Raw genomic sequence first — 71,402 nt, forward strand, 5'->3', positions numbered from 1 at the left:
TTTTTGTCATTCTTTAATTCTTACTCGCCTAACGCTGCACATGCTGTGATATGAATTCAATCATCACACATAAGTACACGTGGCAGATTTGGCCACACATTAATGATTCCATCTCTGTTTTCTAATACAACAAATAGACCCTGCCAGGTATGGAAACCCGGAAGTATAAACAATGCTGAAGGCCGGTGTTGTGTCACATTATGCCTCCCCGTCATGAAATGCCCCCCTTGTCACGGGAACGCGCATTTCTAAATGATACGTTTACGCCTCTAAATGACACGTTTACACCATAGGTTTACACCTTAAAAAGATGTTTAAAACGAAAAGTAAACGTTCAGGGTTTTTATTAATGGTAATATTCAGACTGTGATGTTTAGTGGTAGCTCATAGTCTGATTCTTATGGTTTAACTTTCGCTCCGTATTTGAGATGTCGAAATTCATTCGTCACTTCCTTTTCAGTTTTTGTTTTTTTTAATCTTTTTTTTATCATTATTGTTACGTCCTGTCTGTATAAACGTGCTTTAAAATGTATTGTTTAATTTTACATAGTTGTCATCTAATAATCAAAATATGTTTACAAATGTTACATAGTCTTTGTCAGCATATTATTATATACGCTATGCGTACAAAATAAAAGTGTGACATTCATGAAACTTGCTCCATTTATTGGTGCCAGTCCTAGAACCATACCCTGAAAAATGCTTGAGGGTGGGATTCATAGAGACCTCTTTTGGGGGGGGGCATTTTATGACAGGCCTGGCCATCACGATATGCCCCCCCCTTGCTATCTTCCAAAATAAAAGTGTGACATTCCTGAAACTTTCTCCATTTATTGGTGCCAGTCCTAGAACCATAGAATGTTAGTGGGAAATACATTAGAGATATTCTATTATCATAAAAAAAATCCCATAATGCATACCTTACATAACAAGTATTTATTGTTTTCTCAGATTTGCTGTGACATTTGTCAGCGGTGGTACCACCACCAATGTGTACAAAGGCCTCCAGTGGACCAACCGTACTCGTGCCCTGGATGCACATAATGCCCCGAAGGAACCATCATTAACTGTCATTTCAACCAATGCAACTATTGTTTGGCCTGTCATAAAATGCCACACTTTTATTTTGTAAGATAGCAAGGGGGGGGCATATCGTGATGGCCAGGCCTGTCATAAAATGCCCCCCCCCCAAAAAAGAGGTCTCTATGAATCCCACCCTCAAGCATTTTTCAGGGTATGGTTCTAGGGCTGGTACCAATAAATGGAGCAAGTTTCAGGAATGTCACACTTTTATTTTGTACGCATAGCGTATATAATAATATGCTGACAAAGACTATGTAACATTTGTAAACATATTTTGATTATTAGATGACAACTGTAAAATTAAACAATACATTTTAAAGCACGTTTATACAGACAGGACGTAACAATAATGATAAAAAAAAGATTAAAAAAAACAAAAACTGAAAAGGAAGTGACGAATGAATTTCGACATCTCAAATACGGAGCGAAAGTTAAACCATAAGAATCAGACTATGAGCTACCACTAAACATCACAGTCTGAATATTACCATTAATAAAAACCCTGAACGTTTACTTTTCGTTTTAAACATCTTTTTAAGGTGTAAACCTATGGTGTAAACGTGTCATTTAGAGGCGTAAACGTATCATTTAGAAATGCGCGTTCCCGTGACAAGGGGGGCATTTCATGACGGGGAGGCATAATGTGACACAACACCGGGGCCCTTTCTCATTTCATCAAATCCCCCTCCCCGACTCCTCGACTCCTCTGTCCTCCGGTAGTGACCCGGAAATGAATTTTAGCGCGCGATGTTGAAGGACATCCCATGGCTGAAGTCGAATAGTCCATTTAGCTTAGGAACCTTCCTAAAGGAGTGAAATGACCCGGAAGTCCCTCAGTGGCAGCCATGATAAGTGCCGTTCGAATTCTCTAGAATGATGAGAATGATAGGAAAGGAGGTTTCAAACTTCCTTTATAACCTCCTTTAGCTTAGGAACCACTGGACCTCCCTAACCGACAGGAGAAGCGAAAATGCTGCCCCACAATGCCTTGCAGCCACAGCATTTGCCGTCACTCAACATTCGGCCGTTCACGGAAACAACCGATTATGACCGATAAATTATATCATGAAAGTTACGGTGCTTATTAAGCATTTTAAAACATAGGTGGTAAGTTGCCAAAGTGCTTTGTTTTGAACGTTCATCAGTATTATAATCAAAGAGAGAAATATGAACGTTAGTTTTCACTGAAATTATCAAATAAAGTCAACATTTCAGTCTTTACTGAGCTGTGTGGGGTTTGTTCAGCTTTTAAAAGATGTTTGAATGGTGATATACACAGTGACAGATGTTAAGGACTAACGTTTATAATAAATACATTTGTATTGATTTTAAGATCTTTAGAATACAATCATACGTATTGGGATCATTGGTATTAATGTGGACCGGAGGGAGAGGGTGACGAGCATAAGTTTCACTTTCCTTTTTTATTTCAATTCCAACTTTGGTCATGAAGAATCTGTTTCTCTGTTGTCCACGTTCATAAAGCAAAGCAACAGCATCAGAGCACGGTGCAGAGTCTCTAGATGAGTTTACAGTAGTCCCTCGTTCCTATTAAACATCCATGTTGTAGTCCGCTGTATAGAAAACTGTGGTTTCCATAGTTTCCCCACAGCAGCAGACGCACACAATGACGTCCGCTGGCGCATCATAAACACGTCGGATAGTGAAAGTGCATTCGGATTCTCTAAAGTACCGCAGTCTCTTCTCCTAAGTCCTTTTGAATTCTCCTATCCACTATCCCTTAACCCCGTGACGTTTCACTCAGAGGTCAAGGAATAGACGATAGGGTTAGAACTTAGGAGCTGATTTTTGGGCTATTCGACTGCAGCCCATTTCTCTAAATGCACGTCGAGGACTGAGCATCGAGCATCGAGGAGGCTCTCTGGAGGAGCTCTAACCGAGGATACACTGATGGGTCCTCCATGGTCCTCCACGGCTCCTTCGCGGATGCATTTCCGGGAACAGAGATGTTTCAAAGAGTCGTGACGCACGGTCGGACTTATCTCAGCCAATGACAGCTCTGCATGCATTCCCTGGATATTATTTTAGAAACTGCTTTCATCGCGACGCGATGTTTACAGAGAGAACAGCTGTGAGGTCCTTGCAGAAAGCAGAGCAGTGTGTATAATATATATCGCTCAGTATAACAGGCCTACTCTCTTTATTTGCTTTAGTTTAGTAGATATCTACAAACAAAGAGTCGATATTTTTCTAAAACCATTCAGTGCTTCACAATAAAATACACAACGGCTGTAGCCTGTTTTAGGAGCTGTATGTGCGTGTGTGTGTGTGTGTGTGTGTGTGTGTGTGTGTGTGTGTGTGTGTGTGTGTGGTACAGTGTGTAGGTGTGTGTGGTACAGTGTGTGCGTAGATGCAGCGGACAGACAGGTCTGTTGGTTTGGTGTCCTCTGCTTACTTTTAATACTTGTAAATACAACTTTTGGCCCGTAATTTATTTTCCTCATTGTAGCGACCAGAGAGAGGGGGGGGGGGGATATATCCAGTCTCTGATAGTGTTACGAGTTATGAGAGTGCTCTGTTTGATTCTGAAATTGTATTTATTTATATAAATATATACACATATATATGTGTGTGTGCGTGTCCGCATCTGTAGCCTGTTATTGTCTCATTATACCGCACTGTGAATGAATCAAAGTAAATATATAAGTCGTCATGAACACATCTGTCCACCAGACAGAGGCTGCTGTGCCTCCTGTCATCATTAATGGACGTCTCTTTAAAATGACCTCTCAGAGGAGAGGAGTTCTCATTTCTCTAACCGCCTGCTGCTTCCCCTCCTCTCTCCTCGGTTCCCCTCCTCGGCTCCTCCGCTCGCATCTCCTGTGGGCGGGACTAAGTATCGAGGATAGGAGTCGAGGAGGGGAGTCGAGGAGGGGAGTTCGAGAAATGAGAAAGGGCCCGGGACAGTTTCCAGGTGTTTACGTGTGCCTGGAATCATGTATGATTGATGACCAAATGCATGCGGCATGCAGTCTTAAGCAATGTTGCCGTAAACTGGCTATAAAATAGTGAACTATTGACTGCCAGAGTTATTGGGCACGGGCCCAGACAGCCCCTGACTCAGCTCAAAGGAATTGTTCACCTGGCACAGACTCACACGGCCGGGATGGGCCATTGAGGGCTATAATAGACTGAACCCCACAACAAGGAGGGGACATGCTTTAGTGTCGGCTGGCTCTGCAATACTTTCAAAATGTGTGTTTTTATGTTGTTACACAACTACAGTTTCATCTACTGGAGTAAAACAGGTGGATCCCTCCATCACACTGAAGTAACACTATAGGAAATAGATAACATTTAAAGCCATGTTAGATTACCATCCATACTTTTTATTGCAAAAACATGTACTTCATTAAGAATTTCTTTCAAATGTAAATGTTTAGTTTGACTTTTTGGGAATGTTTACCAAAGTGTTAGATGAGAGGATATTCTCTTATTTGTTAGTGGGACAATCCCCACAGGAGCAATTTGCGGTGAAGTGCCCAGGGACACAACGACATGCTGACTGCAGTGGGGTTTGAACCTGTGACCCCCTGATCCGAACACATACGCACAACCCACTGCGCCACACGCCCCCATATACGTGTCACTCACATGTATGCTAAACATGAAGCTACAGCAGTCTTTTCACCTGAACACAATTAAGTAGTTATGTAATACACAAAGTTAACAATGAGTTTAAAACTGTAACAAAACATGTTCCCCTCTAAACTAAATTAGCACGCTGTTGTTTCTAGAACACCATTTTAGAAGGCTGTTCTTTGTAATTGTTAGCAACGATTGCACCTCTGATTATCTGCCCGTCAGGTGTTTATTAAAGGTGATAGATATAACATCCTGATTATACAGATTTACGGGAAAAGAAGGCGCCTGCTCCTCTCTCAGTGAATAAGATTCAGGTTGTGAATAAGAAGTCGATGCAGAAGAAAAAAACAGTGTTTTGACAATTAAAGTTCAAAGAGGAAAATGCCTTGGCAGTCATCGACCTAATTAAACGTTTTGATCCATGTATTATCACTGCTTTGGTAATATGTGAGTGCGGAGAGGTACCGTCTGTTAACAAAGCCAGGAAGACAAACTAAGAGAGCTTTGGTGACTGTCAAATATTCTATTTATTTATTTTTGCCTTGATCAGAACTCAGGTTCACACACATTTAAATTCAGGGATCCCTTTGAACAATATGTCTCCACATCAGGAATGAGTTTGACTGAAGGAATGTTAATTAAAAAGATATTTACCAGCCGTGTTTGTACAGCTCTTGCTCTTGTCATTCCTGTGTGAACGTGATTACTTTAATGTTTGTTCTCTTATTTGCTGCACGAGCTTGTGGATATTAGCATAACAGCCTTATCTTGAATAAGCCAGTGTTACATTTATTCATGAATCTGAGCAATTTATCTCTTTCAATTAAACGCTCCGATTAAGAAAGCTGAGCCCAGCAAATGTTTTTTTTTTTAAATCTTTGGGCATTTGGGTTTCCCTTAGCTTACTGATTCTTGTCAAACGTTCTGATGAACAGCAAATTCATCAAATTAACATGCACACAAACGCACATTAGTCGTAAATGTAGAAATGGATCTCTAAATGTGTAAATATGACTTGACATTAACACATTTGTTGTTAATCTATTTTTATGTGAATACAATTGCTTTTTTTGCAGAGTTAGTAATGTTGAGAGCTTCATAGTATGAAGTAAATACTTAAAACGAAAGTTAATTATAAATCATATATGATTAATCATATTCTTGTATGAACCCATAATGAGAATGCTTCTTGATGGTTTTTGAATATGTATGTATGCTTACAATTTTAGTTGTTGCTGTTTGATAACTTTGCGTTTTAAAAATAGGGTGTTGAGAGCTTCATAGTATGTTGAATACTTAAAACGAAAGTTAGTTATAATCAAATATAATCAATTATATTCCTGTATAACCCACAATGAAAATGCTTCATATTTGAGGTTTTTCTATATTTACAGCATAAACAAAACAAAGTGGTTTGTTAAGTTGAGTGTAAGACCTATAATGATTTATGCCCTAATCTCTGATAAGAGAGTAGGCAGGTTCTTTCCTCTCCTCTCACAGCAGGGAGGGGGGCTCCGGACTTAAGGAGAAACACATTGAGGCCTCAAAAAGGTGGTTATGTCATGGCCATAGAATATGTCTAGTCATGTTTTGTTTTACACAAACTTGGGAAGGTGTGTCTTATGCTAGAGCCAATAGAATATGTTGGTTGGGTATAGAGGAGGTGTTTGTGGGTTTTCTATCTGGTTTTTTGAGCATAAAAAGACTGGCTTTTTTGGATTTCGGGGGAGAGAGGGGGAAACCCCTGGTATACTCTCTCCCGGTAAGCTCTGGCCCTCAGAGCTGGGTTAGATGGCTCTCGGTAAGGTATACCCGGAAGGCGTTGTTAGGACGTACGGGGATCTTATAACTAATAGTTAGACTCTACCTGGAATGCGTAGTTATTACATACGGGGATCTTATAACTAATAGTTAGACTCTACCTGGAATGCGTAGTTATTACGTATGGGGATCTTATAACTAATGTTTAGATCGAACTGGAAGGCGTTGTTAGAACGTACAGGAATCAAATGAATAACACTATTCAGATCTACCTGGAAGATGTTCTTCGGACGTACGGGAAGCTTAGATCTAATAGTATTATTTAGGTATACCCGGAAGGCGTACGCACGGGAATAAAATGAATATGAATTAAGGTTTTAGATAAAAAATATAACCCCAGCATGATATGTTTTGTATGATTATAATGTGTTAAAAGGTAAAGACTCTGTATTGGTTTGGACCTATTTTTCTTCAAATAAACTGATCTCACCTTTTGGATTGGGACAATAAAAAAGAAAAATGTGCTCTCCTCTCCTGCTTCAAAGGTAAGACTGCACCCTGCCACACACACGTAGGTAGGAACACACCTCATTTACTGATACCAAAATCCTTCGGGATCGCTTAAACAGATTAAAAAGAGTTGTCTGAATAGAAGCAGCAGTTAATTGAACCTGGTTCTGCGGGGAGTTAATAGAGGTGAGATCTTGCTGATGTTGGTGGATCTGAGCCAAGCAGTAAACTTACATAGACTCAGTAACTTCGGTCAGGTCAATTAGTAGGTCAGAGTAATTTACCGGAATAAATTATCAGGACCTCACCTAGAACTCTAAACAGTAATGAGTAATTGAAAATGGCTCTGTATTTTTTTGTAATAGTTTGTTGATATATATTAAGATTGTCTTATTGAAGGAGCTCTAATATTATACCAGGGCCCCTTTAAGCTAAATCTTTTTGGGTTTAGACAGAACAGTAATCACAAACCCTTTTGATAATCAAGTCATCTTAGTCATTAATAATGCCCTATTACATATACGGGTACAACTATAAAAGTTCAATACAAAAACTTCTATAAACCTGAACTTCTACTTGTATAGCACCATATTGGAAATGAAAATGATATCCTTACATTAAATTGACAAGTGTTAAATTAAATTAGACACGTGGTGTATTTTGCAGTGAAATTGCACAGTAGGCTGAGAAAGTTGACCTTAACATTGGGGTACAATCATAGACTGTATATATTCAGGGTACAATGCTACCATCAATTTCGAGGAGGGAAATTACAGTCATTTTCCTTCTGACATTCATGTAGCGCCTTGATTCAGCGTCTGATGGAAGTGACAAACAGACCCTGTTTCTAGGAGACGATACACTTCCGTCAGTGCTGATGGGAGACAGCAGGAAACATCAACCCAGCCTCAAAGCTTCAATTACCTGCTGGAAAATGCAGATTGTATCACAGGCCTCCTCTCCAATGTCCTCGCACTGTGGAGGAGATTAGACCAATCTGGGTTTGTATCCGTGGAGCTGCCGAGGTGCGCTGCATGGGCCAACAGCTTCCTTTTCATCGGGAACCAAGTGGAGAGAGTGTCCCTTTTGATTAAGGGTTTTGGACAGGGCTGTGGTGGGGGGGCCCGGCACAGGCTGGCGTGGTGCACTGCAGGTCTGAGGGCCCGCCTCCCTGTGGTGGAGAGTTCACAAATCTTCAGTCACACACGCCACATGGAGCCCAGGCCAGAGTTGTCAGTTTACAGAAACCAAGGATGCTCAATGGCATCTAATAATATGATCACAATCTAAATGGAAGTGTACATTTCTACCGTGACGCAAAGGAGTACTGACTGCTCCTTGGTCATAGAAACATATTGTGAATCATTATTTAAAATATTCAGAGAGAAAGATTTAAAGTGACTATACCTACTGTTTGAGAATAGAATTGGGAGGGATGCAACCCCTCTTTAATGGTCACACATGCAGAGCACACAGCACACACAGTGACATGTGTTCTCTGCTTTTAATCCATCCTATACCAGGAGTCTAGTACTAGGAGCCACAGTGGGCAGCTATTGTACAGCACCCGGGGAGCAATGGGAGTGAGGGGGGAAGGGGGATGTCCGGTGCCTTGCTCAAGGGCAGCACGGCAGGGCAGGAGGTGAACTGGGAGCTCTCCAAGTAGAAGTACATATTTAGGTCTGGTCGGGGACTTGAACCGGCGACCCTACGGCTCACAGTCCAAGCCCTATTTACTGGGCCACTGCCGGAGGATGTTGATCTCAGGCTGCAGTCGGATAGTTTAAAAATCAGCTCCTAAATTCTAACCCTATCGTCTATTCCTTGACCTCTGAGTGAAACGTCACGGGGTTAAGGGATAGTGGATAGGAGAATTCAAAAGGACTTAGGAGAAGAGACTTTACTTTAGAGAATCCGAATGCACTTTCACTATCCAACGTGTTTATGATGCGCCAGCGGACGTGTGCGTCTGCTGCTGTGGACTACATGGACTACAACATGGATGTTCAATAAGAACGAGGGACTACTGTGAACTCATCTAGAGACTCTGCTCCGTGCTCTGATGCTGCTGCTTTGCTTTATGAACGTGGACAACAGAGAAACATATTCTTCATGACCAAAGCTGGAATTGAAATAAAAAAGGAAAGTGAAACTTATGCTCGTCACCCTCTCCCTCCGGTCCACATTAATACCAATGATCCCAATACGTATGATTGTATGAACTAAAGATCTTAAAATCAATACAGATGTATTTATTATAAACATTAGTCCTTAACATCTATCACTGTGTATATCACCATTCAAACATCTTTTAAAAGTTGAACAAACCCCACACAGCTCAGTAAAGACTGAAATGTTGACTTTATTTGATAATTTCAGTGAAAACTAACGTTCATATTTCTCTTTTTGATTATAATACTGATGAACGTTCAGAACAAAGCACTTTGGCAACTTACCACCTATGTTTTAAAAAGCTTAATAAGCACCGTAACTTTCATGATATCATTTCTCGGTCATAATCGGTTGTTTCCGTGAACGGCCGACTGTTGAGTGACGGCAAATGCTGCGGCTGCAAGGCATTGTGGGGCAGCATTTTCGCTTCTCCTGTCGGTTAGGGAGGTCCAGTGGTTCCTAAGCTAAAGGAGGTTATAAAGGAAGTTTGAAACCTCCTTTCCTATCATTCTCATCATTCTAGAGAATTCGAACGGCACTTATCATGGCTGCCACTGAGGGACTTCCAGGTCATTTCACTCCTTTCGGAAGGTTCCTAAGCTAAATGGACTATTCGACTTCAGCCTCAGTGTATCTGTCCAATGCTTCCTTCCTTCCCACACATGTCAAGAAGAATATTTTAAGAATGTGGTCCGCGTGAGCGCCCCCTAGTGGTCCGTGAGTATATTGGTAACATTTCACATTTGAAATAAATAAATACATTTAAGTTTTTCGATCTCTCGCGGGAATATCTCCGCAATGGAGCGAGCTTAAGTTTTCGATGTGTTTTTGGATATTTGTGGAGTTAGGTGGTCCGCGAGTGTTTTTTTATTGGTTAAGGGGTCCTTGGTATGAAAAAGTTTGAGAAACACTGCTCTAAATAGGTAAGGCAGAAAAAGTAGCTAGCTTAGGTAATAATGTGGCTACAATGCTAGCAGCAGGAGAAACCATGCATGATTCCTAAATATGACTTATTTTGTTCTATCAACGATGTTTAAGGTACAGTGTTAGTATGGGTTTTGATTTTTTGATTTTTATTCCAATGTTCCAAACTTTCTGCTGCAGCCGTTTTGGTTCCCCATGCTTGGGTGTGTGCTGGATTAATTTCTCGTTGTTATGACACTTTAATCAACAAGTGTATCGAAGAGAGACCAATACGCAGACTCCATAATCAGCTACAGGCCTATGGGAGACAGAAGGGGTCAGAATACAGACAGGGAAATGCAGCAACACCTGACAAACAGAACGTTATACATAGAGATGAACGAAGGGGCGAGCAGCTGCCGCGCGGTCATGTGACCATCCGGTGATCAGTGACAGCAGCTAGTGGGCAGGTGAGGAGTCTGACACCACACACAGAGGAGGAAGAGGCCGATGTCGCCATGACAGCACCGCCATCTGTACACCATGACAGCACATGTGCAGCCTCCACCTGTAGATCTGATAACGATGAGGCTTTGTCACATTTAAGAAAAAAAACCACTGCGACTTCCCTTTATGTATGTACACGTTTTACCATCTTCCACACTCTGTATGTGCCTTATCCTCATTTATATTCCACTCAATAACCTGGAGAAGTAGCAGCAAGAGGCAGATCTTTCTCGAGGCTGTTAAGTTTTGGATAATTGTTCATTCTCTAACAGCAGCTGGAATGCCCCACAGTTCTTTCCCCCCTTTAAATGTCCCGATTTCTCTTGTGCAGCAGTTTTACATGTATGTACTTCCCTTAACAGTGAAACTCCCAGATGCAAAAAGTGAACTTTCTCAGCATCATTTTAAAATCAATACTAATTCCAATAATACACACACATCTGCAGTTGCATCAGCCCGGGACCTCGCTGGAAATGAAAACAGATAAACAGAAATCCCAAAGCAATCCAATCATAATTTCCAGGAAGCCTCAGTTCCATTATTGGGAGGCCTGCACATTGTGGATGAGTCAGCACTTCCCGGGGTTATTTCTCATAAGGCTCACTATACGAGCGATCGGGACTTCGTAAATATCCCAGCTGCACAGCCAGAACAACACAAGGCTCGCTTCGCATGCACAAAGCATTCATGCAGATTCGTACCCATCACGGATTCTGCGCGGATTTTAAATCAGCGTGCCAGTTGTGGAAAAGGTTTCTTTCCCTAAATCATATCTGGAGGAGGAGGTAGCCTCGCAGGTAAAGAGCACGCTGACACGGGGTGTTATCGTCACCGGGGCAACACATCTAATACCCAGCAGTTCACTTCTGCATGGCCTTTAGAAAATGAGATATGTCTTGTGCTGACCCCATAACAAGTCCTTCCATGTCCCCACCTCAATAAGGAATGGTGAGAGAGGTGAGCCCCAGACTAAACTCCCATACAGATTAAGTCTGTGAGGGCAAAGTGCAGGAAGAGGATTGAATAGAATACATACTAAAGTGCATGCTGGTTAAATCCCTTGATGGAGGGACATTTAAGGCAACATAACAAAAGCTTTTTATCAGAAGCTTAAAGAGAATCCATTACTAAGGGATACATGTCTTTATTTCTTGCCTTTATGTCCATAGAGCTGTGAATGCATCACATGCTTAAGTCTGTTCCAGGGGATATGAGAACCTATGTGGGATGATGACGGAATTGCAGACACACACACACACACACACACACACACACACACACACACACACACACACACACACACACACACACACACACACACACACACACACACACACACACACACACACACCCACACACACACACACACACACACACACACACACACACACACACACACACACACACACACACACACACACACACACACACACACACACACACACACATTTCTCTCACACACGATGCCAATTATTGACTTGACATGTTGGAATCTGTCCATGGTGCTGAAACGACTCGCTGCTCGCCTGAGGATTAACTCTTTCCTGCTCGCTGCATGGGAACTACAATCCACTAAATCATGTTTTCACACTTTTAGACCTGCTTATTATAACTTATAACACATATGTTGACACCATAGTTTCTGTTTGCACTATGCAGATACACTAGGGTCAGTCCTGAGGCTTATTTCTTAAAATATTACAACCATAACAGCATTAAAATAGAACCATAAGGAATACACATAATACAATGCAGATCAGTTTGTACTGTATTTAGTATATAATGAATAAGTCACTTGTAAATAAATCACTGTTGTTTACATAATTTCCGCTTTAAGTCCCAATATGCTTTCTACATTATTGGAATTAATGATTTTCCATCAGCAGTTGTTCGAGGCCGCTCAAATTGCAAGTATGTGTGCGTGTGTGTGCATGCGCGTGCGTGCGTGTGTGTGATTAGAGATTCGATTGCGTCACGGGATAGGCAGCCGGGACAGATGACTGGCGCAGATGTAGTGAAGACAGCAAAAACAAAACCGGCAATCAGAGTTTTCGGTTTTCAAAATAGAAGCATTGCTTAACGTGAAGGGGTTAAATAAACTATTTGATTTGACTAATTAGTTTCTCCTCTCTGGTTAATGGCTCGGGGTAAAAAACGTGCCTTTTCAAAATAGGTATTAGAAGTGTATATAACTTTGGATTATATGACACTTGAGAGCCAATTACATTTAGAAACATGTACTTGTTTAATTACATATGATATACAATGTCTGGGACTCCTATGACTATTACACACAATTAAGACTTAACATTAACAGATTTGGGCTTGCTGGATTCCCTGTTCTCCAATAAGAATAATGCTTTGAATGGCAACCTAGAAAACATTGCATCCAAACTAGGAATATTAATGTGAACCCACTTTATTTGATTAAGTTAGATGTGATCTCAACAGAATTATGTTGCAATTACGACGTTTATGTGATGAAATGCTTATTCAGATTCCAAATGTATGTAATTAGAAATATTGCTTTATTGCAATTTGGACGAGATACTCATGATACGGTTGTTGTTTTCCTGACTAAATAAAAAATTGTGGAAAAAACGAGATATTTACCTTATGTATCCGATTTGTAAGGAAGCTGCTAAATGAGACGATGTGTGCGTAAAGATGTTATTGTGAAAGTGAAACTATGTGTGCGTAAAGATGTTATTGTGAAAGCCCTGACCGGAAGTCCGTGTGTTAATGTTGTCCAACTTGCCTCTCCTGGCTCAGATAGCGATCAGCAGTTGACTCTGGCAGGACAGCCGAGCCTGAACGCTCCTCAGGCGGGGATGTGCCGTTTCGTCGTGACGTCTCCAAAGGTGCCAGTGTGACATATTCAAGGCAAAAGATGCATAAATGTTCCAGGAAATAATTGCATGTTTAGCGTGAAAGCTCCAAGTTTCAGACCTGCTCTTGTGCGACGCCAGTCAAAGCACTCCTGCAGGAGATGTTTGCGCAACTCCAGATTGTGAGGGACAGGAGCACCGACAGTGAAGCGGCAGGATGAGACCCGGGGGAGAGGAACAACACTCGGACATCACGTTACCGTTTGTGCCGGCGGCGTGATTTACAGTTTTCCACCATGGAGGAGAAGTTCAACAGACTCATCTTCATCCCCATCGCGGCGGTGCTCTTCTTAATGATCGGCTACCAGTATGTGTGCCCGGCGGACAGCAACACCTGCTACTTCAGAAGTGACGACAAGGGGCTCTTCCAGCGGTACTCCTCCGGGTTTGAGTTAGTTTACCCGGAGCCGGAGGCGGACGAGGACCTTCCCTCCAAAATAACATCCAAATTTAACTTCACAGAGCGGAACCTGGACAGGCACGTTGATTTCAAAATCCGAGGGGATGATGTGATGGTGTTCCTGCACATCCAGAAGACCGGCGGCACCACGTTCGGGCGTCACCTGGTGAAGAACATCCAGCTGGAGCAGCCCTGCGACTGCATGGCCGGCCAGAGGAAATGCACCTGTCACCGGCCCGGGAGAGCAGATTCCTGGCTCTTCTCCCGGTTCTCCACGGGCTGGAGCTGCGGGCTGCACGCGGACTGGACCGAGCTCACGAGCTGCGTGCCCACCGTGATGAACAAGAGGGACAAGAAGAGTGTCCAGAAGAACAAAAGGTGAGGCTGGGAGCGGACACAGCTCAAGCCACTTACTAAACACATAAGGCCATTCACTCATTCATTTACTTGCTTCCTCACTTGTTTACTCACTCATTCACTTCATCTCTCACTTAGTCAGTCTTTATTTCCCTCCCTCACTCATTTGCTCATTCCCTGTTTTTCACTTATTTACCGGCATCATCCATTATTCACTCACTCACTCGCTCCCTCCCATTATCCACTCCCTCACTAAATCCACTCCCTCACCCAAACACAATTGCTCACGCACTTGCATAGGTTTACGCACAGACCCATGTTCTTAATGATGAGTGTTGAATAAGATGTAGAAGTGACGTGACGCAGAATCCTTGGAGTAATTGAAACGATTAGTTGATTAATTAATTAATCAAGTGACCGGACGACAGGTTTCATAATGCGAGTGCCAGTAGATTACAATGAGCTGTTGAGCTTATTTTGCTTACCTCCGGGCACTAAGTCAAAGGTCTCTTCAACACTCATTTCTCCCTGGCTTCTCATTTATGTCATGTTCTGATTGGCATGTAATGCAGCACATACTGTAGCGTTACAGAACTGCAGTTTTAACACGTTCACCACACGGTCTGTCGACAGCCGTCTCCTGAGGGCACACTCCGAATCAGACAGGCCCTTCCTCCACCGAAGGTCCGTTTCCATTTCCTGTAATTACAGCCGTCATACAGCTAAGCTTAAGGGAGTAAATCACTTAAGAAGGGCAGGGTCCTCTAGGGTGTGCCGTGTTCGTGTTGAAGCCAATTTGGCAGTGTTGGTTCAGAGAGCACATCTCCATATGTTCCAGAGAGCGGTAAAGGGAGCGCCTTTGGAGAACCCTTCCGACCCATTAGCCTTCCTCCGAGGCAGCCATCACACTTAATGTAACGCTTTTAAATAGTTTTGAAGAGACGCCGCGGTGTGAGTCAACAACACTCGATATAATAGTAAGTGCAAAAATCATCAGGCATTAACATTGGAAGTTGCTGGCTGATTGCGGACGCCGTTTCCCTTCCAAATCTGGGCAGTAGTTTCCCGCTTCTAACGGTTGATCTAATCATTAAGGGAGGTGTTTAATGGAGGGTCAAGTCTCCACTCAGAGCCGATGATTAGACAGACTTATGATGCGACGCGGAGTACTCAGTGATAATGCAATACTTTATCGATCCGAAAGCAAACTACTTATTCTCTGGGTGCTTCCACGGGGAGGTCAGAGGTCACCGCAGCCCCTGAGCTGCTTTACAGATTCAGCGTCTTGCTCAAGGAGACGTTTGTATCTGCTGTGTATTGACTACAGGGATCATTCCTGGTTGATTTTCTTTCCACACTGAAAATACCAAGCAACCGTCCCGTTCTTTAAATGGATGATTAAATGAAGCCGTTTCAGATAAATGCGTCTGACTACACAGAGCTTGTTTTGCACTGTGTTGCCACCAGGTTTCATGTTGCACTTTTATCCGAGCTGAAAGGCTTTTGTCCTGTAGCCCTGGGCGATGTAGCCCCCGCACGATGGACTGTGACGCAAAGCATGCGTCTGTTTGTCTGCTAGCGCATTTCAGCCTAATACCAAATGTAATCTGATCTATTCCCTAACTTCACTCTGCTTCTGTAGATTGGAGAATTTCAGCCTTTTTAGAAGTTAAAAGAGATTAGTCTTTTTCCAATGCAACTATAATCCCCATTGCTTCTACCTGAGGTCCAATGACTTAGTCGTAGGCTGAACCGATTGCATGTACTTTACAAAGCACTCAACATTTTTTCCTTAGGCTGATGGCGAAACACAATCCAACTTAGTGAAGGCATGTTTTGAAGTATGACTCTCGTCTTATACAAGTCACATATAGCAATGGGGATGCAGACAGTGAAGGATCCTGGGAATGGATGACGCCCACACCTATCTGAAGGCTACATCCTACAGAGTCTTATCTCCGACTGTACACTGGTTTATTCAACTCCTACATACAGCATTTCTACATGCATACCAATAAGAACATTACATACAGAAGTACAATCCTCCATTGTCTGTTTCTTTATACTTCAACCTCATTATACACTCAATCCAAATGAACCACGCCAATGAAAGGGTTTTGGGTATTTCTCCAGTTTAGTTATTTCACTTCAAACTATGAAGAACAATGGGGCATTGACAAAGCTTTTATAGTCAAGGTTACATTCACTTCATCGCTTCACGCAGATGTGATGTTGGCCACCAGAACTGGACCCACCAAAAAGAATATTGTAACCATCTCTAGGGACCCACACATCTGGCCTCCCAGTGGATCCATAACATATTTATTCTACATGTAAAGATGAATATTTGACTCTTTGAGTACATGTTGTCCTGCTGGTCCGCTCTGTATACAGAAGCATGTGTCTGCCTCTGAGCACTCCATCGTCACCTTGAGATCACCTCTCGCCTACACACCACTAAATTCATCAACTACACATTATGACTTTGTTACACAATATATACGATTAATGAATTGATTATATATTCTCTCTACCTGTCTGCATAATAAATCAAAAATAAAATATGTCTTTGTTGTTAGATGTTGGGGTTGCTAACGAAATAAGTAATACATCTCTCCTGACAATGGCATCAGTTAATAGAAACAGATTTATCCGGATATATAACCACCTATAATGGCCCTTTTACATATCCTAGGCCGCTGATCATTTATAAGGATAACTATATTCACTACCAAGGTTTGCTGTTCCTTTCCTTTCCAGATACTCAAACTTCAGTGAACAACACATTCAAGTAGTATCTGGTAGGTGCGCCACTGGTCTCCTGTGGGGCTTTGGCCGCAGCGTGAGGCGACAGCATTAACATCGCAGCAGGATACACAACTGCCACACGGGCCTGATGTCAAACCTACTCCAATTTCCGGACTGCCCTGTTCGCCCTCGGACTCACACCGAGCAGTCAGAGAGTGTAACCTTATTACTGACCTCATTATTTCAGATTAGAGCGAAGAATGCAGGCTGGCCAACGGAAAGATCTGCCTGAGTCTAATAAGCCCGGTTCTTTCCAGTCACAGTTAAGGTGTTTTAGCAGTTCATTTGGCAAAATCACCCTATTACTGGGGACGATAATGGCATTAAAATATGCAAAAATATGCTGAACAGGTTTAGTAGTCACACAGGGATGGTGAAAAAGATGATTTTATCACATAGATATTCTGTCTTTGCTCAAGCTAAACCATTTCCCACTGAGATTCTTACTACTATATAAGGGAGAAACATCTAATTGCACGTTTTGACATGAATCTCCCCTTTTAGTCGCAGCGAGTCCGTTTGAATCCTCGCCCAACGAGAGCAGAGATTTCAGAGAGGAATGTATGTTATTCTGACGATGTCCTCCGTCTGATGCAGTCTCTTAAACGCTTTAGGCGTAATACCGCCCTTTAACTGTCAGCGTTGCTTTTGACTGTAATGTCAATCTTGAAGCTTACACCTCAAGTTCCTTCAAGCTGCTGACAGCCAAGCATTGTTGTAGAAACTCAATGTGACAAGAACACTGAATGACACAAACTATTCAACCTTCAGTCGCCCGGAGTTATATAAAACGGATTCCAGTGGATCTGCGATGCCGTAAAGCTATTAAAGCGTTTAGGGAAAGAAATGGCACGTTCCTCTAGAAATGAAAAGTTATAAGCAGTGAAAAGCATCCTTGCTCAAGGTGAACACTACTCTATGACACTTAGCTTAATGCCAAACAAAGCATTTAGGATTATCCCGTAATTACTTGTAGCTAAAAGTTAGTGACTTGGATTCCGCACATTAGAGCAGCATCTTGGTTTCACTGCAGCTCTGATTCGTCACTCCTTGTGGGTGGGAAGGCATGTACAGTACCCGACATCAGAGTTGTATTTTTGGCAGGGGTGAATGTACAGGTCTTTCCCTGTGCTGCAGCCTGATGCCGTGAGGCAGGCAGATATAAAGCATTAATGTCTCTTCAGGGAGCCTTTAGTCACCGTCCTGTGTGTCCTTACACAACACTGGCTTAGCGCTCTGAATGATGCAGAAGCAATGATATCAAATGTTAGCTAACGAGGTATAGATGTGTGTCACTGTATGTGTCTTCACACTAAACACAACATATCCTCACAATCCTGTCAATGACGTCTGGCCTAGTTAAGATACATGGAACATGAATTGGCATATTGTTATTTATACCACGGTCTAGAGTGCTAATATCACGGGTAATGTGACGTTTGTCTAACAGCAAAAAGGTGATGTTTTTGGTGTATAGTTTTAATTGATTTGAATCTAAAGATAAATAATACAATATATTGATAGCCTTACATTTCGGGATATTATCTAATTCCTTTTCTTTCCTGATTTTTTACTTTGAGCTTCCTGACACACATTTACACACTGCATTACATTTTCCTTTTTCTTCTTTTGGATTCAATTATAATGCATTTCAGTTATAACACCCTCTTTTTGGTACATTTTTAGCATTGGACACACTTTGTTGTCAGCATGTTGGTGGCGTCCTGCCGTGTTCATGTGGCACCTTAAGATACGAGAGATCTTTGTTGTGTAGAAGTAATTGAAACACTAATATTCCAAATCTGCATTTAAACCTAAACCATGAATAAATAGCAGCCTAAGCCCAGCTGTGCAGTTTATTGCATTATAAGGATTGTCTAAAACCTTGTTCTGCAAGCACTGGTGGATGTTGATGTTCTGTTTACAGCTTGTGTTGACACACTTATACAGTTAGTGAAGTCTTGTGGGAACATTTCCAAATACCCTGCTGGTAATTACCACGGTTGCTATGTGAAAACATTGTGTACTTGGCAGCAAACAACCAACCATTTGTGTCAAAAATACACACCTTTAGTTTAACACCACAGGCTAAATGCCCTACTTGCTAGAGAACTTGTTTGAGTTAACATACCCAGATTTAGTCAGCAGCTAATAGTACATGTGAGAAGCCAAAGACTCCACCATGTTGTCTTGTCACAGAGTTAATCCTATATTCCACTACATGGTTTAAACATTACATGTTAGACGCTTTGATCCACTTAATACTCAATCCCCACAGGAGCAGTTTGGGGTGAAGTGTCTCAGGGACACAACGACACTCTGACTGCAGTGGGGTTTGAACCTGTGCTCCCCTGATCCCAACACCAACGCACTATTCCACTGCGCCACACGCCTCCCAAACCTTGGTACATCTTGTTAACAATCCCACGCCTCATTTTTGTCAACTTGACAATGGATTCTTTTTAATATATGCTTCCTTACTTCACCACTATGTATGCCTTTATAATGACTTGCATGCATCTCACAAGTATGCACTTCTTGTGATTCTGATTGAAGTATTAACATTGCTCTCACAATTTCAGATACAATCTCATAATCTGGGAATGTTAAAATGACAGTGAAAGAATCAAAACAAATATCTAATCAGTAAAAGGGGAAACAATTCTGTATCCAAAAGTAATTATTTTAAAAACTAGATAAGGATATTCAATCATGATAACGCATGTTTTCTGGCAATTCAATTATAGTGACAAATAAAAAGTTAAAACGTGTGAATTAAAAGCTTTTTATTTATTTATTTAATTTAGTAATTAATTAAATAATACAGGCCTAGCGTCTAATATAACAATCTAAAATATCGCAAGTAAATAGTATATTATATTGTGTATAGCAGCAACTCAAACAAGAGGCATTGCCCAGGCCTTATCACCTGGTAGACACGTGCTGCTGCCAATGGCTGAGCTGCATCAAGCTCAATACTTTGTACTATTGTAAAGTGATATGCACCATGCATGTTGTTTCTGTCAAGTCAACCCCCTTCATGACACAGCGCAGCATGTCCTATTCTTGTGGGAAATGTGAGATATTCAGAGGATATTGGTAATCTCCACACTCCTTAGGGGGATTAGGGACAGTCGAAGACGACCGCTATTATACGGGGGAGGAGGAAGAGGGAGATTAATCCAGAAGTCCGGATTTATTCAGAGACCTGTCGACTGGATTGAAGATTTCTTTTTACGAAAGTGCGTTTGTGAGAGAGAGAGAGAGAGAGAGAGAGAGAGAGAGAGAGAGAGAGAGAGAGAGAGAGAGAGAGAGAGAGAGAGAGAAACGCTGTGCTAGAAGCATCGTTATGTGCTATCCATCAAACTGCCTCGCGGCTTCTGTAATGGGACTTTCTGTCGGATAAGTCATCGTGGATCAACTCCAGCAAAGTTCTTATCTCTTTCATATGATCTATGTGCGCCTTATATAATGTATACGGAATATACAGTAGCATGCTACTAATTCACAGTGAAGGACACATGCTGTAAATCACTCACCACTTTCAAAGACTCAGTGCCAACATGCTGCAAGAAATCCTACAGCACTGGTTTCAAACCTTCACATATTGCTTAAAAGTGAAAAGACTGCCTTTCAGAAATTCCTCAGTTGTTTGTGTGGGTAGATGTGACCTTTGCAGAGTGCAGTCTTCCATTTATCCTTTCCATAACTACATGGACCTAGAAGACTGGCTGACACCTCACAAAGCTGCAAAGATTAAGATGTCAAGGAAAGGTTAAGGCTAAGACGGTAAAGCTGCACACGGCAGGCTGTTGGATGAACACCACGATGTTGTGGGTGTGCTTTAAGCTAACTGAAAAACACCTGAAACGTTGTAATACTTAAAGATGGAAGAACCTGCCCTGAGAAGAAGAGTGTATCCAACGATGATGGATTTAATTTGTTTATATGTATGTTTTCTGCTGCTCCTCCTATAGTCTATCACCTAGTTTTCAGTAGAACCACACCTTCACACCGTCGCTGCCCGGTTCTCGGTTCCCTTGTCTGCACACCAGTCTCCCTGGGGCTTTTCCTTGATCGCCTAAAATAGCATCTCATATCTGCAACCAATGAAGATCACAGTGCAGTCTCCTCGCTCATCATTTCTCTCTGTAAAATCACCTGATAGATAACGCCTGTTTTCCCTTTAACTGGGTTATGTTGTTTGACATGAACGAATGTCACGAGAACCATGCCAAAAAACGGAATAAGTGATCGGGATGGGTGATAAAATAAATCAAATATCACAACATTTCTGATCAAATACACGTTGAATTTCAGAGGTGTTAGCATCGATTACTAACCTTCTGATATTCCTACTGATAACGAATCATTTGAAAGGGACCCGGGAGTGTCCTCTCTTGTGTGATAGTGATCCCGCTGAGATGGATGAGGGGATGGATATCATTCTCCCTGTAATTGGCAAACCGACATTAAATGAGTACAGGAAAGAGAATCAGAAGAGTGAAATGGATCCCGCTTGACCTCCTGATATGATGAGACTCCTCTGTCTGGGCAGCTTCACTCCCTCATCAGTCCAACATCATTTAACATGCAGACCTGCTGTTACTCAATCTGTGCCATGCTTCCTTCCTCTGCTCTGTCTAATAGCTCTTCCCATGTGTTACTCTGTAGTTGTGTTCACGTTGAAAACATTTCATCTACTTCGCCAAATGCAGCGTTATCAACAACATCCTTCCTGGAGAGAGGCTCATTCAACACTGCAACAACAACATTTGAAGGAGAGTTTGGGGTTCATTTTTGGGCTTATTTGGTGCCAAATTCTGTTATTTCTTATATGTATATCCCATTAGAATGACATGTAATATCCATTGTCCATAATCTAAATTAAAGTTTGGAAAAATACATTAATTAGGCATTTAAAAGACAAACCCTAAACCAATCTGCTGTTTACTTAAAGGGGACCTATCATGCAAAATGTGCTTTTGTACGTCTTTTATACATGAATATGTGTCCCCGCCCGGTGTGTCAGGGAACTCACCAAGTGTCAGAAAACACAACCCTCTCTCTTTTCCTCCGTACCCAAATCTCTAAAAACGGGGCTGCAACGGAGCTGATTATTATTTAAATGTTTCTGACGTCAGAAAAGGGGTGCTCCGCCTATAAGGGCAACTCTCCACCTATCAGGGGAATGAGAGACCGCTCGAAAGCGCTGGAGACGCTGTAGTACATATGCCAGGCCTGTAGGTGGCGCTGTAGTCTGCCACAACAGCAGAATCAGCAAAGAGCAAATAGAGCGAAATGAGGCACGGCTAAAATGCATGATCTGTTTGGTATTTTGAAAAAAAAACTTCACAGACATGTTTTATATAGGTATGGCCCTACAATATATGTTTAAAATATAGCATGATAGGTCCACTTTAACCCTGATTTAATTGACAGTGGCCTTATAAGCAAACAACCCCTCAGCTGATGTCAGATTAATCCAGATTAGTGTTTGGAAAGTGACATCACAACCACCTTTTACAGACTGGGCCTCATCCACCAACTAGTGCAAAAGAGCTCAGAGGAACAAGCACACATCCTGAAATCTCAACACGAAAGAATAATAATAATATATACTCAAGAAAATTGGTTTTCAGAACCTTTCACAAGTTCCTCAATTCCATTATTTCATGATGAGGTGACCAAGATGCCAGCAATGACTTTAAAAGAGGTTTCATTTGACAGTGTTTTTCCTGGGTGCTTATTGTCTTCTGTTGGACGTGTGAAGCAGGTATTATCAATAGCAGAGGAGCATTTAAAAGCGATTTATTTTTCCCCTAACCGTAATTGTCTGTTAAAAGCAATGGTTAAGGAATCCCTTGCTGACACAAACACCTTTAAAATGGATCCGCTCCAACTGTGCGTTATCAACACCCCGACTTGGTGTGAAATCGATGTGCAGCCCTGTGCTTGTTCTCAAACCGGCGTCTTATCGAAACAGCTTCGTGATACTTCATTGACGGCGCTATTGGAGCAGTGTGAGGGAAGCGCCTCAACTAAAAGCAGCATGATGTATTTTCACCTTGAAAGAAGATGAAATAAACAAGATTGTTGTCGATCCAGACGCTTTTTGTCGGGGGCAGCATAAATAGTTTTGTCCTTGATGGTAGTGAGTGAATTAACAAGGCAGATATTGATCTTTCGCCGGGAGTTTCCTCTCTATTATCTGATGGTGATTTAGAGAGTGAGAGAGAGACAATTGGCGAGTGTGAGAGGGCGATCAATAGTGTTTTCAGGTTTGCCGTATGGAGAAAGGTGACAGGCAGCGAGAAGGGCATGAACAATACGCCGTATTGATCAGAGGCATAAGCTGATTTCACTTTAGGAACCTGATACCACACAATCGCTGCTGTGGGTCGGCCATGATTATGCCATCATGTGTTGATCATAAATAAACTAATAGGTTATGATGGACTAATGGGTAGGAAAGAATTATCTCCACCTTTACCAGCTGTCAAATAAAAATAAAGTACATTTTATAATTATAATCCAGTGATATAATATATATTATTCTGAAAATGCACAATTTATTTTAAGTTAGGGTACTTTAAATATAGTTGGATGCTAATAAAGGTGTACTTTTACTTAAAGGTGGGGTAGGGAAGTTTGAGAAACCGGCTCGAGATCGCTAGAATTTGAAAATACACAACCGGAGAAAATCTGCCACTTCCTCACAGAGCCCCTCCTCCAACACACACGAACGCGCACATGACCAATGAGGGCACGAGATAAGTTTCTGCCCCGATGGCAGGCTGACAGGCAGGTAGGCCATCCAATCCGTTTAGCCGGCCCGGCTAAACGGATTGGATGTACTTTTTACAGCGCCACGGCTTCTACAGATGAAATCTTTTATGGATTTTTGGTCAAAGCACTTAAGATATTCATTGCTATCGGGATGTTAAGAGCATTCCATGGAATATAACAAAAAGTGTATCTCGAGCCGGTTTCTGAAACTTACCTACCCCACCTTTAAGTAAAGATTTCCATTACATTTGCGTACCAAGAATAATTATTCTTGACCTTCATAATCTGACCCTGCCCGTGTCCCTGACACGAGTAAGGAGAGAGCTTTGACATTTGCTGCTCTTTGTCAGTAGGTCACGATGAAAGCACAGACGGGGTTTCATGGACACTTATTGATCGGGCCGTCTCGCGGTTAGCTGTACAGATAGATGATAGGCACAGAGGAGGAAGAGCCTGAGCTGTTTTCCAGGAAGTACAACAAAGGCCGCATTGTGAGGCGCTTGTGTGTGTCCATCCATCTCCTGCTGTCCGCTCAACCCGCTGAAAATGGCGGGGTAATTCACTTAGCCTCACTGTGGACGGCCATTATCTGTGGGTGGTGTGTCTGTCTGCGGGGGGGTTCTGCCATGATATCATCATGGCACTCACTTAAGTATAAATCACAGCAGAGTGATATCTGCCGTCAGGCGATAATTGCTAAATTGCGGACCTTCAAAGGCCCTGCACTCTTTGCTAATACAACTTCTCTCTGTGATAATCACATTTCCACTTTAGCAGTCAACTCAAAACAATCACGGCAGTACAGAATGTGAAAGTTCCGTATTTAACATCCAATTTACAGCACATTAAGTATGAAAGGACCCACAATTTTTTTCCGTAAAAACGACACCTTTCCTAAGCATATACAATTAAATCATCAAGTCCTTTCCTGTAGTGTGTTATATAGGTTCAATGTTATTAAACAGTACATATATTATATTTTTCAAGAAGCTAAATGGTTAAATAAGGGTACATCGTCTTAAATGACTATTTCATATAATTAAGTAGAAAGGAAGGGTGTTACAGAGTCATTGGTATCAGTTTGTAATTACTAAACTGTTCAATAAAATCTTTTGTTTCTATTTTCAGAAATATACAAACTAAATAAAGTAGTATTATCAAGTAGTAAATCCAAGGGACACTGATCACTCTGGTTGCAGTTTCTAAAAGGCAGCATCGCTATGAAACGCCCTTGAATCTGAATTCTTTATAAAGCTGTTGAATGAACGCTTCAAGGAAATAGGCAGCCTTGAGGAATGAAATAAATAAAATGTCGGCTTTTTATTTGGGCTTTATATTTGGTTGCTGTCTCTGACATCCTAAGGTCACAGCACGCAAGATGAACATTTTCAATTTCCCTTTTATCGATGTTTTAGTTTTGAAAAACTTTTAGAAAATAGCTGAAATCCTCCCTGCGCTGACTCCTGACTCTGAATTCAATAGATAAAAGCGGAGAGTTGCGTTGGCTGGTTGAACGGTTTTCGCGCTGCACTTTCTGAGGCGTCTTTCGTGGCAGATCAGAACGATGCAGAGGCACGAAAGGTGCTGGAGACGGAAAAAAGTCATTACCAGAGGAAGCGTTAGCAAATTGGTGTGACAAAGACAAACATAATTGCACATATGCAGGATGTTAAATGCTCTAGCTGTTAGGTTTGCAATGCTTTCTATTTCATTATCCTCTAACACCCTCAGACGCACTCAATGATGTTTTTTATTTGCACCCTAATCACACTCTCTGTACACCTCATACTTCCAGCTCTGTGGTATTTTTTCAGTTCATATCTTCTTCTTTTTTAACAGCAGCAGGATATGAGAAATGTGATTTATAGTTTCATCCTCCTCCACTTAGTCGAAAATGTGGCTCAGACAGTTTCTTCAACCTCTGTACTGTAATTCAGTTGAAGATGTTGTTCTGGAAAGGACGGTTGAGGCTATTTTGCTGAAATAAAGTTCACATCGTCCATGCAAAGGATAACAGTTCATTTATATTCTCTGCTCAGCTAACCGCCTCTTGATAATAGCTTAAGAATAAGCAAACAGACCATGGATTGTATCAAAGAAGTGGACATAGTCACCGTGATTTCCCACATTTCTTTGTTTACTACCGTTTTCAAGCCTCAAGTTTTGCACGTGGCCATCTTGTTCTTTTGGTATTTCAAGAACTACGAGAGGGGGGCGCAACTGAATGAAGAACGAGACATTTTTGGGCAACCAAAACATTTCCTTTCAACACACTGTGTCAGTGTTCAGGTTGTCATGTGACAACACCCATACTGAGGACACTGGGAGCGACCTGTCAATCATAATGTAACACCCTTAGCATCTTTAGGTCTCATTTACTAAAGAGACCTCATGCTGTATCGAACAATAATTGAATCTAGAGATTGAGAACATAACAAATGTTAAGAAAATGTTTACAGAGATAATAAATCAAGTAAGAAGTAGGGTCATTTTCTCCTAGACTTTTAGAGAAAATGCAGGTTTAAGGCCATTTCCCAATGGCTTGACTTTTCAGATCTGAAGGTAAATAACTTTCAGGAAAAAAAAGGAATCCCTATATATATATATTCCTAACGTACATTATCGCCATTTTATCGTACAATTGTTTTTGTCTCTCTGCAGGAATTTCTACTACATCACGATGCTACGCGACCCCGTGTCACGCTACCTCAGTGAGTGGAAGCACGTGCAGCGCGGGGCCACTTGGAAAACTGCCCTCCATATGTGTGACGGCCGCTCCCCCACCGAGGACGAGCTCCCCGCCTGCTACAGCGGGGACGACTGGACCGGCGTGCCCCTGATCGACTTCATGAGCTGCCCTTCGAACCTCGCCAACAACCGGCAGGTGCGCATGCTGGCCGACCTCAGCCTGGTGGGCTGCTACAACATGTCGTCGGTGAGCGAGCTGGAGCGAGGCCAGGTGCTGCTCGCCAGCGCCAAAGCCAACCTGCTCAACATGGCTTTCTTCGGCCTGACGGAGTTCCAGCGCAAGACGCAGTACCTGTTCGAGCGGACGTTCGGCCTGCGCTTCATCCGGGCCTTCACGCAGATCAACAGCACGCGGGCCGCCAGCGTGGGCATCAGCGAGAAGGTGCGGTGGCGCATCGAGGGGCTGAACGCTCTGGACGTGGAGCTCTACGAGTACGCCAAGGAGCTGTTCCTGCGGCGCTACCAGTACAGCCGGCAGAAGCAGCACCAGGAGGAGCGGCTGAGGCGGTGGCAGGAGAGGCAGCAGAGGCAGCGGCTGCACAGGACCTATCTGTCCGAGCTGTGGAGACTGGGAGGAGGAGGAGGGGAGGAGGAAGAGGAGCAGATGAAAGGGCTGGAGGAGGTAGCTACCACCGAGGACTACAGCAGCCAGGTGGTGAGGTGGTGAGGAGGTGAGGAGGACGCCTGTTTGATTCATCGTGCTTTACTCTCCTCCCCAGAATCTGCCAAATCCTCCTGCCCGCATAGCTCATTGTTGGACTGCCGAACGGTGTCTTAATATTTATGATGGATGTATTTGTCATGGCAACATAAACATTTTGTATTTTTGTTTTCTATGGCTACTGTTGGGACTGCAGATGTGAACTGTGTTTATTTATTCATTAGCAATTGCTTCTAATGGTCTCAAAGTGGTGAAAACGTTTCTTAAAGTTCGCTAACAATTATAAAAAAAGGGACTTGAAGGATCCTCTGTGTAACGTGTGTGATCTCGTGTGTTGATCAGTGCAATTCTGTAGTTACTCTGTTGTGTTTGGCTTCATAAGAATATCAAAGCACAAACTTGGCAATAGTCTTTGGTGTGTTTCTTTTTCTTGGACTGCGGCAGTATACAGACCTCGCAGGAAAGGTGTTCAATGGAAATAATGCAGTACAGTCACGTACATTTGACTCTGGTACGCATGTGTACATGAACGTGTTCCACCTTGCTTCTTTTTCACAGCATGTTCACACCATAAAAAATCTGAAATCTCCGTGCCCTGTGCCAACTTCTTCCATATCCACCACGCACGTATAGACACACTGACGCACATCGAGGGGAGCTGTCAGAGCGGGATTCAGCACTCCTACATCAGGGAGAGAGCATCAGTATTTCCACCATTAGGCATTGATCACAGCCTCTTGCTTCTAAATTGATCGTTTAAAGTTCAATTGGCCATGACTCTGGCACAGCAGAAAATAGAAGAAACCAATTGGCTCCCTACTCTTCATAATCTCACACACATACAGCACTGCTCTCCATTTGCAACCCGCGAGAAAAAACAATCCCTTTCAACACATGTATGCAGAAAGGAAATGTTAGGTGATGGAATGATTTATATTAATATTGTGTAATAGGCACTTCCCCAACACCCCGTGCAGACGTTTTTTGCTCGTGAGATGGAAAATAAGGATGAGGAGGAGATCAGTCAGGAGGTAGGGAAGGAAATGACTATGTCCACAGACAGAAATAGCCACTCCATCCCCAGCCGCAGTCTCCATTCTACTCGCACAGCTTGTAACAGAGAAAGATGAGAATTATATAAGCCTGTGATAATGAGGTTGCATGTGTACTGAAGCGCACATAAACGTGAACATTTTTTTACATTAATGCCATTTGATATAAAAAGTTTGATATTTGCACAGCTTGCTAATTGTTTTGTGATATGAACCAGAAAGCAGGATTTGACATATGGCTTCCAAGATACAGACAAATAGCTTCTTTATCTACGGATGTCTCTGTGTTGACAGGGGGGATTTGTTCCGGGAGGTTTGAGCTAGATGATCACAAACAGATTTGAGTCTTGGTAGTAAAACATTTTAGATATACCAACCTTGTGGTCCTCAGAGTTCTCTGTCCAGCAGCATTGAGCAGAAGCTAACGGGGAAGGTGAATGCTTCTGCAAGGAGAATTCTAAGTGCTCACAACCTCCGAGTCTTTCACAGATAGCTGCAGGAAGCGTTGTCGGGCTGTAAAATCATTTAACACACCGTTAGGGAGACAAACAGCAAAGCATGTGGATTGTTAGTATCTCCATCAAAAGTGCTGGGCACTGAGGCAACAAAAGAAAAACAAGTTCAATCATTAACACGAAGAATTTACCTCTCAAGAAACAAGTTAAATGATCTTTTGTGTCAATGAAAAACGTTTTGATAAGTTTATCTAAACAACAAATACATATAGACAATATAATAATCTATTATCTTACACATTTGACTTTTATGATTTTTGAACCAGGCAAAAATAATGTCAAGCTAACGCCTAAACGACTAAAATGAGCTAGCTACAAAACTACCTGTCTCCATCACTCAACTTAAATAAAAAAAATAGAATAGTGTTTTACATGTAATTTATTGTTTTTAAAACATAAAACATCTTTATCTTTATGGTTAAGAAACATAGGTTTAATGTAAAAACAAAGAAAGATAATATATTCTGTATCAACAAGAAATAAACAAAGATAAAGTGACTAGAAATAACAATAGCAAGTTAGCTAAATAGCAAAATAGCGTGTGTATACATTCCTTTTACAGGGGAAATTCAGCGTACTTTACATAAATAAAAACAAAAAGGACCGTCCATCTATATATAAATGATTATCGTGATTACAGCTGACAAAGGAATGCTAACTCACTTCCTGGTTGTATGACTAAACATTCTATCAATAGGGACAAACTAATCTATGGCATCATTTCTCAGGTAAATTATACTGACGTGTGTTAACACTTTACACGCACTTCTAACAGCTTTAATTTTAAAACAGTTTTATTTACATTTCAGGCGTTTAGATGAGTAACACCTACGTCACTTCCGGGCGAAAATTACGGCCCCGCCCACTTTTGGGGGAAAACAACGCTGTCATTTGAATGGCGGTCAATACAGATTCTGACGTTTTTGCCAATCCGATCAGAATTTTTTGAAAACCGTGAATTTTTGGATCTTAAAAGAGCTCGATATATGGTTACATTAAAATCAGTAGGCGAAGCTGTTGTTTCGCCAGCTGTTACTCTCATGAGCGAGGCAGAAATAATAGTTTTATCATGCCAACAATCAAACATTAAAACAAGTTACGTTGTTCTGTACTTCCTCTAAGAACAAAGGACAGTAAAAGAAGAGCTCTGTGGCTTCAGGCTCGATCGCCATAGAGTGGCGAAGTCACGCCCATACCATGTTACTTCAGTTTTACGACACTTTTATTTTTTTGACTTGCAAAATTATCTTTTAAATTGACAAACATCATATGTGTAATTCGTGGCACAATTCAAACGGGATCGAAAGATAATCTTTCTCTCTCCATTGACTTCAATACATACTTTTTTCGAAATAAGGTCCCGTGGAGCTCCCCCGGAAGGGGAGGGACTTCGCCACTATATACAAATGACAGCGTTGGTTTCCCCCCAAAGTGGGCGGGGCCGTAAAGTGACGTAGATGGTACTCTCATCTATGAAAATCAATAGCCTACTGCTATATTTAACCATATATCGAGTCCGATCGTCGATTTCCAATAGCTTAATGTAATTGTTTGCCTGACTGGCCATTGTAATCGGGCTCTTTGAGCCGCCAAAAATCCACGGTTTTCTTACATTTCTGATCGGATTGGCAAAAACTCAGAATTTGTATTGACCGCCATTCAAATGACAGCGTTATTTTCCCCCAAAAGTGGGCGGAGCCGTGCTTTTTGCCCGGAAGTGATGCATTTGTTACTCTCATGTATACAACTATTTATTGTCTGTGGGAAGCACACAATGGATATCATGCAGCTTTCCCGACATTGTGTTTGAGTCAGAAGGCTTAAAGTAATTCCACAAAAAAGATGGAAGTCATTCTGGCGTTGGACTGTCAGAGGTCAGCCGGCATGTCAGGGCCTGCCTGGCTGATGATGGCCAGGTGGAGCACTGACCTAACCTTTGTCAGCCAGTTTTCAGGGTAAAAAGTGCTGATGAAGGCCCTCCTAAACTTATCCCCTGACAGAGTGTACAGAGCCAGGTTAGAAAACGTGTTGACACCAGCCAGAGGCCTGGAGATAATATACACTGCATGCACGATGCGCTCCACCGTGCATGACGTCGTTCTAGTATCTATCCGCAAATTACGCAGGATGTGATAAGGCAGGAAACACACCACAAACACCACCAGGATCAACACGGTCACGCGCCGCGCGCGCTTCCTGAACGGACTGGACATGGAGAGCCCATTCCTTAACTGCTTCACGATACCGACGTAACACATGGATACTACCACAAGGGGGAGTAGAAATCCGATTGCAGTGAGCAGCCTGCCGTACCAGCGCAGGTGGAGAGGTATGGCGCTAGCAAAGTCCAAGCAGTAGGTCTTGTTGTTGCGTTTATCCAAGGATATCATCGTCAACATTGGTGTGACTTCGGCAGCAGTGATGATCCAGACGGCTGTGCACGCAACTATTCCCCAAACCTTCTGCTGCACCTGAGCGGCCCTCAGAGGCTGAATCACCACCACGTAACGGAACACTGCGAGACACGTCAGGAAGAGGATGCTCCCGTACAGGTTGAAATGAAAACCAAAGCGCACAAAGCGGCACATGAAGTCACCGAGGGTCCACGATTCCCCGTTGCTGTAGTAGTAGACCAGGAAGGGCAGACTGAGCACGTAGAGGAGGTCCGTCAGCGCCAGGTTGACCATGATGATGCTGCTGCTCTTCCAGGGGCGCAGCTTCGTCAGGTAGATGCCAATGGCAGTGATGTTGCCCACTAGGCCCACCACAAAGATGACGCTGTAGCAGACAGGCAGGTAGTAGCGCTTCATCAGTTGGTCGACAATAGTGCAGTTGAGATGTTCTTCGTAGTCGAGGATGCTGGCTGCCATTGCTGACTTCTGTTGACTGTGAACATATTTTACAAACCGCGTTACAATTATAAAAAAACACAGCAAAATGTTTCTAAATGTTCATTATTGGAAGTTCTAGCATGGGCCAAAAGGGAACCACGATGTCCCTTTGATTTTGGAGCGGATCAGAACAATTTGACGAATATTTGAAATATTTAGACCTTAAGAAAAGGGTATGGAGTCAGATTTGGGTCAATATTCTAGCGCGTAAAACAAGCTACTCACGAGCTGAAAATGTGCTTTTACACGCGCATAAAATGACCCTCGCACGCAGATTAAACCCCCGCGAGCGGCTCTGCGCCCGCGAGTGGCTCTGCGCTCGCTCACGAGAGAAACAGCCTTCTTGCTCGCTCGCGGGAGTGTCAGCCTCGCGGAGTCTGTCTTTCTGGCACTTTGGGGCGGAGCCACTGGACTTTGATTGACAGCTGCAAGGAAACCCGGGGTTGCCAGGTTTGATAAATGCCTGAACTACCAAGAGCCGAGGAGAGACGGCAGCAAAATCAGTTGGACGAGATTGAATGGTAAAGTTGTCCATATGTGTATATATAATTGTTGCATTTAAGTGATATATTGGTTGTAAAAATGTATTTGCTTGATACAAAAGAACATTCTTTATAACCAATTGCTTTATTATCACGCATTTGTAATATTTGTATGCTAGAACTTTTTGTATTCTTTTTGAAAAATAAAAAATAAATAGCTCACTTGTCATTCATTTTAATCCTTAATTATCCGTCCAACACTGAAAAGGTGGTCCTTGTGAAGAGTCTCATCACTATATTCCCTCAGCTGAAAGTCATTTACAACAATAGTTTGCTGAAGATTAAGTTTGTTTTAACCAAGGTATAAGGTTTTTTTAGGTGTGATTTTATGAATGATCTATTCTGTCAACATTTGATGAATTAGAAAAATATTAATGTTTTTAAATGTTAACAATTATTTTCTTAATGACATATTGTGCTAATGAAATCCTTGTAAATAAATGTCCAATGAATTTATTCTTGCATTCAATTTTTTTGAATAAAAACCATATCCACCACCTGGTACTTCCAGTAATCGTCATTGACACACAATGTGCAGATATAACACAATCAAATGTTAATTCTGGTTAAAGAAATATAACACAAAATGTGCAGAAATAACAAATGAGTGTGTTCATCTTGGTTACACATTTATGACACACAATGTGTAAAATGTGCACATTGTGTGTTAGGGGCATGTAACACATTTTGTGTGTAAAAATGATTTACACATAAATAAACACAACACGTGTTGTCCCTGAGCACACTCTGTAGGTGTGTTGAAATTCAACACATGTTGTGTCATATTTGACACATCCCTTCTAAGAGTGTACAGCAGACAGTAGCTAGCAATTTTCGACAGATAAAGCCCACTCAAAAATATATTGTTTTATATAAAATAAATGTTTATATATATATATATATATATATATATATATATATATATATATATATATTAGCTGTACACTTTACGAATATAATAGTTTTTTATGGACAATTTTACCATTCAATCTCGTCCAACTGATTTTGCTGCCGTCACTCCTCGGCTCTTGGTAGTGCAGGCATTTATCAAACCTGGCAACTCCGGGTTTCCTTGCAGCTGTCAATCAAAGTCCAGTGGCTCCTCTCCAAAATCCCAGAAACTTTTCACGCGCGCGTAGACAGACTCCGCGAGGCTGACACTCCCGCGAGCGAGCAAGAAGGCTGTCTCTTTCACGAGCGAGCGCAGAGCCACTCGCGGGCGCAGAGCCGCTCGCGGGCGCAGAGCCGCTCGCGGGGGTTTAATCTGCGCGCGAGGGTCATTTTATGCGCGTGTAAAAGCACATTTTCCGCTCGTGAGTAGCTTGTTTTACGCGCTAGAATATTGACCCAAATCTAACTCCATAAAAGGGCCTTGGTGAAGGTCTACTCTGCGCACTTCAAGTGCCCCTCTAGTGTTACTTGTTCTTTGGTACAAACATATGCTTGATATATGAGATCAGAAATGTTGGTGATTAATCTCATAATCAACTAAAAGATCTAACTAACAAATCCCCTGTTCAAATTAATATGGTAACAAAAACTGGGACCTGCTTCATGCTCAATTTATTTGATCTGCTTTTCACAAATGTGGCCAATTTAGTTCAAATGAATACTAAAATGCTCTGCAAAGCTTCTAGAAGTTGTCTGGGTTCTTCATTATGAGTCAATACTGCAAATAACAGTACTTTGATTCAATGAGTATAAAAATGCTGAACAAATGATAATTTTTTTGTCCATTTGTAATAGATGTTTCCAGCATGAAGATTATCTGTTTTTTCCGATTCCAATTGGCCGAGTCATACATTATATGTTGTTGGAGGATAAAAAACAACGGCAGCGAACACATCTTCATTCCCTTTCCCTCAGCTGTCAGATACTCATTGGTAATTACCACTGGAAGTCACAGGCACAGAAACCCAGAGGCGAGCAGACTAGGAAAGAAACAAATAATCAAGTAAACTCAGTGGGAAAGAAGCAAACAACAGCTTCTTCCTTCTTCTGCAAACAGTCTGCTTTCTGAAAGCCACTATGGATTTGATGGAGCCTGTGGCAAGCTTTCTGTAATACAGTACATTCAATCTGCTCTCATTATAGAACTGGGGACACGTGCCTGGTGTTATTTACACGTGGCATATATGCACTCAGATTTCACAAGGCACTACTTGTACTACACTTTGTGAAAAAACAAGTTCTATAAAGTGAGTTTTATCCATGCAGAAATGCTGAGTGATAAAGGTTGAAAAACTGATATTTCTACTCACTTCTAGTTCCAGTGTCTACATCAGTGCTCACTCCAAGCCTTATTATGTTTTCTCACCCATCCCTCCGTCGCTCCCCCTCCGCCTCGCTCCACTTCCCTTCAACCCTTTTTCACACACGGGGAACTCCAGCAGGGTTTAGTTTTGAGCCCACTGTTGTGTGCTTCATATTGAGCCATGTGCACTGGTTTCCTGGTTGCATGCTTCAGCTGACAGAGCTCAAGGTTCGCTGTATTTACACAGATCGGGTTTCAGGTGAAATTGCTAAGAATAACGGGAAAACAAGTCCGACAACACAGACGAAGTGAACCCTCCAGTGAGTAACCTCAGGAGGTTCTTTAGAAGAGTTGTGACTTCTTCAAGGCATGTCTACGCCTTTAACAAGGGCAATATTTGGCACGGACATACCTTGATTTCGGATAAAAGTAATGAGGAAGTTTAGCAAGATGTGGGAAATAAATGACTGTGTAAAATATACGGTAGTGTCAGGCGAAAAATAAATAGCTTTTCGCATTTTGAGCATAAAGTTTACATGTTGATAATAAAGTCATATATTCTGAATGTTCAACAACAATACATTGTTCTCTTGCAAAGTGGAATAAGTTTTACAAAAAGTATAAACAAAAAAGCTGCAAGGGCCATAGAACATATTTCGCACCAGGGCCATAAGAACTATATTGGCAACTTTTTTGTCTTAGATTTTGAATGCCACTGACCTGGCTGGGGTCGGCAGACTGGACCAAAACAACGAGCTAAAAGGCGGATGATAATCACTTATTGATGAGAGGCTCTCCTGCTAAAGTGTATTGACAGTGGACTTGAGAGAAAGACACTAACTACTGCCAACTAGCCTCACATGCCTTTGTTTGTTTATGGCTGCCAATTGAACTTTGGGCTACCTTCTAAACAGCAGCCTCTCCATTTTAAGTCCCACTTCATTTTATTTCATTAACTGTATTCCAGCTATTTCAAATCTCTTGATCGAGTTTCAAACATAGACCAGCACAGTTCGACTTTCAGTCAAACAAGGTAGAAGAAAGTGAAACTATTACCTTACATTCACATTACAGGAGTTAATTATCCTCCTTAACACACCAGTTGTACAAATATTTGTGAACAATGATTGTCTAAATGTGGTGAGAAATCCTTCAACATCCTGGGCCATCACCTGGTAATGTAAGTGTTAAATCAACGATATTACAATGAGTCAGTGTGAAAGCATTAAAGGTCAGTGAGAGGCGAAACTGTGGAGACATACTTTAACTTCTCCACTCACGTTTCATGGTTCCATCTCTCGAACATGCAGTGAAGCAACTCATGGACACAAATGAAGGTGTGACATGTTTGAAGATGATTTTGTAGTGTTTAAATGTCAACACTTCACCTGCTATTAAGTTCCACTTCTCTGTTTACCTGACACTACAAAGAAGCTACAAATATACATCTTCTCTCGCTCCCTCGACGTGTCCCTTCTCTGATCACACCGAATCAGAAAAAGAAGCAGAAGTTTACAAATGTTTATTTTACAAAAGAAATGCTAGAAATGGAGTAAACAGAGTTCTATAGATCAATCTTAATTATGATGTCTTTTTTTAATACTGTGGGGATAGTGCAGTCTTTCAAGAGAAACTGAGTGTTAAAGAAAAGTGAATGTCAAAGGTCAACTCGACACAGAAATGTGAGTGCAGAAGATGAGACGACTCGGAGGCAGCGCTGGGGGATGAGGCGGGTGTCAGGAGGTGTTGGTGGGGGGTTAGGAAGAAAGGAAGTGCTTCTGTCTACAGTTTGGGCATCCTGGCAGCGTTGAGGCTCATGGACACACAGGAGGAGCCGGCGGCGTAGCGCATCTCCCTCAGCATCCCGCTCCACTGCTTCTTATCCTCCTCATACCTAACAAGACAACACAGTCAGATCTCCAGATGCAACCAAGAAAAACACGTCCACTCTGGTCCCATAACTTGAGAAGACTTACTGCCAGACGTCAGTGACCTCAGTGGGAGCCACCTCCTTGTCCTCGTTCTGAACCATGGCGAAGCCGCCCACGGCGTACAGCGAGCCGCCGTTACTCAGCAGGTTGACCGAGCTCCTCTCCTGGGGGAACTCAGTGTAGGGCTCCCACCTGAGGAGAAGCACCACGAGGAGAAGGTCAGGTGTGAGATGGAGCTGTACCACGGAGCAATTTCGTTTTTTTTGTGTGGCTGAGATAAGGTAAGGTGTCGTATTTGGGAGCCAGAAAAGCGAAATATTAAATAAATAAACAAGACATTTTTAAATAGATGATGAAAAATAAATATAGATGTCTTGATTTTATAGTGGTGTTTGTTTCCCTTCATGTCAATTTGTGGTTTAAATGACAGATAATGATTCTTAGATAATTAAGTCCCCTCTGCTATTCTTTATCTAGCGAGCTCAAATATTGCTACCAAAAGACTTAAATAATTAGTTAGCTCCTGGTAGCTATCAACAATGTCAAAAATCATTCGGAATCCACCTAGTAGAGGCTAATGTAAATAAAAAAGTTCACTAGGATTACCTTTGACATCAATTGACTGCACCTGTATCTACCTAGCTAGCAAGCTAAAGGGTTTATTACTCAACAATGGCATTTCATCATAAGTTAAAATGTTCCATTTACATAACAAAACCTATTCCTAAATGTATATAAATAAGTGTATTTTGTAACTTTGAAGCTCCATAGTATGTGTTGGCTCTGAGAGAAATTAGTCCACGGAAATAAATATGATTTTCAAATTTTCAACACAATTCCTCAACTAAGACCAGTTTCAACCCGAATCGTACTTGTTTGCTGCAAAGTCGTAGGTTTCACATGAAGCGATGAGCCCCTCCTCGTTGACCCCCCCAGCCACCAGGATCTGGTTGTTGTGGACAACGGACCCGAACATGGCTCTGGGGGTCGTCATGGACGCCATCTCCCTCCACTCTGCCTGCTTGTGGTTGTACGCAAACACCTTGCTCAGGGCTTTGCTGTGGAGAAAAAGTAGGAAATAAGGTTTATTTCGAATGCATTCTTTGTTAATGTGATTTTATTTCACCTTTTTTCTGAATATGTGTATGTTGTCCCAGCTTGAGACAATTTCATAAAAGGATAAAATACCAAAACTATTTAATCATAATGTCGTAGTAAGAAATAAAGTGCACTTTGCTGTAGAAAGATTGAGGGTGGTCTTTTTTGGAATGCCCCAAATTATATAAATTTGGAAAAGGTCAAGATTGAAATGAAAACTGGAGCAAACAACCTCAGACAGGATACGGCTGTTCATCTTTAAAATTACTTCTATGCTTGCTTTTTCCTGCTGATGGGAGTTTATGAATGTATTTACTTTATATGTTGGTATATTTAAGTGTCTACCTATGTATATCTGGAGTTTCTTTTAATGAAGGTGTTTTCTTCAGACATGCACACTAGCTTATTATTAGATACAGTGTTAAATCCTAAGCTTGACTTGTTTGCTGTTCATGTATCACTGCTGAGCGTAATGGAAACAGCTAAGATTACAGACATGTTGTGTTCGGTGGTTCTGCAGAGCCTTTAATATCGCTGCATTAATCAACAACAGGATCATTATTTTCTATTATGGTAATATTTCACATAGATTATACTGTAGCAGGCTAATTGCTGTCTACGAATGAAGTGCCATGCAGCCCCGCAGTCTGGCAGTATGATGGACCACAAACAGCTGCGGCTCACAGAGTAAGGTCACACGCACAGACACACGCACAGACACACAGACACACACACATACATATACACTCACTTGTCGTCAGTCTTTCCACCAATGCAGTAGACCAGTCCTTTGTGGGAGATGACAGCATGGCCGTGGATCTTCAGAGGAAGCTTTTTGGTCTCACTCCATTTCATCTTCCTGAAAAATTCATATTTAAAGTTACACTTTTACAATTTAGTTGTGCATTGATATTATGCTGCTCATAATACGAAATGCTTAATTGTTACATGGGTCTTTTTAACATAGCCAAATCAATCTATTTTTGTGATAAAGATTAAAAGTTCAAAAAATAGTTAAACTTCAAGAAAAAAAAAGCGCTAAGATTATTGAAAGCACCAATTAAGCAGGTGAGATCACAACAAAACACGATTTAAAAATAAATGAACACCATATTTATATTTTATATTTTTAATGGAAGCAATATTGTCAACTTTCCTGAAGTTAATTATCACCTTGAAACTCAACAAAGTGAAAGGCAGGGTGACAAATAGAGAAAAAAGCAAACAATGCTTCAGAACTAACTCAATATCGAAGCACATGACAGTGTCCAGCGACTCGTTGCTCTGGAGGTCTTTTCCTGCCACGGCGAACAGCAGGTTGTCGCTCTCTCCGATGTTGAAGAGGCATCTTGGAGAAGGCATGGGCGGCAGGGCGACCCATTCAGAGATGAGGGGATCCAACTGTGGAAATACATTAAAATGACCTCTTAGCACCCATTGGCTGTCTACATGTCCTGGTGAAGACAGGAATGGATCATCGTACTGCAGTGTATCGAATATGCTTTCAAATGTAAAAGCCTTTATCAAACCTTTAAGTATCTGTGTCAGTTAGGCCTGATAAGCAACAAGATACATCTATTGTTTTCAGAAGATGTAACTATCCCAGTCATTCTAAGGGTCATTTAAAAGGCAAAGCCGTTTTAGATGGTTAAGGACTGTTTGTGAGCTAACACTACAGTTATTGTTTTCGTGAAAACTCACAATCTTCTAAGAAACTACAAACTATGTTTTATCAAGAATAGTTGGACATGGTAATTTAAGAATTTGATTTCTTGCCAAGAGTTTGAAGAGAATATTTATACCACCATCATGTCTTTACAATAAATAGTAAATATAGCCAGCAGGTGGTTAGCTTAGATTAGCTCAAAGACTGGTGGCAGGAGGAAATAGCTAGCCTGACTCTAAATAAAGTTAAACACAATTATTTCGTAGAGCAGACTTACAGTTGTAGCTTATTAATTTACTTTTATCCTGATTATATATCTGTTTGATAAATAAAATATGTAAAACTGACGGAGCCATCACATGCTAGCTGTTGCTCTCTGCTACCAGCACTTTTGGTTAGCTAAGCAAGCGGTCTACAAGCTTCATATTATTTTAACTCCTAGATAAGACAGTAGTGTGTTCCCATCTGAAAGAAAGGGAATACGAATATTTCCAAAAGTGTCAAAATATTTCCTAATTCTTTTTAGTATCAAATGAAAGAAAAGCCTGGTTACCATGAAAAAGTAACATTGGAGGGGTAGATCTTTGTTTTCCTCATCCACAAACACTCCTCCAATGACGTAGAGCTGGTTCTTCTGTGACGCCAGGCTGACGTGGTTACGTGGCACCTGCTCCGACATGGCCGCCAGGAAGCACTCGTTCTCGTTGACGTCATACGCCACCGATGCGGTATCATTAATCATGACGATGAATTCGCGTCCGTACATGCCTTGTCTTCGGTTGTCATTCAGGAAACCTGGGAAGGGGCTTTCCTCCTCCTCTCCTTCCACGCCAGCACCTTCCTCCCCCTCCTTCTTCGTGGGTGTCTCTGGAAGTTTTCCCTTGAAGGCATCGCTGATGACCTGGAGCGTCTTCTGCAGCTCCGGGTCCGCCTTGATGATATCATCGGACTCTACTTTCTCTTGGAAGTACTTCTCCGGCAGCAGGCGGAAGCGGATGCAGTTGAAAGCATCCTTCAGGACCTTGACTCGCTCTTTGTCATAACGTACCCATGCCATGACCGCCTCAAACACCAGCTCCTCCTTCGCCACATTCAATGAGTCTCCACCGATGACTGCGAACAGTTCGTGGGCCGCAAGCTTGAGGAACTCATCTTTGTTGTAAAGGAGTTCGAAACGGTCTGCGACGTAGTTGCGTGCGGCCACAGCGAGTCTCGGACAGCTGATCACCAGGCCCATCCTGAAGATCGCCAAGCAGTTTCCCAGAGACAACTTCTTGAGAAGGTAGTTTACACAGACCGTAAAGACAGAAGGGATCTGGAATCTGTTGGCCACAGCAATTATATCCTGGACATTGTCATCGGTGAGGTCAATCTCGGCTGAGTAGAGGTACTGAACGACCATATCCAGGATGGAAGGATTGACTTCCTCCAGGACCACCTCCTTGGTGTTTTCCACCTCCTTCCCATCCTCTGTGAAGAAGATATCCCTGAAGTACGGGCTGCAGGCGGCCATGATGAGCCGATGGCAGGGGAAGCTTCTGTCGCCTACCTTCAGGGTGCAGTCCACAAACTTGTTCTCGTTAAGCAGCTCCTTCAGCCCATCCTGAAGCAGGGTGCTCTGAAACAGGCGCAGCTCTTCCTTGATGGCGTTGGGGTCCATGGTGTGTCACTGGGGGGGTCTGTGGAGAGAGGAAGGAGACGGCGGCCACAGGTCCTTTTGGCAGTCGGTCCTGGCTGGAAAAGGGAGAGCAGAGAAAAGGGTCCCCGAGTGAAGACCCTGCAATTCAATCCCGTCGCACTCTAAATATAGCTCCCTCTGCCCCCTGCCTCCTTCAGCTTTAGTGGAATCTGACTGGGCCAAGTCACGGCGCACTACAGGCCTCGGCTCGAGCAGCTGCTGTCACAGACTGAAAGAAGCAACTGGCTGCTCAGGCTGGGGATCTGCCATCACGACTCAGCTCCCAAAGTGTCATATGGCCGACTAACAGTAGAAACAATGCTGTCAAAACCCTTGAATAGCTCGCCACAAGCTGCACATATGACCGAGAGGCGGTTTAGAGCAGACGCTGTCACTTTCAAAAATATATGAATGAGATCATCCTTTCATTTAAATATGATTTTCATTCATTCATTTATTTACTTCCTTTATTCAGTCTGACACAGCCAAACAACTGATTTAGTCTTTACTTTGCAGTTCATATACCGGGACTAAGCAACCGAGACAGTTAGTATCCATCATTACGTCCCTATTACTGTCACTGATACAATTACAACCATTCCTTTTATTAATTACTTAAAACATTTTCAAAGCCTAATTTACCATCTTGTTATATCAATCAACATTTAAAATGTCCCAAACTTTCCATTTACAGTCATAAAAAAGAAAAGCAGCAGATACCACATTTGAATCGGCAAATTGGGTATTTTTCTTTAAAGGCCGAAGCGTGATCTAAATGGTTGCTAAATGATGTGTTTTTCGACACTTAAAGTCCACAAATCATCTAGTTTTTAAAGTCATGTTGAAATGTTGTTTGCTTTTACTTCTATAATATCTTATTTCTTACCATTTATTTTTCATTTCATACTTTCTTCTAGCACTTCACAGTTTGTTCCTTCGCTGAATCATTTGCTACATTTCAAAAGTCTTATCTTTTCACAGCATGGCATTATTTAAGTGAGATTGAAGAGCACACAAACATTGTGCTAAAAATTGACCAGTAAAGTTTGTGTGTAGCAGCTGTGTGCAAAAACAGGTGAGAGCCACACACACACACACACACACACACACACACACACACACACACACACACACACACACACACACACACACACACACACACACACACACACACACACACACACACACACACACACACACACACACACACACACACACACACACACACACACACACACACACACACACACACACACACACACACACACACACACACACTTCTGTCCACCAATCAGCATGAATCTTCCTTTTCCCTGTGGGGATTCCAGCGGTGTGGTTGGTTTTGTGTGTGTGTGTGTGTGTGTGTGTGTGTGTGTGTGTGTTGCTCTGCAGTTAAAACTTTTAAACCAAACCTCAATCGATCAGTGCTGAAAATATTTACTATTAAAAATAAATGGTATCAATTTGCTTACAGACATACATTTGAGAACAAAATGGTAAATCAGTGATGTGTCTGGATCAATAGGATCTTCTATTGTCGAGTCTTGTTTCTGTGGCCTGATAAAGTGTGAGGAGTGTGGAGAGTTAGGTAACATTTCTCCCGTGGGCAGCAGCACTAAAGATAGATCAGACTACGCCACTTGTCAAGGAGTGTCTAACGGGTCATTTAAGCAGAAGGGGAGAGCAGATTGTCTGATGGGTAAAGAAACGTTTTCTATTGATTTTTGTAAAATATTTAGGGACTGTATGTAAATGATCGGGGTGAACCCTATGTTGCTGATGAAGACATATTTCACCTCTTTGCTGTCAAATTCATTGGGTCCACCATTATCTATTTCTTCTACTGCATTAATCTAAACCTTTCTGCGTAGAATATATGCTGGTAGTGTTGGATTCATTGTAAAATGGCTGTGATTTAATGCGATGTACTGCATTGGTGTAATGTAATGTTTCCTTATAGCTGGGTAAACAATGATTTTCCATCCTTGGTTGGACATTTAAGATGAATACGATAATGGTAATATCTCATTCCAAACACTCCAATTTAGTTTAATCGGATTAATAATATACTTACATTCAGGGTCTTGGTTGGTTACAATTTGGCTGATCGTCAAATTGTCCATGAACTGAAAACGCATGCACAGAACTGATCGGATTATAAACATATCAGACCTTGAACAGCCACAATCAACATGTCTCGTATCAATAAACAGAATAGTAAAACAATTGGAATACACTTGGATCGTAATACAGTCTTACTTTTTATATAGCTGTTATCATGTTAAATGTATTTCAAATAATTGTCATACGGTCCCTTAATATGAACGTGAGCTTTTGCACATACTGTATTAGTTTAGATCAGATTTATTTAGAATGTTTGACATCAAATGTTGAACATGTAACAGTACAATATGGATGTATACAGTACAGATGGGTATTATAGTGACACACCAACAATGGAAGTTCAGTCATAGTATGTTGTACTGTGGTAACACTTCAGTGACATGAGCATGTGTTACCCAGTAGAGGGCAGTGTGTGTGTGTGTGTGTGTGTGTGTGTGTGTGTGTGTGTGTGTGTGTGTGTGTGTGTGTGTGTGTGTGTGTGTGTGTGTGAGTCCGTCGATCAGTTTACTGCTTCAACAAATATAAGCAGTAATAAGTAAAAAAACATTTAAAAAAAAATCACATTTTAATTCAACAAACAAAACACACAAATGCACAGTTATTCCATGAAGTTACAGAGCACCAGTCAATGATATAAAAGGACAACATACATGTTCTTGATATAAGTAATGAGAGGCTTTATTGGTGTGTTATTGGCTCTTGCGGTTATGCACTAAAAAGAACCTACATTTATTTTTGGAGTAAAGAAATGAACGGCTACACCACACTATTGTGGCACGTTGATTTCCGGTACCAGAGGATTTACTGGTCAGTCGTTTTTTTCACAATCTTTGCAGCACTCACACACATGACCGTGTGCGAGAGGTGTGGGGGTCCCTGGAAAAAGAACACGCACACAGTGAAGCTTATCTGTATTCCTGAGTATAGTGCTGGACTATCTCTTTCACTATAATTACAGGAAGATGATTTTACACTGAGTCAAACAGGAAGAGGCCCACAGACGTACTCGTAACGGGGATGTCGAACATCAGTGTAAATGTAAATGCCGGAGGATTATGCAGAAACTACACAACCCTATGAAAACAGCTGGTGTTAGCTGCCTCTCCTACAGCAGATGTCTGGCAGATGCCTTCACTCAACATCCTGAAAAAAAACATAAAAGTCAGTACTTTTGAACCAAAACCATTCTTATGTCCTCATCTCTGTGTGACGGGCTAGGTGTGAGTTAGCATTGAAGGTCACCAGATATCAGGCGACGATCACACACGTCCTCTTGCACTCGTCCTCCGTGTCAAAGCGGTTCTTGTTGCCGTTGCAGCCTCCGTACCAGAACTGTGCGCAGGCGTTGGCCTGCTTGTCGTAGTACCAGCGGATGTTGTAGTCTCGACACGTGCCCTGGTCCAGAACCAGGCCGCAGTGAGGGTCCAGCGGCACTCTCTCTGCAGGAAGACGAGCAGAGTAAGCAAATCATCCTCAAAAATAATTGGCCTCTCTGCTCCTCACCTGTACACCTCATTACCGAGTGTCAATCAGAAAGCACTTATCATAACCGCAGAGTCCCCTGCTACCACACGCATCATGGGCAGATTAGGCACAGACATGCCCCCCCTCTCACCTACATACAGTAGGAGCCAGACACACACTATTGTACTGTATTTAAACATTCATATTTCCTGTCTCGAGTATTTTTCTCACAGCGTTTTTCTTCCCAGGGGCCGTCGGTCGACAATAACCTTACAGTTTGAGGTTCATAAAACGAGCTCATAAATCTGAACATATTAAAACACCCCGCCGTCGGGCAGAGAAAGAACGGCCATCGCACAGCTTTTCCATTAGTCATCGTGCGTTTCTGTAGTAATGTATGATTTATCAGGGAGCAACTGAAAAGTGTCCAAATGACACCGATAACAATAAAGCAGAAGTTCCTAATGTATTTTATAGATGCAACTTACTAATGCAATGCCCCGTTGAATGACCCGTTGAAGTCTTCCAGAAGAATGTCAATCACGTTTTATAATTGGAAAGAATGAAGTTATTTAACTGACCCAGAACTCATGGTCAATGATTCCTCATGCTTCGTGCAAAAGATGAGCGTACCTGAAGTCTGGGTGTTAGTCACATGTCAGTCTCTGTGTCAGGAGGAGCATGTGGAACGGCAGCTCAACGTCCTCTGAACCAATGATTCAGAGGAACGCCACAGAACATCATGAGTACATTGGAAGGATATCCAATGTGGTTGTTTAGTGGAGTTGAACCTTTGAAATGCGGTAGGGATCGGGGTTTGAATTCAACCACAGGTGCGGTTTATATTCAATCACTAAAATGTGTGTCTCAGGAATGATGCCGTTAAACACACACATGTGCACACTATGATTATAACACATCGCTTGTTTCATTATAATTAAAGCTAAAGGAATGATTTATTGTATTCCTGCTGCCTGAGGAGTCAGCAACAGGAAGTTTCTTCGCCCCTTTTCATTTGTTGCTACTGTTTTCCTGTAATTAGAGAGTGATGGAAAAGCATCTGTACCTTTGGGAAGCGCTGGCTTTACGCGCTCTATGGACACGCCCGAGGATGATATGGTTGTTCTTGAGGAAGAAGATGATGAAGATGAGGAGGAGGAGCCTCTCGTACTGGAGGATTCCTCTCCCTCTGAGGTGTTGCGGTTAAATGTGTCCCCGCGCTCGTTTCCAGTCAACACATACTGACTTCCTCCTCCCTGAGAGGGACAAAACCGTTATTAACAGCTTCATAATGTTAATTACATATAATTATAGATGTATGTTCCTTACATGTCCTGTGCTGGACCCTGTGCTGGACCCTGTGCTGCCCTGCTGTTTGGAGTCTACCTGGACCCCTGTGTTGGTGCCAGTGTTACGGCCGCTCTGAACCTGCTGCTCAGTGGAAGGCCCGAAGGGATAGCCTCCAACGGCGTACTTCCCGTTGTTCCCGTTCCTGTATCCGTTGTTCCCATTGCCGTTGTAGCCATTTGTTATTCTGTTATATATCAGGGCTCCATTCTCGTCCTCACAGAACTGGCTGACCAACTTGGATTCCAGCGCTAAGACGAAGACAGAGAGAGAGGAGAGGTCAGAGATACAGGAAGTGATGTCTCGACAGATTCTACACCTATTGGGGTATAATAGCAGCATGGTTCTGGGGAGGGATCTGTTGGTAAGTCCACCATTTAAGTCCAGATCAAAATATCTCAACAGCTATTGGATGGATTGCCAGTTTAATCATTTAAACTATCTTAAGCATTTGGGTACTGGCATTTTTAAATACCATTGAATGTATTAAGCTCATATCCCTCAAAAAACGAGGAATATAACACTGACACACCGACAAAGACACATTTCTCTAACCTGGCAAGGTGTTGAAGTCGTCGATGAGGAACATGTGCTCGGCGTCGGGGTCCGAGGCGATCAGATTGAGCTCTCTTATGAATTCGGCCTGTGTTGGGTCTGAGGTGTTCACAATCCCCAGAGCGAACATCTCGATATTGGCGGCGTGAGCTTCTCGTACGGCCAGATCCAGCTTCACCGGCTCCCGCTTGTCCGTCTGCCCGTCAGTGATCACGATGGCCACTTTGCTGACCCCCACACGGGAGCTGTAGAACGCGTCCTGGGTGGCTTTACGGATGGCTGTCCCGGTGTAAGTGCCCTCTCCCATGTACGGGATGTTCCTGATGGCCTGCTTGATGTCCTGCTTGGTGTTGTAGCGCGCCAGGTTGAACACCAGCTTCACCTCCAGGCTGTACAGCACCAGGCCGATCCTGGTGGCGTTGCGGCCCACCGTGACGCGGTCCACCAGCGCCGCCACAAAGTCCTTGATGATCTCAAAGTTATCCGGGCCCACGCTCTCCGAGCTGTCGATGACAAACACCAGCTCCATGGGCCGCTCCTTACACTTGATCCCACATCCTGGAAGCACATCAACATATGAGATCATGGAGGAAGAGTTTACGCTGTGGAATCGGAGCTAATGATTTGCAGATAAGATCAAACAGTGGCTTAGATTCAGAAATGACTTTACCACAGATCTCTTTGATCATCCGAATGATGTCGTCCCTCTGAAACAAATACACCAATGCAGTTTGAGTGTAGGAATACAAATAAACTGAAACTCAATGTTCGACCGAGTCATTCACCCTTTACTTTTGTAAGAATAGCAATATTATTAACACTTAATACTTCAGTTTACCATAAAAATCTAATTTGAACACGCAATGTTTCCAGTTGAAAGAAAGGGTATGACAAAAATTCATCTAATCTAACTAACAAAAAGTACAATACTCCCAAAGAGGCGTACACGTACTAACATTACGTTACTGGAGAAAGCATAGAAAAAATAGAGACTCACAGTGAGGCCGGCTTCACCTTTGACACCAGAGCGGCCCTGAGAGGACACAAAGTAGTTATAATACTCTCACATTTGCTTCCACACGTTTTAAATTCCATTTACGAGACAAAAGGCTAAGAGCTGAGAGCATACTTATCTCAGAGCAATCAGAGTAAATGGACATATTGATGATATTGAGGGTCACTCACAGGCTGCCCTGCGTTTCCAGGGTCTCCCAGCTCTCCTTTGATTCCCTTCAGCCCCCTCTCCCCTCCAGATCCACGGTCCCCCTGTCACACATTAGAAAGCATAATATCAGCAGTCAGAACATATAAGTGCATAGCAACCCACAGCAGTGCTCCTGGACCACGTGGTGACTCACTTTAGCTCCGGGAAAGCCTTCTCCAGGCAGCCCCCTCGGGCCCGTCACACCCTGGGACCCCAGCTCCCCCTGAAACACACACCTGAGTTACCTTCTCTGTGCGCATGGTAGTTAGAGACCTCTCAGATTAACATTAGAAATACACTGATTTCTATTTGTAAGGATAAACAATAGCTTACCTTTGGTCCCTGAACTCCTTGTCCTTGTGGCCCTGTCGGCCCTGAGGGGCCAGGCCGCCCAGCGTTACCCTGCAGTACAGAGGATGCATTCAGCGTCATATTGGAATGGACTTCATTCAATTTTCCTTATTTTATACAATTTCTATTAACGTTCGACCCCACTTGTATGAGGGCCCATTGACCTCTGAGTCTGAAAAGCTTGGTGAGGCAACATCTTCTTTCAAAAAGACCCCCAGCTTTCTATGAGAAAATGACCCTGCATGTCACCTAATGTATTGCCTCAGTACACATTGAGTTTCACAATAGGTATAACAAACATTTTAACTTTTTTAATCTGTCGTCAAATGACATTTGGGCTTGCTATAGTTGCATGCAGCCAACAGTCCAGTTTTTGCTGCTTTGTAATAAAAAGGCACATTTTCTTTCTTTATAAATACAACTTGAACTTGTTGAGCGTGTTACAGTAGAGGCCACGCCAGCGATGTATCACACATGTGTAACCGCTAATTCCTCTTTCTTGAACACATGTAGAAGTAATTTGTGTGTTGGTTCTGATTCCCCAGATGTCAGCTGACCTGCTTCTCAGCACACACACGTCTGTATTAATATGTCAGAGACAGTGCTGCGGGAGAATCGTGATACATGCAATGAACAAATTAACTGTCAGCTGTAGAATATATAAGACCCCTGTGTTCCGGAATTTTTTTTTCAATCTGGAACGCTTTGACTACGGCAAAGACGTAATCCTTCAGAGAATATGACTCAATTTACCCAGTTGGTTGTCAAATACAGCAGGCTTTCTGCATACATTAACACACTGCGATGTTGGCCTTGACTCACTTTAGCAGAAACAGAATACAAACAGTATTTTATGAGTTTTAAAAGATGGATGTAAAGTTGAAATGGAAATAATTTTAATAAAAAAAACTGTCAAATCTGAAAAGTAGAAATTGCTGCGGTACCGGAGGTCCTTGGAGGCCCTCGCCCAGAGGTCCTGACACACCTGGCAACCCTCGGTAACCAACATCCCCCTGCAGGAGAGAAAACACAGTGAAGATATGTGTAACACTTAAAACACAGCAATTTAAAAATCCATCAACAAATTAACTCCCGTGCTGTGTGAAATATTTCCCTTTAATTAGTTTTCTCAAACAAATGACCACATCCTTCACTGGGATGATACTTTCACTCCAAGAACGTTCAAATTGATCTTTGGCAATTGCTTTTCACTGCAGAGGTTCATTTTGCACAATATATTACACTGCGTATTGTCCTCCTAAAGAACCATTTGTTTTATAAAGGCTAATACATCACACTTTCCCATTAGTCCCAAACTTGCACTAACTTTGCAAAAATCATTTTATCTCACCTTTGGTCCAGGGATGCCCACTCCTTCCTGTCCGGGTTCTCCTGTGAGTCCAGGCAGACCAGGAGGGCCCTATAACATGGAGGTAGAATACAATCTTAAAACAGGCTTACATTCAAAATGCGACATTTAAAGATTACTTTGAAGTTTTAGCATTTCCACGGACACCTTGAGAGATGGTGAAATTATTAAAGGAATAGTAATTTTGATAGGAAACTTGCATAGACTACGGCAGGGGTTCCCAACCTTTTTTCCCAAGAGCCCCCCCAAATGACTCCTGTTGGAAGTTGCGCCCCCCCCCCCCCCCACACACACAAGGGGGGGGGGGGGGGGCGCAACAGCGGTAATTCAAGATTAAAAGTCTCAAAAATGATACAACTACTGTCACAAACTGGATGAATGTGAAGTATGTTGTTAAAGGAGGATGAAAGCGTAATTAAGGAGCACTATTGGAGTGACTTTGAAGGTTATTGGATTCAGGATTAATTAATTTGGATTCCCGCTGTATGAAGAAATTAAAGGACGGCGCAAGTGGAAACAATTAAAAAAACTGTTTAAAACGCATGTTCAAAGTAAGCCGGATTTTGCCGATGTGTTTATGTGGATTCAAAAGTCGTAAATAATCTACAAAATGGAGGAGACCGATCTGATCGGAGCAACTGTGACAAATAATCCAACTGAAACCGGCATGGACGATGACTGTGTTTTAAAAATCCGCTTATCCAGAAAAGCCTGGTTTGGACACTTTCCAGGCAGAAGAAACATTTATATTAAAGAAAGAATTATACATTTCTGTCTTTTTATGCCTATAATAGCTACTAACTTGAATTTTTATTAAAATTAATTAATCAATTATTTTTTATATTTTATTGTAATGTAGAGACAAGGCTTTTAGTGACAATCATGTATTGTGTTACAATTATATGTTAAAAAAAGAAGTCTAAATATGATATTTGGCCTTAAATAATCTGAGGCCTGGCGCCCCCCCTTCATTTTTGGTATCAATCTCATTGGCAATATAGTGATACATAAATATGCTTAATTCCCACGATGTTGAAGTATCCCTTTAACTCTCTTCCCCAGTGAGTCATTCCAGCAGTGTTGGGAAAGTTCACTTTCTACATGAACTAGTTCAGTTCACAGTTCACACATTTTAAAATGAACTAGTTCAGTTCATAGTTCATAATTCAAAATGTTGAACTAAAGTTCATGGTTTCAAAAATGAACTAATTTATAGTTCATAGTTCTTTTTTCAATAAATTGCTGCGAGCTATTATTTGTCTCCTGTACGATGTTAATGGGCCATTTCAATGTTTACAATATCCTCAGAGGGCCGTACAAGTTATTGACCTCTGCTTAAAAAAACTAAAATCACAACTCATTCATTTCATTCTGTGCAAAGAAAAAGCAACCTCTGAATCCAGATATCTCACCATGACTCGCGTATGCATGCACGTGCAGGGTGTGGCGTGACCACCAAAACAGAAAGATATGGACACAAGATGTGTGCAAATGTATTTAGTTTCCTATCCATGTGAACATGATTTAAGTGGGGGGGGACCTAACCTCCTCTAGGGGGGTCCGGAGGGCATGCTCCCCTGGGAAGATTTTTTTTTAAATGTTGAAGTTAAAAGCATCAATCTGGTGCACTTTGAGAGCAACATTAGGAGATCTATGGACACATCTCTCAACATCCAAACACAACTGTAAGCAGATTTTCTTTTAATTTATGGATATTTGACAAATCACTCCCCTTTCAAACGGTATTCTTCTTTATTAATAACTGTCATATAGTATTTTATACCTGTTTACTTTATTCTCTTGTTTTTTTGATAACTATAATGATCATATAAAGATGTGCCTTTACCTCACTGGTTGTAGACAAAGCTTCTTATATTCGTTAGCATAGCTAGCTAACCAGATGCTAATGATAACAACACAGTTATTGACTGTCTGATCAGTATGACAGATGAGCAGATTGCCACTGGGCTTTCAGCTAAAGACACAGACACGCAGAAACTGCGGCATGTGTATGGACTTATCGGTACTGCAATTTCTGAAGTGCTGGAGTGGCGTTCTGGTGCTCTCCGTCAGAACTGCACCCCTGTCAGTCGAGACATATACCACGTGATGACACGTTAGGCTCGTGTTGTGTTCAAGGACCCTAACCTTGGCCAGGAAAAACAGACACTCGCTTGTTTAATTTTTTTGCGGTCTAGATTTCTTTCATTTTTTATTTTTTGCGTGTGTTTATAAATTACCTCGAGGGCCGTACCAAATTGTCTCGCGGGCCGTATACGGCCCGGAGGCCGGAGGTTCCCCACCCCTGCCGTAGAGTCTCACTCTGAGCGAGTGCTGCTGCAGCTGCTCTCGGCTTCGTCCATACTTCATTCAATGCTCGCCGGTTCCGCGGTTCCACATTGTTTCTTGTGAGGAGTCATTCCAGCGCTTTGTATTTGCCCCAAGTGTCTGCTTTGTATGGTCTAAATTAAGGAGAATGTACACGAGGGTCAGCTACCGAAACTTTGGGAATAAATGTTAATATATGTCTGGAACCGATAAGTAGATTAAGAGAGGGAAAAGACAGATGTATGGCTGATTTAATGTAATGTGACGAGTGATGGATGAACAGATTTCTGAGTGGGAATGGGAATGTCAGTGTGTGTTTCAGCTCCTCACCGAGGGGCCAGGGAAGCCCTCTCCTTTGGGGCCGAATGGACCTGAAGGGCCAAAGTCTCCACGATCCCCCTGCAGAACAAATCATTCATTCATCCAGGATACAAAGTGATTTTTGACCCTTTGTTCTGCCTGGATGCTGCTCAGCAATTACATTTAAGTTATAATTAATCATTCCCCAGATGTGGAGTTTAGCTATGACATCATGCTTTAAGTGTTTGTGGTCATCCCATAGTAACAAACACATTGTGTTTTAGAGCAGATGTTTACACTGAGTGTTACCTTTGGACCAGGAAGTCCGTAGCCAGTCTCACCGAGCGGACCAGGAGGACCACTCGGGCCAAAATCACCCTGGAACAGACGTTACACATTCTCATTGAATGAAAATACTGGATCGTTTTCTCAATTACATCATTGTATGATCGAGAGAGCTACAGTTACTGTACCTTGGCAGATTAAGATTTTACAGGAGTTTAGCAAGAGTAACACGTGATTGTTTAAGACCGAATAAGTATCACTTTGTAAACATTTAAAGTTGGTACGAGCTTTGCACTTGGTGTCTGGCCGCACTATATTTGCTTTTGATGGATTTGTTTGTATCATGCACAAGGATACACTATTACGGACAGTAACCTAAACAAAACTCAGCGAAGAAGAAAAAGAAGATCTAAAAATAAAAAGCAGGGTTACCTGGCCTCAAAGACACATATAATGTGTTTGGGTGCCAAACATTTAATACACACATAAATCTATCTGTGTTTTTACAAGAAAACCACTATTAAAAATAAAAAATTGGCGCGGATGGCAAGAGGTCTTTCAAATTGATTTGAAACTGCTTTAATATTTCACCTTTAAATCGCTTAAATTAGAGAGGAATGACTAATGCCAGTGTTATTTTGGTGAGGTAATGAGCATCCTGGCCAAAAGAGGGAACGAGATATAAAAAGCTCCTGAAACATTTGAACTGAGTTTTAACGATTACAAATATAATCACTTAGAGGCTTCCACAGTTTCTATTGTCACTGCAGTAGGTTGTGTTACCTTTGGCCCAGAGACGAAGCGTCCTGGGGGCCCGGCTGAGCCCCCCCTGCCCTGCGCCCCTGGTTCTCCCTGATGAAGATGAATGCAAATCGTCAATTATCTTCTGCCATCATTCCTTTACATGTATACCCTTCCAAGAGGCCATGGACAGGGTCTCAATGCAAATATTAAAATAATGATGGCTAATGAAGCTAACAGCTCCTCACCTTTGGTCCTGAGGGCCCAGCGATGCCGGGGGCGCCGTGCAGGCCCCGGATCCCTCTCTGGCCTTGGTCGCCCTGAAACACCACATGTGGGAATACACTTACTAATATGATAGCTGTGACTGTACTTATGAGATGCAGGTCAGCAAAGTCAAAGTGCAAGAAATGCAAAAATGTCACTTTTTTTTTTTACCTTCTCACCCTGGGTGCCAATTCCAGCGGCCCCCTCTAACCCCCTGAGGCCTGTGGGTCCTGACTCTCCCTGAACACACACACACACACACACACACACACACACACACACACACACACACACACACACACACACACACACACACACACACACACACACACACACACACACACACACACACACACACACACACACACACACACACACACACACACACACACACACACACACACACACACACACACACACACACACACACACACACACACACACACACACACACACACACACACACGTTTGATTTTGGAGAAACAACAGATACAGAACATACATTTCCAAGTGTGCTTCTTCATTGGTGGTTAAAGCGATATTGGTGGGATCAATAAGGCGAAATGATAAGAGACTGGAATCATTTCCTACAGGGTCGATAATAATGTAAATTACATCATTCTCCATGGGCTACAGAGCTTCCTGCTGTTTTGAGAATATTGAATTGGACAGGAAACAATCCATCATGCAGTGTGAAGACAAGAGGAAGAAAGTTACTTGCAAGACTTGAGGAAAATGGTTAGAAAATATCTTGTTAAAACCAAAAGTCGTATTCAATAATGTTATAGTGAACTTATAAGAAGACAAAGGGTTGAGAATGAATCACACTTTCTTCTGTATTGTCCGTATATACATCAAATGAATTGACTGTTAAATATGACTAAATGCTCTGGGGCTGAACGGATCATGAGAAAATTGAATATGTTGTCATTTGAATGCTTATAAGTACAGTAGGCTTCCTTTGACTCTAAAGCTTGTAATAAATGTCCAGATGGTTTATTTCTTTGTGTTATTTGTATTTTAATTATCTTGTAAAAATTAAGATGCTACCTTGTGTCTCTTTTTCTAAATAATGTCATCCGGTTGGGGGTGGATATATTATTGATGCATGCATAAGGAAAACACGTGACCTACCTTCTGTCCCGGGGATCCGTCCTCCCCTGGCAGGCCGGGCAGACCGGACAGCCCCGTAGACCCCGGCACCCCCTGGGGAAAGAACCATGGCTGCGTGTCAGGGTGCGAACCAGAACCTCAGGGTTGTAGTTGCTGTTGATGTGCGCTATGACTCACCTTCGCTCCAGGGTCTCCGGCCCCTCTCTCACCTGGGCTGCCAACCTCGCCAGGCAACCCCTGGTCCCCCTGTGAGACAACACGGCAGTGGGTCTTATTATAGCTCCTATCTGAGGCTGAATACTACTCTTGTATGTGCAAAGGGGCTTTAATGGTGCAGACTTAGCATCCAACTGAACCACAGTGTTATCAAAGACAAACCTTGGATCCAGCAAAGCCCTCTCCTGCGGGGCCTCTGCTCCCCAATGGGCCCCTCGGTCCTTCCACACCCTGTAAGGATCAATGGATGCAGTTATACAAAAAAGCCAGATCAAATAAAAACGAACACCAACTTATAATTGGATGGCTAAGGAACTGTGCAAATATGATGGTTATAAAAGCAAAATATCTTGGTCTTCCCCTTGAAGATAGTTTAAGTGGAGCTCATTATAAACTATTTTGTATCAAAGAGCATTGAGAAGCATTAATGGTTTTTGTAGGAAAAATAACGTAACGATATTTGTGAATGATAATCTAAAAGGTTGTTCTTATAGACAACGCTTTTAAGCTATCAGAACAAATATTGTGGAGTCAAATATACAGTTTCCCTCTGAATTGTAGTCGAGAGAAAAGTAAAAGTGTCAAGAAAAAGACTCAAGTAACATAGTACCTCAAAATTGTAGCTAAGTACAGTACTTGAGTAAAGTATATACAGTTCCACTTCTGACAGCACTGAACTTGTGTTATCATATTAGGGAAACGGCCACAGCTGCTGCTCCAAAGCACGAACAGTTGTGCAACTTACGCACTACATATTTTGTAAAAATGACGAACGGTAAGTCAGACTGACCTTACGAACCCTCGGCTACATTTAATTCATATTTATTTATCCCAACATTTTCCTTCAGTCTCTAAAACAAACTAAAATGTAATTGATAAATAGCATGGCTCACACTAACTGTACAGCAGTTAAATAAAGTGGGAGTCACTTGCCTTCTCGCCCTGGATGCCAACTCCTGGGAGGCCGAGTGGCCCTGGAAGACCCGGGGGGCCCAAGTCCCCCTGCAGGGTTGGATCAGAAGGTTAACGATGACACCAGCTGGTAGTGTTGATAGAATTACCGTGCATCAAATGTCACGTTCATGATTTACCGCATGTGGAAAGCACACGGATATAAACATTCTTCACATCATGCAGTCAAATCTTTCCACACGCACACCCTGATGATATTTGCAAGTCTTTTCAAGCATCACATGTAACAGAGAAAAGCCTGTAGGCCCTTTTTGTCATTACTATACGAAAACATTGCAATCATGTGTGATGAGCTTCACCGCGAGGCCTGCGGTAAAACTGTCAGCCCCATCGGATGCAGGTAAACATTTAAAAGACACCTTCTTTCCGGGGGTTCACTAATAGCTTAACGTCAAATTCCAGTGACATAAGGGGAGTTAAGTCACTTTAAACACATTTTAAATCTATTCATGTCATCCTAGCGACGTTTGAGAGCTAACAGATAGAGAACACCTTCTGTGCACAGCCGCTCGCCTCCTACCCTGTCCAGGCTCTGACCCTGATTCATCACCTGTAGCACGTGACCTCATATATACCTCACTGTTATCTGCCGACTCGCAGCTTTCACCCCAGCCTGACTCTGTCTGTATCTCCGTGCCCCTCTGAAGGCGTCTTATTTACAGCCACTCTGTGCTCTACCTTGTCTCCTTTGAGTCCGACGCCCGGCTGTCCTCGGATCCCCCGCGGCCCGTCCAAGCCTCGCCCGCCCTGTGAACACACAAGTTATTGCAATTTAGCTTATGAAATGGCAGGTATTATAAATAAAAACAAGGATAAAGCTAGAGCTGTACAATTACTCCAAATTCTATTTAAATCACAGTTAGTACAATATTTGTTAAAGGCTAAATAGGTGTTAATATACCATTTTCAGGCCGCCACATAGCTCTGTTAGTAGAGCAGGCAGGTCATAAATAGTGTCATGCAGCGACGTGCACAGGTACGGGCTATTGTTGCCCGGGCAACGGCCCGTTTCCCCTTTTTGGCTGACCTGCCCCTCTGGAGAGAGCGAGAGGTTTTTTTTTTCTTCTGTTGTGGTCGAATCGACATAAGCCCACAATTAGCATTGTAGCATCTCGCTGCGGGAAACACACCAGCTTCATTCTTCTTCTACTACTTATTTTACTTCTTCTTCTCCTTCTTCTTACATGTAATTGCCCGCAACATTTTGAATGAAGAACTCGTTTCAGTGTGAACTCATTCCACAGTATGACCACAAAAGAGTTTTAAACCAGGTAGGCCTATGTTTTTATTGTTTATGTTCTATATCGCTAAGTGTGTGATTACACATGTTACGTATTATATATATATATAATATTTATTATAGGCTTCTGTATTGGTGCCGGAGTATGTGTGTGTATGGGTGTTTGTGTGTGTGTGTTTTATCTGATACCAATTCCTTTTCTTTATGGCGGTCACCATGGGTGTTACAAAGTTGACTATATCATCCAAAATGCAATGAAAGTGGTGATCAGCCATTTTATATGTTCAAATGTCTCCTGTGAAGGATATCATAAAGCCTTGATGCAATCGAATGTAAAACAAAAAAGTTATGATTGATGAAAGTAGTAAATCGGTCAGATTTGACCCGAAGACAACAGGAGGGTTAAGAGATTATTACATTTTGTTCTACGACATAAAATACATCAGTAAATACCCCACTCGTGAATATCCAAAGCGTATATGTGTTTAAAAAGTGGCTAAATGTTACCACTTAGCGTTGAATATTAGCCGCTGTTAGCTTGGCAGCCATAGATTGCATTATGAAGGATATTGGGAAGGCCCAAAGAAAATCTCATATTCACTTTTCTCAAATAATCTGATGCCCAGTACATATAGTTACACAACACATTATAGAAGCCACATGTGCGTTCTGATTGATGCTTGGGTCTGAATTCCTCCTTGTGTTGACGTCTTCATGTCAAGCTTCGGCTGCGGTTGATGGACAGCCCTGTTTCCAGACTCAGTATCACACGGACACATTTCCCTGTCAGACGCTTCTGGCACGCAGTGTGAGTAGATGTTTCTGCACACTGCAACCACAGAAAGCAACGCAAAGCCCTCCAAAGCCTCTGAGTTATTAAAAGCCTCACATCTGACTTCAGAGACCCCTTCACCCCCACAATTGGTTTTTTTCTTGTTGGTTGACTGCAGTGTTGGGTGTAACGCGTTACAAAAGTAACGGAGTTACAGTACTATATTACTTTTTGCTGTAACGAAGTCATGTAACGCATTACTAATGAAATGTGGGTAATATATTACCCGTTACAATGCTCAGTAACGCAGTTACAACACATTTCAACCTGAAATTAAATGGTGTTTTTTAAGAATGTACTAACATAGCGAGACATTCCGACACCCGAGACTAATTGTGCGGGTAGATGAGTAAACCTGGTGTTTACCCTTCAGGCTTCGCGTTGGGATCTTCGGGGCAGTTGAATGTTATGCACCCTCTATTCCAAAAAGACAACGGAGCGAACAATACAAACAACAAATTGTGTCAGGTGCGCGTGACCTGCTCCGCTGCGCGTGCATCATTTCCAAAGCGCTTCCACAGCAGTGACACACATCTGTGGATAATCATTTATACGAACATGGTTAAAGCAACCATCACTAAACGCCAGCAACACTGCATCTACTGCAGACCGTAGCAACGGGTCAGATGGGGACATCACGGTACCCTCCATGTGGACAATAGCTTACTCCCGCCTGACTCGCCGCCCCCGGAGCAGCACTCTTCGTCATCCGAAACTACGCCGCCCCTCTGCGGCCCGCAGGTGCCAGGATACCACGGCAAAACAGAGCCTGCCCAGGTATATCTAAACAAGTACCCGCCTGTACAGTGGGGTTAGGTGGTCATTTCGTGGTATAAAAATAGACAAGGTCTAGAATATTCATGTGAAAATAGTGCCATATTCTGCCATGCCTGTAGAAATGTTGGGTCAAACATAATGCACACAATAGCACAGATGCCTTCACCACGAATGGCTACAAAAAGATCTCATATCCCAAGCTTATCAACGAGCTGATGTTGCAGCTGAAATGTTCTCCAGGTCACAAAGTCAACCTCACATGATGATGTGATCCAGTTTTCAAGCACAGTAAATATTCTCTTCCCAGAGTATATGATGGGACCAAGGTGATGTTTAGTAGGCTACATGGTTTTAATAATACTTTTGCTTTTCAATGTTTGCCATTTCAAACCATGAGCTGGTTCAAATAATATGTGCCTTGATTTACAATATGTTCTCATTTGAAGCTGTTGTGCTTTTCTTTGCCATAGTCCACTTTGGACTGGATGAGATATTTCAGGATTGCACTTTTAACTCACTTGAAATGTTCTCACTTGCTTGGTTTCAAAACATAACAAATGCCATAATCTGTTCATTGGGGATCATCAATGCTATTTCTCATTGCTGTTGCCGGCCACTATTGCTCATGTAAACCTGCTACTGCTGCGCCCCCTGTAACCTCAGAGGCACCCAGAGTCATTTTGTTCTGGAGCCGGGCCTGCACACGGCCATATACTAAACAAACTACAGAGCCCATTCCCTGTCCTGTTATTGTTTACTTCCTCTCCGCCTTCTTCTGGTGATTTATCTGACGTCCAGCGCTCCGTCTTTTAACCTCTTCTCCTTTCTCTTTCTTGATCCTCCTTAGCAACCTTCATTATAGTCCTTGACAGTGGTCTGTACTGCTGGATTAACAACGTGTCACATGTTAAGAGTTTACAATCAGAATCGAGTATTCAGCTAAGCCGTGTAATACAAGTTGTTAGTAGCCTGAAGGGCCTACACAGTGGTTATGCTATACCACATCGCCCTTCATTGGATGTATAATGAGCTGCACTAAACTACATTTCAGCATTTAAAATACCTAGCCATTCTTTTGCGGTTATTTTGGTGAAAGTAACTCAAAAGTAACTAAAGTAGTGTAACTCATTACATTTCAGAGACAGTAATATTGTAATGTAACTTATTACTTTCAAAAGACAGTAATAAGTCATATGTAATATATTACATGTTGGAAGTAACTTGCCCAACACTGGTTGACTGTCTTTGGATGTTTGACATTCATAAACGGATGTAAAGCAGATCTGGCTGTTAGTATGCATAGCCCGAGGGGATGTACATCATAGGAATATGTATTATATTGAGATTTCTACAACCATCTTAACTGAAATGTGGCAGTTGAAACCCTTCAGTGCAGAAACCATGTTAGCACGTCTGTGTTGAAGCTATTCTTATGCAATAAGCTTATAGCTTAGCTTTGAGCTGAGCTGAATGCTAATATCAGCATGCTTTAGATTCCGATGTTGACTCCCTAAAGCAGGGGTGTCAAACTCAAGGCCCGGGGGCCAAATCCGGCCCGCAACTTTATTGAATGTGGTCCCGCAAGAGCATGCAATGAATATAATACGTGTATTATATGGTTACATGCCACTTTACAGAGGCACGTTGCCCATAAACTACATGTCCCACAATGCATCTTGTTTTGTGACATGCGCACTGAAGAGACTTGCAATTATTTGCCCTCGACTTCTGCTTTCAGACGTAGTTAATTATGAAGTTTTTACCCTATCCGATAATAGTCCAATGCAGAGGAAATTATGTATTATAATACATTATTTTATATATATATTATATATTTATATATTCTTAAAGTCACAACCGGCCCTTTGAGAGCAACCATAATGCTGATGTGGCCCGGGATGAAATTGAGTTTGACACCCCTGCCCTAAAGACTACAACACCCAGATGGGAGTGGCTTTGCTGGAGGAAGCAATGCAGCTACATGGGAGCTCTGTAAAAGTCCTTGCCTGTAACTGAAGTTGGACTGATTGGCAAAGTATGCGATGGACTTTCTTTTCAATTTTCGGAAAATGAGGCAATTATCCAAATATTAGCTTCATGCATTAATATAGAATATATTGTTCACGTTTTCCTATGTGTGTATTTGCTCCAATACCTCTATATATGACAACAGTCGAGTACAATTCATGGAAGTTGCATCAGTACAAGGAATATACATCTAAATGTAAAAATATATAATCTACAATTTAAATAAATCATCTGTTAAAAACGGAAAGTTAGCTTTGAATGTTCTCGCCCCTTGGCCTATCACGTACAATGTGTTGAAGCGCCAGCCAATACATTTGGAGTGTGGGATTTTAGCCTCTGCACACAAACATATATAACACAGTACAGGAGAGGGGAAACCCCAAAAAGCATAATAGGGGCTCTTGAATACACATTTATTGCATATTGCTGGAGGGGGCCTGAGATTATATTTTATTGCCAACAACTGCTTCTCTGTAAGGCACATGACAATAAAAAAGCAGAACGCTCGTTGTTAGAATGAGCTCATCTTACTGTTCCAGATGACATGATGCTTTTATGTCTACCAAGGTGTTTTCCTGCAGGTGCAGCCAAGCTTTTATATGACAGTCATAGCACGCAGCACATATGCATTGGACTTAGCTGGGCTTCCTCCTAACGCTATAAGACCATGTGACAAGACATGTCATTTTATTATACAGCCATAGCTATTTAGTGTTTGCTAACTTTAGCCACGATAAGCTACTTGTCATATTTCACCCAAGAGTGTTGAATTAGTAACGGTGTGTTTTTTTGAGTACTTTTTATACTTTAGGTACATTTTGCTGATAATAGTGTACTTTTACTCAAGTGAGATTTTTAATGTAGTACTTTTACTTGTAGCCTAATGGAGTATTGGTACTTTTACTTAAGCAACGGATCTGAATCATTTTTCCAGCACAGGTCTCACTTTCAGTCCTAAGTAGGAGAGGGTGTTCTAACATTATCTCAGGAGATTTATATTTTATGAGGGAAAACAGATTTCTTGAGGAATATAAAAAAAGTAGTGATGTCTCGTGGAGATTTCATCTTGGGGTTAAGGCAAACATGTTCATACAAAAAACAGTGGCAGACGCAGAAGTACCCTGATGAGCATTATAACGCTGCATTTCCATTGCAGCGTTAAGAAGCATATATTGTCATAAGCCTCTCATTTTGACACAGGAGCCGAGGTGCTAATGAAGATGAAACGGGGTAAGATGGCTGCAGAGCTCCTGTCTGTCTGACGCCTGTCGAGACACGCCGTAGAGAACAAGAACGCCACCTGTGAGTTTGCCGCTAAATCTCCTGATGAGGAAGAGAAGGAGCCCCTCCCCCCCTGCTCAGGAACTCGCTGTTACCCTTTAGAGGAAAGTTTAAAAATGATAAATTAGACGGGAGAAGTGGAAAAAAGAATCCTGAATTACAGTGCCGTCTGATGTAAAGCCACACCAGTGTTGTGACACCCTGTAGCCAAAAGTGATTACATCTGTCATGACCTCAAGACATTCCATTAACTTAATAACGCTTAATTTAACTGTCTGCATTTATCAGAAGTACAAAGAGTTACGCTCTGCCGTTTGATCACTTATGGAACAGATTTGGCTTCGGGGCACATGTTTCAAAATATCAAAAAAGAAATTAGAGTTAAGCCATTTTTAATAGCTGCAGAAAAACAAAGACATTGATAGCACGATAAAGGGAAGCTTCATTATTCATTTCTTCTTGTTTTCTTCATAGCTCTGTAGCTATGCAAGTTTTCCGTTTCGATTTTACTTCTTTTCTTAGTGCAAAATAAAGCACTTCCAAAAATAATTTCCCCATGTGACCTGACTTGGGTTTCTGAATGATGACGCTGCTACATGTTTTTAACTACATATATCCTTATCTTAAGTCATTGTATTGCCTAGAGTAGAAAAACCCGACAGGAGTTACAACAGATAGCTAAGTAATGTATTGTACTATGTATTATTTAATAGCTTATGTTAATTTCACTTGTGTAGTTCTGTAATACTGTTTCAGTACTTTGAAAGTTACAATTCTGCAGGGAAAACACGGGATGCCTTATCTTTCAGGCATTACAAATGACTGCAATTGTTGAATGCAGAAAACAAGCAACTAATTTCTAAGGCAGTGCATTTCAACCAAAGGGCTGTGACAAAACCAATTTCACTTAGTCGCAGAGATAGTAAATAAGTTGCCATTGTTGAGCCTTCAATGGAGTGGCTGGATAAGTAATTAAATACTCTTCCCCGCCAGTGGGTGGCAGTAGAGAGCGCAATAATGACCGTGTTAATTTAAGACAGGAGATGCGACGAACAGCAATGGATCAACATTTTTTAAAGAAGGACCCTGAACTGAGTCATGGACACAACTCTAAACTTTTCTAAGGTATTAAAAAGCAGCTACTCATGAAGGAATTTACCGAGCAAAATAGAATAATCTGTGAGAAGGAACATAACTAACTTTTGGATTGAGAGCCCGGTGCACCTGTGTGTCCCCGTGTGTGTGTGTGCATCCTGAAGGGAGGCAGACACAGGAACAGACTCATTCTGTCCTCTCTGCATGAGTCACTCACGCATCACAAGGTGTCCTGGCTATTCTCCTGTCTCATCAGCTGCTGATCAATGGACCGGATCATATCATGCGGTAATGGGAGCCATGCTGCACCACTGAACGTATGGAATTTCTCATGTCTTTTAACTATACACGCTGTCTTTGTCAGTCATTCCTCCCTTAAATCTGGAGCCCAGCTGGGTCCTCAGCGCAGGTCAGTGGGTAGGCAGAGAATTGAAGGTGAATGCATGAAATGGGGTCAAACGGGGTCAACGCTTTTAACCGTTAGCACAAACAGCTAGAGACGTAAAAGACTTAACTCACCTTTGGTCCAGGGAGACCCTCTCCGATCTGTCCTCTTTCTCCTTGGACTCCCTGTGACCCTTGAGGCCCCTGAATAAAACAAAACGATGTGCATGACCACAAGAGGAACATACAAAATGACCTCTTTTACAATACTGTGTGTGGGAGGGTTACACGTGGGGATTGCAAAGCAGAAGACATGTTAGATGATCAAGGGTCAGACAGACGGATCCAACTTTGATTTTCATGTAACAGCTTCCTCATTCAAAATGATCGTAAACATTTAAGAATTGACAGATTAAAACCGACTAATTGATTTAGCATTAACAGGTGTTTGAACCTGCTAATTGGTCCATCTAAAGTAGTCAGCAACAAATGAGAAGCCTTCATTTATTGCTTTTGTATGAAACCAAAGACCCAGTGTGAACTCTGCCGGTAGATCTGTCTGTTGTTATTTTAATCTGTAAGTGTGCGGTACACAGTAGCGTCAGAAACAGGGGGGCTTCCTACTCACCGGTGGTCCAGGCTCGCCAAGTCCCTGAGGACCAGAAGGCCCTGTAGGCCCGTGGTAACCCACAGCACCCTGATTGGTAGGGAGCGACATGAATGCAGGGTGAGACACAGGTGCTTTATTATGTTCCCATGACTTCATTTTCCAAAACAATAGGATGAAGATTGTACCTTGGGTCCCGGAAGGCCGATCCCAGTTTCCCCTTGGATTCCAGGTGGGCCAGAAAGTCCCCTTTCCCCCTATAAAACACAGGCAGGGAGAGACATGTGCTGATACCAGAGGAGATGCACACGCTGCTGTGTGAGTGTGAGTCCTGGGTCAGGGGTCAGGGGTCGGACACCATGGGACATCAGTGAAGCTGACCAGAACATAGATATTCCCTCTCTACTTTCTCTTCCTCTAATTTACGCTTCTTTAAAAAGGGGGTTTACACATGTATAATGGGATCCCTCTGTTCCTTTTGTCAAGATTGTTTTGGTAAAGAATGCAATTATTTACTCAGAGGCTGTAAATCATGGCCATGGTGTGCAGCAGGAGGCGTGAGGAAGGTGTGGAAATGTTGGCGAGCGCATACCGGCACTTTTCTTTTTCACTTCCCTTGCCCTTTCAGGCAAGTCGGGGCGATGTCTAGAGCCAGACATTAGTCTGCCATTCAGGTGAAATAGAATGACAGCCAGACAATCAACATGAACATTCTTCCAAAAATAATTAGGGAGGGAACACTTGCTGGGGAGTGCGGGCTCATAGCAGAATTGGCAGCTATAACACGAGAGGGGGCCTAACAAGTAGAGAAGGACAAATAAGCTGACGGGGTAATAACAGATGAGGCACTTCAAAGAGGCTTCAAATGTTCCACTGGTGACGGATCATCACTCACAAATATGTGTTTGAATGTTTGATCAGCTTGTAGGCCACCTGACGTTTCTGATGTTATTTATGCCCAGGATCATCTGATTAATTCCAAACACATTTTAAATGTCAACTTCAAACTTCAAATGTGGGAGGAGAAACCCTCAGGAACAGAAATAACACTTTATTACGTCTGAGTTCTCACACTTTATATTCGATGCAGCAACACCTTTTTTCAGCTCTGCAACGCCACAGGTAATGCTCATGATCCTGGTTCTGATGAATCCCCTGACTATGAAAGACACTTCATTGGAACCAGACTTGACAAGAAAAAAAGATTAAATCAGTATCCTTCAGATATCCATCTGGTTTTGGAGAAGGGGAAAGTCTTTGGCACACAGTGAATCCAAGTGTGTATGTAAAGGAAGGGCCAGTTGGAAACTAGAAAGTATGATATGCTGCTTTTGTAGTTTCCTTTTGTTCTTAACACTTCCCAGATTCAGAGGTTTGGTTCGATTTAAAAAGCATCAAGACTGAAGAATACTTACTTTTTTACCCATTGGACCTTCAGGCCCATTGTCGCCAGGTGGACCAACTGAACCCTGTAATGTGAAGAAGAGAGAGAAGGTTACACATGGGCATTGAAAAGTAGAAATTAGTAGAGGATGAATGATCAGAATGGATAGCATTTCAGATTTAGCAAATGGTGAATTGGATATTGTGATATATTTCACCTGAAGTCCACGATTTCCTCTTGGGCCAAGTGTACCTTCAGGACCCTAGAAAAGGTGTTAAAACAATTATAGTCCATGAAAATAATATTAGAAGCAGAAAGAAAACAGAGTTGAGTAAAAATGATCGAGCATCAATGAAGCAATGACAAAAACCAAAGATATTGTGACAAAAGGTTAGACTTGGTTTTAAATGATAACAACATTAAGCAGCACATACTCTGTCTCCCTTAATTCCAGGAGTGCCACACTCCCCTCTCTCTCCCTGTAAGAGAAGGAAAAGCAGTTTAGTAAAGCGGCATCTTGCATCATTTCAAGTTTATGACACAGATTTCCAGGAGCGCAATTTAACTTGGAAAATGGGTTTTAATATCCCAGCCAGGTGCTGGTGAGCAAATCAAATCAAATTGTATTTGTAGAGCACATTTAAAAACGATTTTGGTCGAGCCAACGTGCTGTACATGTAATTTAAACACATAAAAACACATGACATCACAATAAATCACAACAGATAAAAACAAGACATGGAACAGTCAGGAGTCGTAACCCCACTCTCACTAGAAGGCCAGAGAGAAGTAGTGTGTCTTCAGTGTGGATGTGTGGAGCAAAGCCTAACTAGATGGGACCTACTTAATTAAATTCCTTTAAAAGAAAAGTAACTACAGATTCTAGCAGACAGGCTTGACATTAAATACAGATGAAGAAAGGGAGAACAAAAGGGCATGATATTTCAAAGTCTTTCCTGTGAGCGTTTCCTTTCAAGGCCTTGGAAACATAATTCTTCACTCTCTCTGACTGTTGCATAGTTTACACAAGCGTGGGAATCTGATCATCTATAGAGAGACCGCACAGTAAATAGAATCCATACAATACCTGCTCTCCTTTGTATCCAGATTTCCCCTGTGTGTACAAAACAGTCATGTTAAGTCAGAAGGGGACAGACACAAAACTGCCACACAAAACCCAGAAAAATAGTTGTCATATTTGTCAAATAATTAAAGTTTGTTTATCTGTACTTGTCAATTTTGACTTCATCCCAAGTTGATTGAAGACACTAAGCTCACCTCAGATCCTTCCCGACCAGGAAGTCCACTGAGCCCACCCTCACCCTAAGGGAGAGAGGAATATTAGTTTTACAAGGAAAGGCCTCCTGGTTTGTACGAGAAGTTTCTTGTCTCGAACCGGTAGTGAATGAGTGATTGTTTAACGGGGGAACACCTTGTGTCCTTTCGTGCCGGGGTTTCCATCTTCTCCAGGACGGCCCTTCTTGCCCTGTGTAGAAAATAATGGAAGTAAAATAACTGAATAAAAACAAATCATACAATAGTACCCCTAATACATCCTTATTTTCTACATTTACATACAAAACATATTAAGGTAAGCTTTAGCCACTTTATACAAGTGGTTATGCGGGAAATAACATGTGATACTTTTAAACCTAATATAAAGAGCTTTAAATCAATAACAATAAAGAACATGCTAAGATAAAGGTTATCTTAGCATAAAGGCTAACAGAGGGAAGCTAAACAAACAAGTACATGGTTTATTAATAAGCCTGTGAGATGTTAATAGGCTGAATAAGCTTTATGCTAAGCTAAGCTAACTAGCTGTACTGTAGCTTCATATTTCCTGTGGTATACATCTTCTCATCTGACTGAGCAAGAAAGTGAATTGGTGTAAATCCCAACATATTCAACCATGCCTTTAAGTTTGGCAAATTTATTATTAATTTATTTTAAATAAGGGAACAACAGCTTTAACTTGTAGCGTAGCTATTCATCCATGTTTTGCTTTAGCTGCTAATAGAACAACCCAGTCTCACGGCATTTCGTGTTCACCAACACGATTTGTAATCTATTGATTCGTGTTCACCAACACGATTTGCCCCTTTTTTTCGTGTTGCACAGCACGATTTTATACTGCCTGCAGCACGTCTTTTTCTCCGGTCGGGTCGTGGGAGACCGGAAGCTGTATGGTTCATAAAAACATGTTCTTACTCAATATCAAGCCACAATTATTGATTTTATTTTAAATCGTATAATTTCTGACTTTTGTTGTCGTCTGTGAGGAAAAGAAATGGGGCTCAGAGCCTCAGGATACTGAAATCTGTATTTTTAAATATTTTTTTCCTTCTAATTCGTTATTCTTTTCAAAATAACACACTGTTATTTACTCACCAATAACACACAATTATCCTTGCTTTTATTTATTGGTTTAATTCCATAATCTCGGGCTTTTTTGGCGTCCGTCAGGAACTGAATTTCAAAATAAAAATAACCGGAAACAGACGTAGGCCTATAAGGGACATTTCGAGCATCATTGCGATTGTCAACATTTCTGAATTTAGGATGGCCGAAGACACTACACTACCCATAATCCCCAGCTATCTTTAGGACTACAGTCCCCGTAAGGTTACGCCGAGCGTCAAACAGCTGTGTGAAATGGAACGAAACCACGCCAGACTATCCAAAACTGGAATCGAACGCCCCCCCAGAACTACACATGCTGGCTATTGTGTTTCGCAAAATGTTCTATGGGACGTCTCTACTGAACGTTTTCGTTTTTCCCACAATTAGAAGTTGCCAGTATTAAACACATTGGTGTTATCAAATGTAAAACATATAATTTATAAATGGGTGAAAATCGCTTGTGTCCATAATGCGCAGCATTAATATATAGCATTAATATATACCCACATGGCAGCTCATTGTTACTTTGTAATTCTACTCCACTACAATTCAGAGGTTAACCTGGTATTTTTACTCCACTGCATTTATTTGAGTTACTTTGCAGATTCTGATTTATGATGTGAAATATAAACAACCCTTAAATCAGACTTTAGTCACAGAGTCTTTTTTCTTGTTAGCTGCCTTGTGTTCTGCGATACGCAATTCAAGAGATCTTTTTCTTGACCCCTCGGCTCCATGTTGCAGCAACATGTTGTGCAGCTCTGGTGAAGTCTGGGCGCAGATGAGTCAGAGGGGGGTTATCCAGTGGTCTGCATGTGTGTGAGAGGAATCACCCCAACAACTGCCTGGCTCTTCGCTCTGTTTCCATGCATCGTGCATGTTGTTCTCTTTCAAATATCTCCCCGTCTGTCCGTGTGATGCGGCTGATGTGAAACAGCTTTTGTTCGGAGCATTACGTTTAAAGAGGTAATTACTCTGTTCTCATCCTGTGAAAATACATCAAAGCCCAACCACTACGTCTAATTGCCGCTGACCTTCACTTTGTAAAAAAAGGCATTGGCAGAAGAAGAAAGTTGTGCATGTAACCTCCTATCCAGAGAGCATTTGTCCTCAGACAATCCCAAGTGACTGGGTTCTTTGGAAATACATGATCCTCCTGATTACCCATGTAAATATCTGTTTATGTCTGTTCTCAATAAACTGTAAGAGGAATGCAAGGTATTTGCTTTACTAACACTGCTGCAGGGAAACTCAAAACCGCATGATTTACTAAAGCTCCACAAAACCCTGCAATTATACAGCCTGTTGGCATCGAGGGAGCCTTTTGTCAGCTGTGCTGTCCTCTACAGCGCTTCAGTTGGCAGTGATGGTTTCTATGGGCAGCAGCAGACAACATGTGGTTTCAAGATCGGAAACATACTGTATCTTACTGTATGTAGCAGAGGAGGTCCAAAATAGAACCATACAAAGTGAAATATTAAGTTATTGAGATGACCGGTACGCAGCATTACTGTGTTCCTTCTACAAGAAAATAGCATGACGATATCTATCTAAAGTTGAGGGGACAACCAGAAGTATGAGATATTTTCCTTACAGTATATTATCAAATTAATAGCAACAAATAATGTATATTTTTTGAACCAATAGTTTAATACATAATACTATGCTCATAGTTATGAAAATATAACGTTATCATTCTTAGTTTCCAAAGCTAACGCTGGGTTTGCTAAAGTATAATCATATTACATATTCAGCTTTTGTTCTCAAAAAACAAGTGCTAACAAGCTAACAAGTGGCTAAATGATCAACAGTTTGAAATCAACTGACGCAAAAAAAAGATACTTCTGACTTTTTCAAAGTGTCTATAATGAAATTAAAATGATCCCTTCCAATACATTCTGATATAATGAGAAAGGGGGATGAACAATAACTTAATAATCATATATTCATACTCACAGCAGGGCCGCTGGGTCCCCTCTCACCCTTGTCACAAGCACACTTGCTCTGGGCCAGAGGACACTTCAAACACGGGGAAAGAAGAGTCAGACATTTGGGGACATAAATCAAGAAATGTGCAAAGAAAAAAGCTCAGTCATGAGACTTACCCCTTCATCTGCCAGAGCCGTCTGTGGAGCAAGAAACAGAAGAATGTCAAGATGTTGTCAGACTGAGCCCATATGGTTCATGTACCCCCCCCAGCACACACTGTCAGAACAGATCACAGGAATCAAAGACTATAAAAGAGATATTGTCGAAGTAGACTGATGGATGACTCAGCTTAATCCGTGTCCCTGACAGTAAAGCGGATGTATCCATTTTGAAATGAAGATACAGCCCGGAGGTTTATGGTCCCAATGTGATGAACATGCAGAAATAAAAACATCTTTGTTCCAGCGGCCATCAATCAGATGAACAAAGTTGTACAGATACTATGAAAGCAATACTTATTTATTATCATTTTATTTTTGAGGTTTAGGTTATGATTGTTGTGGTATTTTGTTTGTCTAAAGATGGATGCCTCTCTGTCTTACGCAACCCAAAATCTACCTAGGCCTATGTACAAATAAAGTAAACCTAAACTAAACCATTTACTTCTGGTCTCAAAGTTAGATTGTAAGATTTTATTAGCACCTGATACCCAAACACCCAATTAAACATGTCCACAGCTGGCTTGGGTTCAGGCCTTCGACCTCCTCCACCTGTTTCTGCGAGTGGATTCACATCCTTCGTTTCCTCGTCTTGGCAAAGCTCCGATTTTCACCAGACACTTTGTTTTTCTCTTCAAAGCTAACCACATTCTCTACACAAGGAGGAATGGTCACAATTCCAATGAGACGAAAAACAAACCACATGCGTTGATGGGTAAAATATCCTCGCTAAGCATTCAGGGGATGTTTCGGTGTCGGGTGTCTGAAGACGACAGACAGAGGAGTGATGTGGTCAAATGCTGAGACTGAAAGATTGAAGATAGTGTCTCACAGAGGAACTTTCTGATGACATACAGATGCACATGGAGGGCAATGAGATGAAAGTGTGCTGCTGGGCTCTTGCATGCCAGCAGAATTGCATGCTGTCAGGATCAATGCTGTCGGAGCCTTGATGCAACCTTTCTATAAAGTTTCCCCTTATCATATTTGGACGTATACCACCTGTGTCAACATTAAGAGTTTGAAGTGGTGTCTGTGGAGCTGGTAGAACTGTTTTATAACGCGGAGCATATGTTACAGCCAGCAGCCCGGTTGTGTCTACAGGATGTTGCTGCGCAGCACATGTTCTAATTATGTCAGTGGAAATTAACCGTCAGTTCATGGAAGTGACCCAAATCACTCACGATAAAAAACTGGGAATGAAGACAAACTTTGTCTTGGGGTAATTCTCAACACACGCTTGGGCGAAAAATAATTTACAAAGAGATTTTTTTTCGCCCAACTGAGTGAATCAGGATGCATTTATCTTACAGTGATGACAGCAGAACTGTTACTATGGCAGCAGGTGGCAGGTGTACATCCGTCATGTAATGAGGTAAAACTATAGGTTACTTACGTAACCCCAGGGCTCAGAGTAACATGAAGTGAGATGTCTCACTATGAGATGCGCCTCATCGCGGAGCAAACAGAAGCATAGATCTCATTACGCCAATCCTGATTGGCTGGTGATCTTGACGTCAGCATCAGGGAAATCACCCCCTATAAGTAGCTTGCGCCACAACGCATGCATCATTCAAAATAAGCACCTCTTCTCGCTTCACCATAGCAAGGAGGGCCGTCTGGTGAGACATCTCACTTCATGTTACTCTGAGAACTGGGGTTACGTAAGTAACCTATAGTTCTCATTCATAACACTCCGTTCGATGTCTCACTATGGGATATTGTAGCTCCCGTATTGCCAGACGAGCTTATCTCGAAGATCACCGAT

General features: G+C 42.0%; 4 protein-coding genes across 5 annotated transcripts in view; 1 reads left to right on the top strand and 3 right to left on the bottom strand.

The window, feature by feature from the left end:
* The first annotated feature begins 13,196 nt into the window (after nt 1-13,196).
* LOC117456974 (heparan-sulfate 6-O-sulfotransferase 3-B-like) lies at nt 13,197-27,782 on the top strand. The gene is made up of 2 exons (XM_034096850.1): nt 13,197-14,208; nt 26,446-27,782. The coding sequence occupies exons 1-2, from the start codon at nt 13,667-13,669 to the stop codon at nt 27,197-27,199; spliced, it is 1,296 nt and encodes a 431-aa protein (XP_033952741.1). The 5' UTR covers nt 13,197-13,666; the 3' UTR covers nt 27,200-27,782.
* Nucleotides 27,783-29,206: 1,424 nt separating this feature from the next.
* On the bottom strand, nt 29,207-34,557 carry LOC117457273 (2-oxoglutarate receptor 1-like). 2 transcript variants are annotated; one of them, XM_034097249.2, is made up of 3 exons: nt 34,455-34,557; nt 34,085-34,124; nt 29,207-31,646 (listed from the first exon to the last, which is right to left on the bottom strand). In XM_034097249.2, exon 3 carries the CDS (start codon nt 31,628-31,630, stop codon nt 30,629-30,631), a length of 1,002 nt encoding a protein of 333 aa, XP_033953140.1. In that variant the 5' UTR covers nt 31,631-31,646; nt 34,085-34,124; nt 34,455-34,557; the 3' UTR covers nt 29,207-30,628. The 2 variants fall into 2 exon arrangements, with proteins under 2 accessions (XP_033953140.1, XP_033953148.1); XM_034097257.2 differs by lacking the exon at nt 34,085-34,124.
* Nucleotides 34,558-35,954: 1,397 nt separating this feature from the next.
* Nucleotides 35,955-41,033, bottom strand: LOC117458342 (kelch-like protein 41b). Its single transcript, XM_034098746.2, has 6 exons — nt 39,696-41,033; nt 38,720-38,877; nt 38,228-38,335; nt 37,251-37,436; nt 36,424-36,570; nt 35,955-36,341 (listed from the first exon to the last, which is right to left on the bottom strand). The coding sequence occupies exons 1-6, from the start codon at nt 40,800-40,802 to the stop codon at nt 36,230-36,232; spliced, it is 1,818 nt and encodes a 605-aa protein (XP_033954637.1). The 5' UTR covers nt 40,803-41,033; the 3' UTR covers nt 35,955-36,229.
* Nucleotides 41,034-43,195: 2,162 nt separating this feature from the next.
* The window catches only part of LOC117458347 (collagen alpha-1(XXVIII) chain-like), a 35,751-nt gene continuing 7,544 nt past the window's right edge, over nt 43,196-71,402 (bottom strand). Inside the window, exons 4-35 of the mRNA XM_034098760.1 lie at nt 69,593-69,613; nt 69,444-69,506; nt 66,517-66,570; nt 66,363-66,407; nt 66,172-66,198; nt 65,519-65,563; nt 65,302-65,346; nt 65,116-65,169; nt 63,889-63,957; nt 63,722-63,790; nt 63,229-63,297; nt 56,135-56,203; nt 55,418-55,486; nt 54,647-54,715; nt 54,446-54,514; nt 54,290-54,361; nt 53,327-53,395; nt 53,137-53,208; nt 52,931-52,999; nt 52,172-52,240; nt 51,893-51,961; nt 49,217-49,285; nt 48,810-48,878; nt 47,848-47,916; nt 47,669-47,737; nt 47,496-47,576; nt 47,308-47,343; nt 46,981-47,017; nt 46,311-46,868; nt 45,738-46,006; nt 45,475-45,664; nt 43,196-44,383 (exon numbers count right to left, since the gene is read on the bottom strand). Of these exons, the coding sequence (XP_033954651.1) occupies nt 44,193-44,383; nt 45,475-45,664; nt 45,738-46,006; nt 46,311-46,868; nt 46,981-47,017; nt 47,308-47,343; nt 47,496-47,576; nt 47,669-47,737; nt 47,848-47,916; nt 48,810-48,878; nt 49,217-49,285; nt 51,893-51,961; nt 52,172-52,240; nt 52,931-52,999; nt 53,137-53,208; nt 53,327-53,395; nt 54,290-54,361; nt 54,446-54,514; nt 54,647-54,715; nt 55,418-55,486; nt 56,135-56,203; nt 63,229-63,297; nt 63,722-63,790; nt 63,889-63,957; nt 65,116-65,169; nt 65,302-65,346; nt 65,519-65,563; nt 66,172-66,198; nt 66,363-66,407; nt 66,517-66,570; nt 69,444-69,506; nt 69,593-69,613 (2,895 nt within the window). The 3' untranslated portion in view covers nt 43,196-44,192. The remainder of the gene's footprint in view (nt 44,384-45,474; nt 45,665-45,737; nt 46,007-46,310; nt 46,869-46,980; nt 47,018-47,307; nt 47,344-47,495; nt 47,577-47,668; nt 47,738-47,847; nt 47,917-48,809; nt 48,879-49,216; nt 49,286-51,892; nt 51,962-52,171; nt 52,241-52,930; nt 53,000-53,136; nt 53,209-53,326; nt 53,396-54,289; nt 54,362-54,445; nt 54,515-54,646; nt 54,716-55,417; nt 55,487-56,134; nt 56,204-63,228; nt 63,298-63,721; nt 63,791-63,888; nt 63,958-65,115; nt 65,170-65,301; nt 65,347-65,518; nt 65,564-66,171; nt 66,199-66,362; nt 66,408-66,516; nt 66,571-69,443; nt 69,507-69,592; nt 69,614-71,402) is intronic.

The sequence above is a fragment of the Pseudochaenichthys georgianus genome, chromosome 2 (genome assembly GCF_902827115.2).
Source record: "Pseudochaenichthys georgianus chromosome 2, fPseGeo1.2, whole genome shotgun sequence".
Lineage (NCBI taxonomy): Eukaryota > Metazoa > Chordata > Actinopteri > Perciformes > Channichthyidae > Pseudochaenichthys > Pseudochaenichthys georgianus.

Bases quoted from the DNA above. Each gene is read 5' to 3' on its own strand.
- LOC117457273 (XM_034097257.2), bottom strand. From the start codon at position 31,630: ATGGCAGCCAGCATCCTCGACTACGAAGAACATCTCAACTGCACTATT.
- LOC117456974 (XM_034096850.1), top strand. From the start codon at position 13,667: ATGGAGGAGAAGTTCAACAGACTCATCTTCATCCCCATCGCGGCGGTG. The intron at 14,209-26,445 runs GTGAGGCTGGGA...GTCTCTCTGCAG, and splicing joins AGTGTCCAGAAGAACAAAAG to GAATTTCTACTACATCACGA.
- LOC117458342 (XM_034098746.2), bottom strand. From the start codon at position 40,802: ATGGACCCCAACGCCATCAAGGAAGAGCTGCGCCTGTTTCAGAGCACC. The intron at 38,878-39,695 runs GTAACCAGGCTT...GTATTTCCACAG, and splicing joins TCCAATGTTACTTTTTCATG to TTGGATCCCCTCATCTCTGA. The intron at 36,571-37,250 runs GTACGATTCGGG...GCTTCTCCTCAG, and splicing joins TACGACTTTGCAGCAAACAA to GTGGGAGCCCTACACTGAGT.